Source organism: Lepisosteus oculatus, chromosome 7 (assembly GCF_040954835.1).
Source record: "Lepisosteus oculatus isolate fLepOcu1 chromosome 7, fLepOcu1.hap2, whole genome shotgun sequence".
Lineage (NCBI taxonomy): Eukaryota > Metazoa > Chordata > Actinopteri > Semionotiformes > Lepisosteidae > Lepisosteus > Lepisosteus oculatus.
Genome location: NC_090702.1, coordinates 53,872,371 through 53,944,459, shown reverse-complemented (window position 1 = coordinate 53,944,459; position 72,089 = coordinate 53,872,371). Strand labels below are relative to the sequence as shown.

The 72,089-nt window shown below is 38.6% G+C and overlaps 1 protein-coding gene across 2 annotated transcripts; it reads right to left on the bottom strand.

Moving 5' to 3' along the window:
* Positions 1-18,431: 18,431 nt before the first annotated feature.
* On the bottom strand, positions 18,432-65,609 carry syt10 (synaptotagmin X). 2 transcript variants are annotated; one of them, XM_006633066.3, is made up of 7 exons: positions 65,316-65,609; positions 51,172-51,529; positions 44,803-45,361; positions 31,236-31,356; positions 26,070-26,241; positions 24,821-24,950; positions 18,432-23,025 (listed from the first exon to the last, which is right to left on the bottom strand). In XM_006633066.3, exons 1-7 carry the CDS (start codon positions 65,461-65,463, stop codon positions 22,954-22,956), a joined length of 1,560 nt encoding a protein of 519 aa, XP_006633129.1. In that variant the 5' UTR covers positions 65,464-65,609; the 3' UTR covers positions 18,432-22,953. The 2 variants fall into 2 exon arrangements, with proteins under 2 accessions (XP_006633129.1, XP_015207494.1); XM_015352008.2 differs by having other exon boundaries at positions 65,331-65,609.
* Positions 65,610-72,089: the final 6,480 nt, after the last annotated feature.

The window sequence follows — 72,089 nt, the reverse complement described above, 5'->3', positions numbered from 1 at the left end:
GGAAAACACTACAGAGGAATTCAGAAAGAGTCATGAGGTACAGGTAAGGTGACTGTGAACCATTTTTCTGCATAAAGACACAAACGTCTGTGGATGGTAGAGTAACAGTGCAAAGTTGGAGGTTTTTGGGTGACACAACAATCATTAGAGATACTGACTATGTAGTCGATGTCTAGGGTTTCATCATGGTGCCAAGATACTAACACCCTACAACCCACACCAGTCAGCAAAAGATCTTAATAATAATAAAAAATGAATAATTCCTTACACTGACCTGTACAGTATATAGCACTTTTCTAGACACTCCACTCACAGCATTTTACAGGTCATGGGGATCCCCTCCACCACCACCAGTGTGCAGCCCCACCTGGATGATGTGACAGTAGCCAGAGTGCACCAGTACACTCCCCACAGACCAGCTTTCTGAGAAAGAAACCAAGTGAAAGATTGCAGTGACGGTGATCATTCCATTCTTCCCTCTCTGATGTCATCTAACCTGGTGCAATATCAGCTTTTTGTCACATTAAGTCTTCTGCTAGACCTCCCAGCCATCATTCTTAGGTGTTTTTTTTATTGATACTCCCCCAGTTACAGCTCTTTCAGCCTTGACTCACATTTTTTGAATGCCCATGTTCCTTTAGTACAGAGGAAACATTTAGGTAATTTTGCCCCTTTGTGTGTCCAGGAATTATCCTCGATTGTGGATAATTGGCAACCTCCTCATCGCTCAAACCAAGCTTGGCTGCATTAACTCTCTCCACTTCTACTTTAATAACACGATGTGTGTTGTCTTTCAGGGTCCATCATATCTTAACCTCTCAGCCTTGCGTCTTTATTAGTCTGGGTGCTGCGTTACTGTCAATACATGTTTTATGCTCATTGTCCCCTCTGCAAAGTGCTACTGTGGTTTGTGTGGGTTTCTATTAGATTGGTGAAGTTTTATTTTCTTTGATTCAATCCCAGATGTAATTGGTGAGTGGTTATTGTTGAAAGGGTTTCTGTGTGAGTGTCGTTAATTGTTTCCTCAAAGATGATTAATATTGTAAAATTGTAAAAATTGTATTAATGCTGAATATTTGTTTGCACGCAGCTAAGGCTTCTGTTTTTGCAAAATTCTTTTTGAGAGATTCTTTGAGAAAACTTTTTACTGTTCAAAATCGTTTTTGTAAATTTGAATCCCGAGTTTCTTTTCTGTCATTGATACCACATTACTCACCCAAATAAAAAATGTATACATCTGGAAACCCCAGACTTTAAAATTAATGGATCATTGTCCCTCATAATACTAGGCTAATAAATCAAATTTTATACGCTCCTTTTAATTTAATGCTATAGCATATGTGCTTTACTAGTCAACGAGGTGAATACTATGTTTATATTAATTATTTACTGCTTCCAGTGTCTGTCTTCAGTCATAAGGCAGTGCTCTAGCTGTTGCATCTGCTTTGTGAAGGCAATTACAGAGGTGTACCTGGTCACCCTAATCCATTTGTCCTGTGCCAGCATTGTTCCATGTCTACTTTTAAGGTTAAGCTAATTAACCTATTGTACCAGTATGTCTGGAGTGGGAGGAAACCCTCATGAGCACAGGGAGAACATACAAACTCCATGCAGATAACACCCCAGGAACTGATCCCAGGGCCCCAGCAATGCGAGACAGCTATTACATCTTGTTTTACATCTTGTCTTTTGCTGTTCTCTTAAATACTGATTAATTTTTTAAAGGTTGTTAATGTCATCATGACATAAGCTGGTGTTTAGTTTACATAAGAAAGCTAACAAATGTACATTAATAAAATTGGAAGAACTTAACAAAACAAAAAGTTGTTTTACAACAAATAAGCTTTGGCAGTTTATTGACTGATATGTGAGGAAGCATCCTATTAAAATCAGTCTGAAGATTCACACATGAGCTGAGGATTTGTATCATTATTTAATCAATATCTGCACCTCCGTGTCAGTGGAAATGCAGTTTTCGGAAAGAAAGCACCATCTGCTCCCCAGAGATTGTTGATGAGGACAGTAGTTGAGATACTGCTATTGATATGGTCTTGTAGTTCATGAACTGACCTACATTTCATAATAGATAATGTACTTAGCATTTTGACAGGATGTATTTGCTAGAGGACTGCTCTGGCTACAAAGTAACCTATAAATGATCTCTTGCTGGGTAAGCCATTGTATTAAAGTGTATGGCAAAACACAATGTCACTTTTAAAGAGAAAGTATGACAGTGACTTAATTCAATGTGTTTTTACTACTAAAGTTAATTACCAGTTTGCTCAAACTTGTAGAAAATGAAAAGACTGAATATAGTTTGATTTTCTTGAAAGAGTTATTGTTGATGTCAAATACAATAGAATGATGGTTTAAAATACAGCAGTACCTCATTCAAGATTTCATTTAATTTCTGAAGATGACTGACATCAGAGCTTCAATAAAGTTGGATAATATTTTAACGTTGCTCTGTATTCCATTCCCCTCGTTATTTTAAATTTACTGGGTATGTAGCCATCAATAACATTGCAGGGCTTCAACTCCATATGGACAACAAATCAAATATACAGAAGCTACAGTATGTAGTGTTCTTTTTTGCATCGCCTGATAGTACTTTTCTATGAAAGCAAACAGAATGCTAAACAGTGGAATGAAAGCTTGGAGGAATTCAGATGGGAATGTGCTGTCAAATACAGAATGTAAAAACATGTGACCTGAAGGGGACACATGAAACAAGGATATGGATTTAGGCACACTATGATCTGATTTCTTAAAACAGGATACTAACAAGAACGGACAGTCTGGTTTGTGCGAGAAAAAATGACCTTGATAAATGAAAAACAAACAGTATGATGGTTCTCATTTTTGTGTGTATAATAATATAAATCCTAGAAATGCATAAGTCGCTTAAAGTATGGACTCTCTGAAATAAATTAATCTCAGTAAATTGCTATATTTGCTAATGTTCCCTGCATGCATACACTGGCATGTGTTATCTCTTCTTTGAGAAGATAACATTTGATTGGAATGCCCTCAAGTGATCTTGCAGCTACAGATGCATAACCATAACTCTGCCCAGGGCCTTAGTTTTAGACATACAGTATTCATGCAGTTTGTGCATGTGCTGTTATACTGTAGAATTGAAAAGAAATTTCAGGTCAACGTCAAGAACTAACGTATTGAGCATTGCTCTTGTAAAAACACCTTTACATACAGTAAAGTGCTGTAGGTTAATCAATTAAATTAAAAACTTGTGCCTGCTGGTGCATATGGACTCTTCACAAAATACAGTACCTGGATGAGAATGTAGATTAAATTAATAATGGGTTCCTGGATGATTGTTTGTAACCATTTTTACCGATTAAATTATTAATTTCTAATTTTACTAAAATTATTTTTAAAAGTTGGCTAGATTTCAGATTATATAATATGTTTGTGTGACCAACTCTCCTAAAAAAGACTATAATCAGTATGTCCTGCATGCAAAAGCAATTTAGACTCCCCAGTAAAGGAAAGTCTAACACATTGTTTCTGCTGTACCCATAAATGTTTAACTAAATACACTTTAAATGTTGGTAACATTTATTCTTATCTTTCTCAGGTGCCATAGAAAGAAAAGCACTCTACAGTTTAAAGAAGTCACAATGCCCAGTTCATCTGTGGTTTTAAAATGAAGAATTTCCAGTATTTAAAAAACTAGCATTAAGAAAACAATTAGAAGCAAAATTGATTATCATTGTAATTTGAAATATAAATTTAGTAAGAATAGGAAAGATCTTTGTATTTCTCCTGATATACAATAGATTTATGGCCATTAAGTATGGCCTAGAAGATCACTCAACAGAGTATGCATAGTACAATGACTTAAAGTTGAGATGCCTGTTTTGGGAACTGAAAGAATGGGAAGTTCAAAGATGTGATGTAGAAGATTAAGAGAAAAGTTTGATCAGTATTCTTGTCTATGTTAGACCTAAAACATGATTAGGAAAATTACATTTTTACATTTTAAGTTTCATGAAAGTCTTAATAAAAGAAAGTCTGATTAAACATTTACTGTAACACACAATCATATAACACATACAGATTATTTAATTAAAAAAAACAGTATGATCCAATAGTAAATATCCTCTTGTGAATAAGTATGAGTAGGGGTTGTCTGCTGGAATTCAATGTTTGTTTGGGCACGCTGAATTTGATTGGGAATTGGGGATCTGAAGAGGAAAACATCCTAAGTTTTGCTAGAATTTAGATTGAAAATATTTTGTTGCGTCCATTTTATAACATAATCTACAGTAAATTGAGTTACAAGGCAGATTTTGCTTTATTAATATTAGTTTAATGCAAATTGAAATATAAGAGTTCTCAGCATGGTACTGTATTTAAAAAGAATCTGACCCAATGGCAAAATATGAAAGTGAAAAAGAACAGGAACTATAAGAGAGCCTTGGAGGATTGTGGATGTGACCTCCTGTGTCAAGCATGAACAATGCCTAAATACACAAACTAATTTCAGAGAGATGCATTCTCAGCCAAAACATTCAACAACAAGTTGATTGTCTGCAAATTCAACTCATTGCCTTTCTTTCTGCTTCCTAACCTTATGTTGCTCTGTTTTCAGAGATATTCAGTGCAAGGATCTGATATGGTACCTTCATGTTATTTTAAATTCAGAACTGAGAAATAATTTGCTTGAATCCACAAGAGGTCAATTTCAAGTAGCTGTGTACAAGAAGTAAAGAATATAAAATCTTAAGATGTAAAGGTTACCTTAGACAAGTGTATTGTTTATATTTTCCCCAACAGCTTTATTCTTTTCTCTCACATTCAATGGAAAGATGTCTCTTGTTTTAACTACCCAAGTTTGCCAAACACTGATTTTATTACTGCAACTACTGTACTTCAAATAAATCAAGCCTTACTTTAGAAATGGCATATTTCACTAAGATAGGTAATATAATTAGTTATATTGTTACAGCTCAATGTATACTGTACAATTTTCTGTTCATATTTGGGAAGTTCAGATCACAAAAAGCCAGATGAAATGAAATAGGTCTCATTTGAGGTGTTTGTGTCGCTGAGAAACAAGTAAACACAAAGGATCTAAGGATTATGTTCTGGTTTACTCTAGTGAATTAGATTCATCTTAATTAAACTAAGCTTGTGCCTCTCAACTGGACCTTGTTTTGACCAGTCTTGTAGACCAGATCCTGTATAAGACATTTGAACCTTGAGGAGAGCTTTCATTCTTTTTTATTGTAAGGAATTCTAATTTCAATTATTGTGAAATCCTGAGGCTAAGAACATACTCTCCTAGTTGGCGATGCCTTTTTAAAATAAGGAGATAGAGTCCCATTTGTCACATCCGCCACTAATTGGGACCCTCCTCGCAAATGGTCTCGTCCCAATTAAGCACCAGCTGGAGCCAATCTCCGCAAACACCGCCGATCCATCCCTCGATCCAATCTGAGCACCTCACTTGTTAACCCTGCTTCCAGACCTACTTAAGCCTTCTCCGTTTCGCGGGACAGCATTTGGTATCGCTAGCTTCTTTGGAACTCCTTGCCTCGCTTTATTTACTTCCTTTTGCCTTTATTGGATACTCAAACCCAGATCTCCTCTTCTGACCTTGACCTCGTCTAGCACTTTGGATTTGTCTGCCTTTCTCCATTTGAATAACCTTTGGTATCGAACCAGGAATTGCCTAAAGTTTTGGATTCGTCAGAAATCTCCCCTGCTCTGCATAGGGTTCCTCACTTGAACAACAATGCGGCTTGTTAAACCATTAAGATACAGTATGGGTATCCATTTGGTACAAAGGGAGATTTAGTCTTGGTTTGTGTTTTTACTTATTTAAGATGCAGATATTTCTCTTGTTGATCTGTCAGGGTAATGCATAGAGCTCAGATTACCTGTACATGGGCAGGATTGTGTATTTCTGGACCTCTAGGATGTAGGTCTCTGAAATCCATAGTTTTGTACAGAAAGTAATGGTGTCAGTTTTTTGCTACTGAATATTTGTCTTGTCCAAGTTGTCACTCTGACTTTATTATGGTATTCAGCAGAACTTTAATCTCTTAATCCAAAACCTTTGAATTCGGTTGTGCCCCTGCTGTGTTACTTTAACGAATTTCAATTAAAGATGCTGTGCATTTGTCTCCTCTCCGTGACAATGAAATATTAGACAAGTAAATGCATTGTAAAGTGACCTTCAATAAATCCTTATTCAATTTTCATAAGTGCGTAGATGTGAACAATGTAACAACTTTAGCTCTGACTTTAGATTGTCCTTTCATGTCTATTCAGATATTTATAAAATACAACTTTCTTAAAACCTTCGTTTTATGATTAATTGAACCTGAGTGACTAGCATTTAAAGAAAAGCTCATCTCTACCTGACCTGAATTTGGGCACACTGTTGCTTGCCTTTGTTTATGTATTGTCAGGGTGTTAATGTTTTTGTTTATTTAGTGACATGCTTACAGTATCTTAATGAAACTTGTTAGTGGCCAACAGGGAAAGCAATTGAGATCTATTATCATTTCTTGGTACAGAGTGTATTAGAGAAACACATTTCCCTAAATATTCTCCTGTCCTAATTCTCTTATCCTACAGTAAATATTAGATTTGTAGCACATTCATAGTTCCTGCTTTCTTGCAATATTACAGTTCTGTTGAGAAATTGCAGAGAATTACCTTATTGTAAGAAACACATGTTGTCAATGGTGTGTGAATGTGCAGTATACGTTTTATTGAAAATAATGTAGTGTTGTAATTTTTATTGTGAGATAGTCTGGGATTCTTGCCAAATCCTTGACACACTTTCCCTCTGCATGAGGGAAAAATGCATAAGATGTTTTCTGTGCTGCAACATACTTTTGTTATTTGTCAATGTTAGATGTATAAGACAAGTAACATAAAAGTGACAAAAGGCAATGAAATAACGTCATGATGATACTCTCCCACTTAAAATTTACTGATGCTTTCTTTATCCCGTCACAGTCATTTCCAATATAGGTTTTAAAGTTTTCAAGTGTCAAAAGAGGGACTTGTAAAAAGAAAAGCACTTAAATAAACTATGCTGGAATACAAACTTACAATCAAATAAAAGCACTGTCTTGTGTCATCACCACAAGGATATACTGTACTGTGAGATACATTAATAATTAAAGTCAATCTAGTTCCAAAAAAGATTTTGGAAACAGAGTGATGTGCTCTGTGAAATGCATGGTTTTTATGTGAAAATGCATGGTAACTATTAATATTATTCAAAGCAACTCTGAAGTATAATTTCACTGATTTCCACTTTTTTCTCAAGTGTCATTCCAACTAACAGCTTCTGTTGCTAACTACAGAATAGAACTCCAAAGTAATGTGTTGCAGATGATGTACTGTATCTCAGTGATAGGACTCAAATGTTGTTTTCTCAATTAACTTGATACACTGCGTGAAATATTTAACAAGGCTCAGAATAAAACAGAACTTCAGCCAGCTTGCCAATTCCAATGTACGCTTGATAGTGGCTTTCTGTTTGTCAGAGTCTACTTTTCTCTGCCTAATGCGACCCCTCAGTCAGGTACTGGCTTGTCACTTGCAGTTGGTGGGCTGATTGAAGCTTAAATCAAGACACAGGTACACAATACAGCATGTGGTTCAATAAAAATGACGGAATATTCCTCTATCACAACAGTATTCCTGCATTATGGAAATACAGTGTTTGATTTTTCTTATTAGCATTTGCATAGAGTGAACCCTGATAAGGTTTCATTGCTGTATACTTCAATTTGTGTTCTGTAACTCCTGCTACGCACTCCCCGTGGTATGATCTGGGAACTGATTGCCCGAATAGATGTGAAACCAAAGAACATGTAGAGACGATTACAAAGGAGAGAAATATAGTAAGTGATTGGTATTGGTCGGGTCTAACTACTGAGTATCATGAGGAGCGAAGGCTGCTTCCATTGTCTTTGGCAAACTACTGTAATTTGCAAGTGAGTTTAAAATACCTCTTGAATGTGCACTTATATTTTTTTATAAAACATATCTATATAAAAAATATATCTTTTATAAAACATAATAATCTATATTATGAATGCCTGTATTACATCATATTTTTAATATCTTCATGTGAAGTCATATGATATTCCGTAATATTGGATTCACTGTGATATTTTAACAGGATTCATACAAGCTACTTAGTTTGCATGTCTGTATGGGAGCATTTCGACGAGACACAACAGGCAACACTGAATGTTTAAATGTAATTTCAGTTTTATCATCACAGATGGTATTTTATATTCATAGGGCAGTAAATTAAATGGATAGATACACACAGCCTAGATCAAAGTCTAAATACATCCATTGTGTTGTGCAGCACTTTGATGATAACTTTGATGCTGCGTAAATGTAATGAGCCACATAGCTTACTGAAAGATTCTTGAGGCTGAAGCCTTAGACATACTTTCAGTTCAATGACTGTAATTTAAGCGTTGATGTGAAATTCTGCATCCTTCCTGAACCCATCAGGAGGGTTTGCAAATGATGTCTTTGTACAGTGTCTTGACAAGACACATTAGAAAATGTTGCCGTCCTTTATAAAAGGATACAAATGAATGTTAATCATTAGTTATTAAAATTTAAAATATTTATTGAAGTGTGAAATTTAACAAAATAATGTCACCAAATATATTTTTAAATAACGAATACATTGTTTGAATTACATTCAAAGAAAACTATACTGGAAGCCTTAATGCTTCATTCTTCGAGCAATGCACTGACTATTAAATAACCCTGGAAGTTATGTAAACTTTATGTATAACATTCTTTGTTTTGTTAATCTCCTAGCTATAGGACTGTTTCATGTTTAAATACTCTCCAGTAATTGATTTTAGTAGATGTGCATAAGCTGTTTACATCCTGTTGTAAGTAACTTGTTCGAATTAATACCAATTTACCTCATACTGTACATGTATATACAGTAGTTCCTAACTCCTAGTTCCTAGTAGCTATTTATAGAAACTAATATACTGTATATAACTTACTGTATTTTCTCTATTATTTCAACAATCTAAGTAAAATAAACAATGTAAGGATCTAACCCAACTACTGAATACACATTTTTAATGCATTAACAAGTGCTCAATCTTTTTTCAAAGCACATGTCTGTTGGAAGAGTCTTGCCATCAGTGTATGAATCACATCTCTTGTTTCCTTAAGCATAAATGGTACAAAACAGTCAGGCCCCGGAGATTCATTTAAGTGCTTTTAATTCCTAAGATACTTCTGCCTCTTCTATGCAAATACTAACTGTAATACAGAGCATTAGCCTCCTACTGACTGTTGGAAATATTTGTCTGGGTAACACCTTGAATAAAAACATTTAATACATCTGCCATTTTCCTTTCATTGTTTAGGAGTTTACCATGTCCTGGATACATTTGACTTCATTCCTGAAGAGAATTGGATGTCATTTCATCTGTATGTTTTGTTCCCATGTCCTGGCTGGTCAGGGCAAGGGTATGAAGTACCCGCATTTTGTGGAGCAACACGTAAGCTTTGGTTCAAGAGACTGGGAAAAGATTGTAGATGCTGGTAACAGTTTCAGCTGAAGAAGTAAACATATTATTCAATTGCTATATCACAGTAACAGATTCTCCAGAGCTATGGGGATCCAGCCAGGCATCCTCTAGAGAAATGTAACTGTACAGAACAGGCACAGTAAGGGAATTTGTTTTTATCTTTGATGTATGATCTCACTTTGTAGATGAAATGCATTTTACTTACACATCAGCTAACTATGTGTTCCTCTTTAATGGAGCATTCAAGCGCATAAAATAAGTCACAATTTTTCTTTTGTCGAATTAAGATCGTGGTTTTTGTTTTACAGGTAAACTTTTTTTCCAAGGTCGGTGCAATCTTATTCAACATACAGTAATCAGTGTATACAGCAGCAGTCATCCCTCATTAGCGTCAGAGATGAACTCAAACTCACGTATTAGTAATCTTATTGAATTGAGGTATTGAGATATGTACTGCCTACGGAATGTTGGTAAATCCTTTTAATAAAACAAAAGACTGCCAGGAAGGAGTATGCAACTAGATTTCAGGGTAGCAGTGCCAGTATGATTGTATTAAAAATTGCACTAAACTTTATAAACCCACATCGTCTATAATAAATATTTCAGTCAGCTTGACTCAAGATGTCAAATAGCAGGCCTGCAACCACAGTATTGAATCAAAAACTAAAAATACATAGTTCAGTAACACCAATGCCTTGTGTTCTGGTTTTCTAGATAGATTTTAAAGTTCAAAGTATACTTTTTCAGTCCCTGGTATCTCTGGTTGGTTTCCAAACAGAATTAGGCAACAGCTATTGCACATTTCAACACAGGATTGACCTGATTTTCTTCAAGAGGGTGGAAAGAATGATCTATTCATAACAGCTGTCAGGTAATTGTTTCTGACACTCTTAATGGGGACAATGTCCTCAAACTAGTACTAGCTTCACTTATTGAGAGTTGCATACAAACACATCCCACAAGACGGGGATGAATCATCCATCCTGAGCCCTTGTGCCATTCCACTTAGTTCACCCACCCACAGCATTGACGCACATGGAAGATTTACTCAGTGGATAAATATGGCAGCAGCCTTTGGGGACTTACAATCAAAGTTTAATTTAATATTACTACAGTCCTCATCCCAAATCCAAAAAACTGCTGTGAATCAGCAGGTAAGGGAAGGAATATTTATAAATGTCAGCTTCTTAATTGTAGTTCTTATGCAATCGAGTAAACAGCAATGACAAAGCGTGACCATTTGGTGTGTAGGATCTATCCATTCCATTAGTTCTGGTTAAACTGGACCAGGTGAAATTGCCATGAAAAGAAGAGAATAATATCTCATAAATACATTTGTTGTACTGTATATACTGTAGCAGAAACAAAATGTTATTATCTATTTACTTTTACAGAAAGCTGTTCGTACTGGAATAAAAAAGCTGCTGTAATATCAAAGTGGATAAAGAGTATTGATTTCCTTATTAGTGAAAAGGTTATTAAAACTGTAAACAAAACTGTCGACCCTTTTTTATTTTTGGGTGGACATATTCTAGTTAGTGATCACATTTTAAGGGCTATCAAGAGCCTTTGCTCTTAGTCTCCTCTCTATGCTCGTATTTTTTAGCTAGGGCTGGCTGTCAAGTGACTGTGTGTTTTTTTTAATTCTCAGAAGGTTTGAATGTACAGTACAGTACATGTGGAATGCGTGGAGTATTTAGAGATTACTACCAGGGAGCTGACCTGTATCATTGTCTGATCTTGTCAGCTCTCTGAAGCTAAGCAAGACTGGGCCTGGTCAGTCTGTGACAGGAGACCTCTTAGGGAAACATGTTGTTGCTATGGGGTGTTGCTGGATCAATTGGAGACATTCATCCATCTTGACAAGATCTTCTAAACCAGTGCCCCAGGATGGGTAGGATATGCCGTTCTTTAAATTACCAGAACTGGCTACTTGGTCATTAAAGATGATAAAACTCATTGTATTAAATCCAGTGTCCTGTGTAGTATATTATTACACTAAGAATAAAGTGTTGAGAAAATATTTCTAACAATGTTTCTGTTGCCTTGAATGAACAAGCTGTGCTGATTCAAGCTGTTAGGAATGTGCTGTAGATAGGGCCTCTCTCATAAGCAGAGTCCTGAGTTTTGAAACTCTTGTTTCTATCCTATGATCCCTCCTTACATGGTTTGCTAGATTAGCAGTGACTAATCTGACAGTGACTAGCAGCAACAAGTTGGTTCAATAGTGTGCAGATAACTATTAATATTTTAAATTTAAGGGAATAGCTCTTTAAAACTAGCTGGCTATAAAAATGCTCCCTTCAATTTATGATACAGCCTGGGGTAACAATGATCTCTGTGTAGTTTATTAGGGCTTTGAAAACACACAACAAAATAAGATAACTCAAGATTTGCCTAGCTATTTTTATGAACTATACTGTGTGACAGCTCATGCAGTCCACTATACATCATGTTTACACGTTGTTGGATTGAGGCAGCCATCTCCAAGGTTAACAGCATGAAAAGTGATAATAATAATAATGATAATAATAACAACAAGTGCTTACACTTACTGTACATAGCACTTTTCTGGACACTCCACTCTCCACTCCACAAAGCTCTTTACAGGTAATGGGGACTCCCCTCCACCACCACTAATGTGCAGCATCACCACACATCACCACATAGGGATTATTATCGCCATGATTGGTAAGGGCCAATGGGACACTAGGGTAACACTCCTACTCTTTTTAAGAAACGCCCTGGGATTTTTAAGGACCACAGAGAGTCAGGGCCTCGGTTTTACGTCTCATCCGAAGAACGGTGCCTTTTTACAGTATAGTGTCCCCGTCACTATACAGTGCCTTGCGAAAGTATTCGGCCCCCTTGAACTTTTCAACCTTTTGCCACATTTCAGGCTTCAAACATAAAGATATAAATTTTTTATTTTATGTGAAGAATCACCAACAAGTGGGACAGAATTGTGAAGTGGAACGAAATCTATTGGATTTTTGAAACTTTTTTAACGAATAAAAAAATGAAAAGTGGGGCGTGCAAAATTATTCGACCCCCTTGCGTTAATACTTTGTAGAGCCACCTTTTGCTGCGATTACAGCTGCAAGTCGCTTGGGGTATGTCTCTATCAGTTTTGCACATCGAGAGACTGAAATTCTTGCCCATTCTTCCTTGCAAAACAGCTCGAGCTCAGTGAGGTTGGATGGAGAGCGTTTGTGAACAGCAGTTTTCAGCTCTTTCCACAGATTCTCGATTGGATTCAGGTCTGGACTTTGACTTGGCCATTCAAACACCTGGATACGTTTATTTGTGAACCATTCCTTTGTAGATTTTGCTGTATGTTTGGGATCATTGTCTTGTTGGAAGATAAATCTCCGTCCCAGTTTCAGGTCTTTTGCAGACTCCAACAGGTTTTCATCCAGAATGGTCCTGTATTTGGCTGCATCCATCTTCCCCTCAATTTTAACCATCTTCCCTGTCCCTGCTGAAGAAAAGCAGGCCCAAACCATGATGCTGCCACCACCATGTTTGACAGTGGGGATGGTGTGTTGAGGGTGATGAGCTGTGTTGCTTTTACGCCAAACATATCGTTTTGCATTGTGGCCAAAAAGTTCGATTTTGGTTTCATCTGACCAGAGCACCTTCTTCCACATGTTTGGGGTGTCTCCCAGGTGGCTTGTGGCAAACTTTAGACGAGACTTTTTATGGATATCTTTGAGAAATGGCTTTCTTCTTGCCACTCTTCCATAAAGGCCAGATTTGTGCAGTGTAAGACTGATTGTTGTCCTATGGACAGACTCTCCCACCTCAGCTGTAGTTCTCTGCAGTTCATCCAGAGTGATCATGGGCCTCTTGGCTGCATCTCTGATCAGTCTTCTCCTTGTCTGAGCTGAAAGTTTAGAGGGACGGCCAGGTCTTGGTAGATTTGCAGTGGTCTGATACTCCTTCCATTTCAAGATGATCGCTTGCACAGTGCTCCTTGGGATGTTTGAAGCTTGGGAAATCTTTTTGTATCCAAATCCGGCTTTAAACTTCTCCACAACAGTATTACGGACCTGCCTGGTGTGTTCCTTGGTCTTCATGATGCTCTCTGCGCTTTCAACAGAACCTTGAGACTATCACAGAGCAGGTGCATTTATACAGAGACTTGATTACACACAGGTGGATTCTATTTATCACCATCAGTCATTTAGGACAACATTGGATCATTCAGAGATCCTCGCTGAACTTCTGGAGTGAGTTTGCTGCACTGAAAGTAAAGGGGCCGAATAATTTTGCACGCCCCACTTTTCATTTTTTTATTAGTTAAAAAAGTTTCAAAAATCCAATAGATTTCGTTCCACTTCACAATTGTGTCCCACTTGTTGGTGATTCTTCACATAAAATAAAAAAATTATATCTTTATGTTTGAAGCCTGAAATGTGGCAAAAGGTTGAAAAGTTCAAGGGGGCCGAATACTTTCGCAAGGCACTGTAGTGGGGCATTAGGACCCACATGTATCGCAGGGTGAGCGCCCCCTGCTGGCCCCACTAACACCTCTTCCAGCAGCAATTTTAGCTTTCCCAGGAGTCTCCCATCTAGGTACGAATCAGGCTCATACCTGCTGAGCTTCAGTGGGCTGCCAGTTGTGAGTTGCAAGGTGATATGGTTGCTGGCATACATGGAAGATATACATGGAAACGTTCGTTAGCTGGGCTGCAAAATAATATGCGTTTGCTGACAGTGAAATGACCAACAACCTTTAGAGTATGGGAGTCAGGGTGTCTCTGGAACAGACTAACTTGTCTTCAATTGGATGTAACTAATTATAGCAGTGGAACAATGAATTATGAAATTCATAGAAACATTTTGTCAGCTTATGTAGACAAAAAAGATGCAATACTTATTCAGTATTACTTCACCTTGCAACATGACAATGGCAGAACATACAGCCATTACAGGCAAGTATTGTAGTTCATCAAAATGAAAAATATACAAAATCTCAGACCTATCAAGTCAATCCCCAGAATTACATTTAAAAGAACAGCATTACATGCTAAAGAAAAAGTGAAGTCAGAACGTGGAATACTGAATGGAGGTGGCAGGGCAAGGAATCTCAGACAAAACGTTTGGTGAGCACAATGGATCATAGATTTTATGGAGTTAATGCCTTAAATGGATATGCACCCCAATACAGACTTTTACACAATTACAGGTATTGAAGTGAATATGTCCCAATACTTATGTCCACATGAAATCATTAGGTTGATCAAAAAGTATGTTATGATGTATTCTGATTGAAGGTATGCATGAAATTAACCAACAGTGACATATACAGTATACTGTATATAAAATAATGCACTTACTGTTCATTCTCATATAATCTCACAATTACTATTTGCTTGACTATAAAGCTCATATTACTGATTTGATTGTGGTTTCCTGATACTTTAGGATGACACCATATAATATTGTTATATATCAAATATTGTTACAAAAGGGAGGGGTTACGAAAATTGTAAAAATCAGGATTGATCGAGCGGTTTAGTCAATAAGTAAAATACATGTTCATAACCCCCAGCTTGTAAGTGATTTCCCCCGAATATTCCCAAGCAGTTGGTATATCTAGAGGCACAGCTTTAGTGAAAAGGGTAATAATCCAGGCACACTTGGTTAAACAACTATCTATTACAATGACAAGACACAAACTACACTACACACAACAAAACATACAACACACAAGTTGATGTACTGTACAGTATTTACAGACAAGGCGTTTCAAAAGCCTAACATTCTAATCTCACAGAAAAAAAAAACCTCTTCTACTAAGTATGAAACTCTTAATGCCTATAGAGGCCAATAAGAGATACTGTACGCTGCCTTCTAAATAAATTCAATACAACCTGCGGCTAAATCTCTTTGCATCCCGGATACCACAAAATAAATGGGAGCCTATCTCCCTATTCTATAAATGCACCCACAAGCAGGAAAGATGTCTCTAAGAGTTACTGTATCTTTTACCAAGGAAACCCAAGTTCCCTAAAAACACAGAATGGCAAGCTCTCTCTCACAAGGTTCAGATATTGAGCTCCAGTCAGGGTTGATCTGGATGAAGTAGGGACTCCTGCCTGGTACAAGCTTCAAGTATCAACTCCTCTTTTCTTTTTCCCTCCTCTTGTTGTGGCCCATCTATTTCTCTTTGTGGTCTTAATGTGATCTTATATGATGCGTTACTGTACTGCTTATTGACAACCATTAACCCACAACTTACCTAGGTATACCACGCTAAATTTTACAATTGTTTTTGATGAGGGGACCATCTACTAGTGGAGTAGTAGTGGAGCATCTACTACTCTTGAACTAGTGTCGATGTTCAAGTAGGTACAGTAGCTGCATTAGCATATGTAGACTGCAAAGGCTACGGCAAAGAGGTGAAAAAAAGGAAATTACTGTACCTGTTCCTTTCAAACTGGTGTAGGTTGAGCATTGTGACTGTAAAAGCTCTTACATTGTCTGTAAACTTGTACATAGACAAACTTGTGTGTTGTAAGTTTATGTTGTGAGTAATGTAGTGTGTTTGTCACTGTCATTGTTAACATATATTTGTTTAACTTAGTGTGCCTGAATAATTACTCTTTTTACCAAAGCTGTGCCAGAGAACAAAGAACTCATGTACTTTTAACCACCCGGGTATATTCTTGGCCAAATCCTTACAAGCTGGGGGTTATGATAATTTATTTTACTTATTGATTTATCTTCTCTGTCATTTCCTGATTTCTGTAACCCTCATTTGTAACTGCTCATAATCTGTGTAGTCTTGAATACAAAGCAAATCCCCTCAATCATATTTCAGCACTTAAACAGCTCTGTCATATACAGTAGAAAAGATGACAGAACAATGACAATGAAGATGTTTGAATTACTATATTAAGAGGACCAAAAATGTTTCTTTAAATTTCTAGATAACTTTCATACAGTAGATCAATATAATTGTGGCACTAATTTTACTTAACTATTATATTAAAAAACACTGATAATCAGACATACAATGTCAGCTCACAAGCAACAGGAATTTGTGGTCAGGTCCAATAGGTGGAATAAGGATAGTTTCTTCTTGTTTGCTACTTGCTGCTAAGCCTAGCTATGTTTTTGCTACACTATAATTATCTCAGAGTCTTAACCAGAGGCTCAGCTGTTCAAAGCCAAGTCTTCTTTATTCGTTTCAATTGTTTTATCATTGACTTTGAGGACTTAAAACCATGTATAGTAAGCTGAACCATCTGAATGAAATACAGGTAGGTCATTAACAAGGGGATTGAAGTGAGACAGTTGCTGCATTATTTAGCACTTTTAAAGGGCAGTATTAAATTGAGTCTTCTGATCGGATAGGAACGGAAATGAGGCTTGTGAAAATGGCTTCATGGAGAAAATAATGTATAAACAAGGTCAAATCAAATCAGATCAAAGTTTATTTATCAAATGCACAATACAGCGTGCAGCAGTAGTTGCTGGCAATTAAATGTCTTTTCTGCGAGCTCACGAAAATCACAAGAATCACAGAAATCAGAGAAATCACAAAAATCACAAAATTTGAGGTTATGAAAATAAGGTTACATAATAAAAGATGTAATAGAAATGGAATAAAACTCAATATGAGTAGACCTGATATGTGTCCATGGTGTATGTAATATATACAAGTAGTGTGGTTGTGCTGAATACAGTGAAAACTGTGTGTCCATGTAGCCATTACAGGTGATTTGCTAAAGGAGCTGCAGGTTGGCTGTTTATCAGTCTTATTGCCTGGAGGTAGAAGCTGTTCTGTAGTCTGTTGGACTTGGACCGAATGCTTTGATACCGTTAACCGGACGGTAGGAGGTAGGTATTTACATATCAAAATTATTTACTTATAATATTATGAAAAATTATATATAATATGTGTAAAAGTCAAAACAATGACTGAATGGTACAGTACATATGTATCAACCATATATCATATATGCAGTCAGTACATGATGTGATGTGATGTGATTACAGTATTTGGAATTAATGTTTACTTAGCTTGATGGAAGATATAATAATAGCTAGCCTGAGAAAGAGTTCAAAGAAGAGCAACAAAACATTCCTGGTCTCAGGGGATTGTCACACACAGTCAGGTAGAGGGAAGGTACTGTAAAGCTCTTCAGCCTAGAACAAATAGGCTGAGAGACTGAGAGATTTGATCCAAGAGTATGAAATCCTAAGGGATACACTGCAGATAGGGTCAGCTCAGGAAATTATTTCAGACTATTCTAACTCAGTAGTGAAACAAGGACATGGAGTCACAAATGGAAACAAAAGTGGAATTTATTTAGGACAGAAAATAGAAAACTCTTCTTTAAAGTTGTGGATCTTTGGAGTCTAGATCTGGGATCATTCAAGAAATTTGAAATTCACTTCACCATTTAACAACCAAATGAGCAAGATGTGTCATATAGTCCACTCTTGTTTGCAAATTAACCTGTCTTATCTTATATTCTTTGTACAGTAAACGGACTATACTGTTTGTTTTGGTGGGTAGCTGCGTCAGCATGAATAGGCAGCAAAGGAACAAGTAATAGGCTTATTCCATGCTGAAAAAAAGAAGAACGAAAACAAAACGTTTCGGCCGTGGAGCCTTCTTAAGGTGTGGACTATACTGTAAAAGTGCTCTATACAGTCCTGTATGTACAGTACAGGTATTGATTAGGAATCCCATTAGCCTGCACTGCTGTATGTTGTTTAGTTAGAGTAAAGCTGTCAATAAGACATTCTTCATTGGTATTCTATAAAAACAGTATTAAAAATATTGCAATGACCAGCCTTTGAACCTGCAGTTAAAAGAAAAAACTCGTAGTTTTTAAATACTTAATATTCAAGTATTTATTTTTATTCTTCATCAAAATACATAGGAAACAGGTACGGTAAAATTATATTTCAAATGTTAACTATGAATTGTTACAAAAGTTATCACAAACTGTACACTTCAGAAGATCTTTCAGCAATTGCCATTATTGTTATTTCATACAGTATAATCAGATATAACAAAGATGCTTACAATTTACAGTACGTAGAGCAGCAATTTTAAAAATACTTTAATGTGGAATGTTTTGTGAAGGCTAGTGCAACAAACAATTCGACATTTTGCTTTCCCATAATGCTCACAAAGGCAGCAGAGTGCATACAAAATACCCAAAACACAGACCTCTTTAGCTGTACACTTAACACAATGGCCATGTCTTATATCACCAGACAAAATAAAGAAATTACTGTACATACAGGTACTGAACATCCAATACTGAACTCTAGGACATTTGAACGATTACTAATTTGTATATACTGTACAATTTTATATAACATTCAGTTATTAAAATCTTTTGTACTCTTAATTCCATATAACACTTTGCAGGGACAGCTCTTACAGTAAGTACTTTGTAGAAGTACACGCTACATTTCAGGGTGAGGTGACTTATGCTGTCGTAGGGGCCACTCTGATGTGCTGTATGCAGTACAATCAATCTATCCCTGACATTTAAATAATCAACAGCCCTTTCAAAATTGGCTTGTTTCTGAGATTTGTTTGTAGCCCAAAATGTAGTTTTGTAGTTTTCTGTGAAAGTGGCAGAAAATATTTTCTAAACAAATGGAAAAAAAAACGTTGCCACTTTAAAACGTTTCATTTTACTATCTTCAGAAGATGTTCTGATATAGAATGATATGTCATGTAGAAAGTCTAACAAAATGTAATAGAGAAAATAACAGATGCCAGATGTTTGGTGCTTGTACTGTACTGTATATATCTTAGTATATATAGCAACACAGAGTGAATAGTAATAGGATTTATTAATGGAACATTGGACTCTTAACTGGATGTTGTTGTTGTTGTTGTTGTGATACAACAGCAGAAAGATAAAGCCTCAGCAACATGCTTTTTTTCTTCTTTGTTCTAGTGCCTGAGGATCATAATTTCTTATCTTTATCTTGTTATTTTGCAGTTTTTGAAGACCAATACCAACATAAATGGCACAATCTCGTTGAAAAAAAACTGAAATTGAAATAACTGAAAAATATTTTCCATACTATCCACACAGTGTAAATTAAATTAAGTGTTTTGCAATGTTTTTAATTTTCAAAAGTAGTAATTAGACCAATTTATTTCTGGTGTTTACTTTACTTGATGAGAAAATTCTCTATTTGGAGAGAGACAGAGGAGGGATACGTTTTTACTTTATTGAAAAGTTTCAGTTTTAGATGATCTGAAGTATCTTTATTTTTCCGAAATCAGAAGGAACCTTTTATTCTGACCTAGGCAGTGAAAGCAATACATTCTAGCTACATTTTTTTATTAATATACTTAAAAAATCTGCTTTATGAAACATTGTGAGCATAATCAGGGAGATGTACAGATCTCTGGCTTGAGAAGGCTCTGGAAATTTGTTTCACTTAAACAGCTGATTTTAGTGAACATTCTGTCCTGCTATAAAAAATAGAAAAATAAGGATGTAAGCATTTGTAGTAGTGTTTGACAGTAAAATGCCAGAGCCCCCCCAAAAAATCATAAGACTATAATTAATTAAAACGAGGCTGCCTGACTTCACCTGAACAGCTGTTGCTAAGCATATTCATTAATTAGGCAAACTACCCAAAGCACCAGTTAGGAAGAAATAGATATTTACTAAAACATAACTGCACTGAAATATACTGGGGGTGAATCTAGGTACGAATTAAAGCATGAAAATAACGTGAAATTATCATTGTTTTCAACACATTGGAGCAGGTCCAATATTATACATTGGTGGTATAATATGAATGTGCTGTATACTTGTTTTAACAGTTTGTGTTTTTGTTGTCTGGCTAATGGAAGCATGAATTAAAGATGGTATGCAGATTTAATGAGATCCCCACCTACTTAAATGAGGTTCTGTCAAAATCAGCTCCTTGGGTACGTTGCTTTTTTGCAGACACCCAGACAGATTTTCATATCAATCTTTTCAATTTCAAGGCATGACTGCGATGTCACCTAAAGGCCATTAGAAATATGTCCTGTACAGTAGGTTCTCATTCTGTTTAATCTCCAGCGCATGCCTAAGGTACTGCATACTACACAATGTTCCCCTTTGAAAATTACTGGGAAGTACTACAGACTGTAATTCCAGTGATAGGCCCTAACTCAAGATAGCTATGCAAAGCAAATGTGTTCTAGTATCATTGCTTTCTCCAGCTGGCTTAAATTTCATTAGGATCACAGCACCAATGTAAGAGTGGTCTGTTTAGTGTACGTGATCTCAAGTAGGTCTCTGACATGTTGATCATTTGACCCCACAATCCTTTGAACACTTGGACAGCACCTGCAACAGGATAATTCTGAATTCCCCGCTGAAGGAAATAATTTAGTTTATCTTGATGAATAAAATGCCCTGCTACATTTGGCTTCTATTGCTTTTAGTTCCCAACCTGCTCATATTGCTTACTCCAGATAAATTAATGTGCAAGAGACGTCAACCAAGTCCAACATGGAAGAAGCAAGCAGAACTTCAGTACTGACCCATGAATGCCAACTACCTCATCAAACTGTACACTTTGTGATCTTCAGAAAGAGCAGTCAACTGGTGATGAACGATTTACACCCTGAGCACTCCATATTGAACATTGTTTAAATGTTAACAGTATCTGCCCTAGATGGTTTTCAGGACTTTTGGATTGGGATTCAGCCCTGGAAACGTGCTTGGTGAAACTGTTCTCAACGTTAAAAGGATCGCTTTGATCATTTTTGATTGAAGAGGATATAGGAATAGCATAAAATGCATTTTCTGATCAACTTTAGAAAACACCAAGATCTTTATCAGTGTATCTATAAGTATGCCATTTCAGATGTTATGTGGGATCATTTACTTTATGCATTGTTGTATTCTAGCTTTCAACACACCATTAAATACACTATTACATTTGGCAAATAAAATTTTGATATTTTTGTACAAACTGTATGTACTGACTGCACGAGTTAAGACATTGTTATATGTACTGTATAAGGTTTTTCTCTATAATTATCCAAAATGACAATGCAAATTCTTAAGAATCTATGTGAAACCACAGCACCACAACCCCTGCTTGAGGAAATTTGTTACTATTATAACTAATTTTGATAAAGCTACATAACTACATTAAATGTCATAACTGGAAACTCATTGCACAAAATCTCAGTTTTCTCCTCTCTTTGAAAAGTAGAACCCCTTCTTAAGCAGCAATATATTTACCTGTAGCCTCAATGTCTTTGTTTCAGTTTGGACAATTTACTCATTCTGCACACCCCTTCTGAAGAGAAGATCAGCCTTGAAGATCTATAAGGCCAGAGTGGTGCCTTCAGTTTTTCTGGAGGTATCTCCCTGTACACATATCTCTTTTTAGATAATGCCCTGCAAGTTTTACGGAAGCTTATTTGCACCACAGAGAAAAAAAAACTCGATTATACAAGATAGTATCTCATTTATACAAGAAAAGTTTCTTGTTTATACGAGAAAATTATTGCGTTTAAACACAATAGGTAATTTGTGAACAATGTTACCAACTATATTAATACTGTATTGCATTGTACTGTATATGCAATTATATTGTCCTGTGCAAGGTTGCATTGATTTTAACAACAGCAGAATATTGTCACTCTCCTCTTCCTTTCTCATATAAACAAGTTGATTTTTTTTTCAATGGCTAATAAACTTCCGTAAAGTTTACTAGTAATTAGTAAAAAAAAAATCACAGCAACAGTATTTGTCAGCAAGAGGCCGAAAATTAAAACAGCTGAAAAAAATACGTGAAGAAGAGACATCTGCATGACAAATCTAAAATTGTAGTATAATTTTACTAAACGTATGCAGGATGGCCTAATCAATTCCTGAATTATAGTACTCCAAGAATCTCCACACTGTGCCCTTAGTAACTGGACAAGTGTTTTAATATACTGTTTAAATTAAATTAAGCCTAAATGAATGTCAGTCCTTGTACTGTATTACTAACAAAGAATCTCCCCACCCCAAAGATGAAGTGAAATTTTTTTTGCTCGCACAATAGTACTTTCTGGCATTATCAGATTGTATTTAAACTGTATGAATGCTTGTTTTACTACGTCTAAGCGTTCATAAAGCTATATATTAACGCAATAGGTTATTGTGTGTCACAGGATGAGAATGCTCTATAAATCAATCTTGATACCCGACTAAAGCTAAGATTATGCCATTCTCTGGTTTCAGTAATTACCTTTTAATTAGTGAAGACTGATACTCAGTATCTTAAATAACAATAATAACGTTTGCTGCAACATGCAAAATTAAACAATAAATTCCCATCTGAAATTCCTGGTTATTATTTTTCTGAAAGCGGTGCAGTAGATGGAGTTTCATGGTGTCAGAGGTGGTTTAGGAGAGGGGCAGGATCCTTGACTGTCAAAGCTAGTTGCTCTTCCAGGCCACTGTGGGAAAAAGATAATACAAAAATAAAATTGCATTCCGACGATAATTCAACTAATTGACATTTCACGCATAACTGTTGCTGACATGTGATCAACTTAATAAGGGCCTTTAGAAATGAAATGATCTCATCTACAGTGATCCAGAAAAATTTGTTGGGATGAAAGAAAGTTTTTTTTTCCAACCAACACTCGTCTACAGTGCACGTTTAGATTAAAATCAATCTAGCGCTGAAGATTGCTCAAAGGCAGTCATTAGCACTGTACTTCATTCTTCTCCAAAGTGAAATGTTTCATTTATAACAAGACAAGAAGGAAGCACAGCACAAAAAATTACCAAGAAACCAGTCTAATATTTATTATTATGGAAATATGGAAATATCCACTTCACACTAACATATAGTGTTTGTAACCAGTTTTTTTCTAATACAATTCCAAAGGAAATAAAGGAAACATTTATTAATGTGGTACTGTAGGTATTGAAAATACAGAATAAATATACCAGTTTAGGTGTTAGCATTAATTTTGAAGAGTTCTCAGTTTTCTCAGTTTTTGTCTCTCAACACAATGGAAACAGACAACAAATGTAATTACAGTTTTGTGGGTTGTTTCGTTTTTTGAACAGTTAACTGGGAACAGATATTTAATTTCCTTTTCTTGTGTTTAAAGCCCCAATCTAAATTCACTAAGGAATTATAAATCCGGACTGAACATCTTCTTAAGAACGTTCTTTTTATTAAAATTCAGTACTACGAAGCACATGAATTGTTACCCATATTTCGAATAGTGAAAGCCATGTTCTAAACTATAAAGAAGAGACACAAAGAAACATTTCAAAACGTCTGCCAAATTTCGAAACCTCCGGTAAATGTAGCGAAGAGGAAGGTGTCATACGACTAGTTTCATATTGAGCGTACAGGTACTGTACGTACAGTATCACATGTGTACCGCATCTTACTCCATGTGTTGTACTGTACTTTACCTCTGCTGGTCCAGTCTACCCAGCATAGACTGCTTTGTATCGGTCAATGGCAAAAAATCCCAATATATTGAGATTCCATATTGTAACACAATAAAATGTGAAATTGTCCAAGGGGGATACTTCTGATAGCCGCTGTTTTTACAGTATGTGAAGGCTCAATATTAGACCTTAGACATTAGAGAGGAAATATCTCTGTACTGCTACTGGTCAAATAGATCATTACTTATTAGTAATGACCTAAGTTGATTTCAAGGTCCAGGTTGTGTGGACTTTTCTCAATTTGCCTGCCTACCTGATGAGAAGACAAGATAAACAATTTTCTGTTTCTCTTTTTTTGTTTTTCAAAATGAAATATCGGAAGGCTGTGGTGAGGTTCACTTGGCAATTTTTCTCTGAAACCATGTGCAAAGTGCAGCAGTTGTTCACTGTGGAAAACTCTGACCTCGGCCTCTACTGTACCAATATACCTCCACTTGCACAGTCTCTGAATCGGGAAAGAAGTGATACCAAGTTCATAAACCCCAGATTGGATCGGCTTCAACTATGCAACTTTCTTTACCAAAAAAAGGATAGATTGAAATTCTGCAAGATGCCATTTTCAGAGAATATTCTGTGAAGATATCTAATTTCTTCATGACTATAAAGCACTTTATGATATGATGCTGAATAAAGAACACAGAGTGCATTAGACACTAATAAGGTCCTTGAATTTTGCCTGGGTATACATTTAACAAACAGTTCTTATATAAATTTAGAACAAGCTCTGATGCATAAATGGCTTATTCATATTTCCAATTAAAGAGAAAAATATTTTACCTCTATCAGTGCATGCCAGTGAGTTATCGGTTTGCGAGGGTAGGCCAACATTTCATTCCAATGATCTCGACCGAGGCCTTCAGCCTCCGGGCCTGTTCGACACACCCCTATCACCTCATTGTGGCCAACCCTGCAAAGAAACACCACAGAAGATCCTCACTGATACTAGGAACAATTTAAAAGCACTAAATGAATTTGATGAGTAGCAGTGAAATGGCAAACTGTTTTGTTACTCATTCCATAGAACATCTTAATGCAGTACCAGCAAATACAGATCATGTCTTAGCTATAGAAAGCAATGAACAAGTTTGTTGTTATTGTCATGATTGCTACTCCTCCTCCTAAGGGCGCTCCAGCCCTTCCTTGTTCTGCCCCATTACCTGCACCTGTTTCCTATTTCCGTTCCCCCTTAAAAGCCAGACGCAGACGTCACTCGAGGTTCCTCATCGAATTCCGCTGCGTGAGAGCCCGGGGTCCTGCTGCGGCTGGCTCCGTTATGTTTTTAATCTTCTGTTCCTGATTCCCCGCCCCGCCGGTCCCGACCCAGTTCATGGTTTTATTCCCTGGATGGATCCCCTGGCCTTGGACTCTACCTTCCGTCTTGCATACCCGTTTGAATTTTCTCGTGGATTGTTCGCCCCGGACTCACTCCCCCTGGACACCTGCACCCCTTGGACATGCCCCCTGTCTCCATACCCTCTCCTGCATGACTTTTTCCTAGCGTTTCCCCACTCCCTTCCAGATCATGTCGTCTGCATAGGGCCCGGGAAAGAATTGTTCGTGACAGTTATCCTTCAAGGTGCAGCATGAACCTAATGAGCAGATGCTTGCCTTGCATGCAAATATTTTGAAATTTTATGTAAATAATATCGTGCCTTCCATATTCATTAACATGATAATTAGAAATAAACCAGCTATATTATGGATTGCCTAAAAAACAAGGGATTGTGAAAACACTGACTCGCAGTACAACCTTACATTATGAAAGACATCTTTTGTAAGTTACTAATGACAAATGAAAAGATGTGAAGTGAAATCAACTATCCCTAAACAGAATAGGCATTTTTTAGATGATTTTTTCTTAACCTTACCTATTCAAATATTCAATACATTTAGAATGTGGTGTTTTGTATTGAGTCATATTTGTTTTGCACCTGCACAAATGAAACAATAACTTTTGTGTAATTCCACTGCAAGTCAGCCATAAATGTGAGTTCATGCTTATTTTTTCTGAGGTGACCACACTTACCGATCATAGTCCATCACCATGATGGAGAGGCTCACTTGCTCCACATTCTCTGGAGGGATGTCAAAGATGATGGCCTCGTTGTAAACAGGGTTGAGAGTGCTCTTCTTTGTTGTTGTTTTCCGTTTTTTTAATCTGCGGCCATCGCATAGCAGCGACACTTTAACATAAGGGTCTGAAAAAACGAACCAGACATAGCCTGCATGGAAACAGAGTCTATACTGCACAAAGTAAATATGGAACACAATTTATGGAGCTGCAGCTTGTTTAATTCTTGAAGATTCACCAAAAAATGCTGCAAAGGAATTTAAAAATACTGTATGCTATTACCCACTGGAAACTGTTACAGTATGTTGATTCTAACAAATTTAATTCTAGTGTAAAAATGATTAAAACCCACTCATAGCTAAATCTTATATGATCAAAATCTTCTCAAGTTGTAATACTAAAGGAATGCAATATACAGTAGGATAATATGCTGTGATGCCACGAGGGGCGGAGTTGTTGCAGGGCTTTACTACTCTCAAAGTTTTCCACCTTACCAAGATGGCCAACCAGAGATCCCAGGCTCACAATAGTGGCAGCTGGTAGTTACTGGAGCTGAGAACAGCTGTGCCCCCTGCTTAAGATTTCATCTCCCTGTATAGCTAAAATTGTATAATGTCTTCAGATGTATAAAATTAACTATAGATGGTATAGTTCCACCTTGAGTTCTGTTTTTTGAGACACTCTGTGGTGTCGTGAATCTTACTAGGAATAGGTTGCTTTCTAATAATGTATGGACTGATATTTCTACAGCTATTTAAAAAAAATTAGAATTTGGAACACAGCCATGCATTACAAATCAATACTCATTCATTGCCATTTCACTGAGTCCTAACACTCAACAGTCACAAAATATTTATTGCCTTTCTTTTACTACACAATATCAGCTCCTGGAAATCATTTCAGAGTGCACAGACTCTTTTTCACAAGATGAAAAATATGCCATGTATTGTCATTGAAGCAATTTGTTAAAAAGATAAATGGATTTGACAAAAAAAAACAATTGGTAAACAGCTTTAAACAAGATGACAAATAGGGCTAAAAAGGGATTTGTTTTAGGAAAAAACGTATACATATGTAAGCAATAATTATCGCACTTTTCATTAGAAATCAAATAGGTTTAAAGTTTGTTTTTGTTACCATATACTGTAATTATTGACATATCTTTGAAGCAAGCATTTAGGATAATTACATAACTCAAAAGATCTTTTAGTTAAATAGTTAAATATGTACATAAAGGTAGACCCAAATGCATATGAAAGTATGATGAAGTATGATGAAACTTCACAGTGATTCCAATTCACAATGGTTGCTTCCTAACAACCTGGTGTTAATTCTTTGAAGCTGAATCAAACAGTTGTTCAATGGTGTTGTAGTGGCAATGCTTGTTAATAAGACAGAATTAGGTTTTGCTGTGCTTTCCCAAATGAGGGTCCATCTCTCTCTTCATCTCTATGGTGCAGCCACAGAGAAGCTATTCATGCAGGCTGATTTAAGGTTTCTTTGATAAGGCACAGCTCCCAAATGGGGATGCACTTAGCTAAGCCTGGCTATCATGATCAATGGTCATCCATTGACACCTATCTGTGTAGGGAGTGCCAGATGGACATCTGGACTGCATTCCTAAGTGTCAGGAGTAAGTGACTCATATCTCACCTTGATCAACCAATCAGGGACTGGTAGGGCCGAGTAACTCACATGGGTTTCAGATGCCCACGAAACTTTCAGCCAATGAATGAGCTGAAGTTCCTCCAGGTAAAAACAGGCAACACAGAGCTTCTAAGGAGAATTCCAGGGGTGCGAGATTATTCTAAAGAATTCCAGGGCAGGATGGCCCAGGAGCAGAAAGGCTCCCAAGGGCAGGACATTCTCGCAGCGCGCCTCCTGAACATCCTGAGACTCAGCCCGGACAACCACGTAACGGCCAGTGTGTCCGAGTGCCAGAACTTTGCTTTGTTCTAAGAGTCGAGAGCGGAGGTTGCCACGAGTAACCAAAGGATCCACCCAAGCTTAGCATCAGCAGCAAGCCTCGTGAACAGGCCGGAACTGTGGACAGCTGAATCACTATACAGAACTAGTGCATCATCAGGAACGAACCGATCTTCTTCCTGACCTGCTGGGACCCACAGTCATCTTTTCTCCTGTGCACAAACTTCGCTAGTTAAAGCCAACACTAACTAGCCGGTCTTCAGAGAGCATCAGCAGCGCACCGTTGCAAGTTGCACAGCACAGCCTGGCACGGAGCCAGAGAGCGCGGATTGGACAGCAACAAGCCTGCAACTGCTTCTTTGTGCCCGCAGGAGATCTGAATCCCCAAAGATTGGATGAGTACTCAACTTACTGCATTACAGCTCGAGAATTCAATTGTTATCCCAACCAGTTGATATCAATTTAATTTCTAAGAGTTATGTACTTGTTTTGAGTATCTAATGTAGAAGTTGTAACCAAGTTCAATTACGAAACGGTCTAAATGAATGATATACCGAACGTATTTCCTCTTGATATGTGTAACTCTTTGTAACTGAATGAATATATATCTTTTGTATTCTGATAACCTTCACGATAAGATCTGTTAGGTTTACATGCATATTTTATGTATTAATAAATGTATTATTGTGTATTAGTACCTGTGTGTGTGCGTTGTTTGAGTTATACCGCATGGTTGGATTCTAAGGCCATTAAAAGAATCAATTTTGTGACTTACTGCTACAATTAATAATTGTCCCAGTAAATGCCCAAACCCCTACAGAACTGGTGCCTCGTGAGAGCACACTACAGTGTTATTTAAATTTGTATTGGAAAAACAGGATTAAATAGTCTTGCTTATTGCTTAACATTTGAAGTCTTTATCAATAGTGCAGATTTTAATAGCCTAGAAATAAATGTCTGATGAACATCAAGATACTTATCACTGTTTGCATGCTAGCATGTTTTTAGGAAATTAAAACAGAAGGATTTTGGATATTGATTAAATGTTTTTTGGCATCATTTCATTAAATTGGTTATTCACTACTAACTGTGGCACCACTTGAGTGATTTTGACTCTTTCATAAGCACTCGTCGAGGTGATAGATTGGATTGGATAAGAGTGACTAAGTGATTTAAACTGTTGAATGTCAAGGCTTGTGAAAATCTAAAATGATACTGTAGATGCATAAAAGATCACATATGCCCCTTTTATCAAGAGAAAAACACTTTTGTGTAATGGGAATGTACACTGTATGGAGAAAAATTTGGAGGACTCACCTGCTCTAGACAGGCACATACATGCAGAACAATGTGCTAACTGACCATTTGACTGGGAGGCCAAAGTCTGAAGCTGAGCTTTGTCCAAGACTGCCTAGATGCTACAGGATTCCAGTTATCAAGAGCATGTCTTCATGCAAGGGCAGTGCGGCTGGCAGAGGAAATACTACTCCATTGGGTCCCTGAGCAAGACCCTTAACCCCAACTGCTCCAGGAGCGCCGTATAAATGGCTGACCCTGTGCCCTGACCCCAAGCTTCTACTTCCTGTCTGTGTATCTCACGCAAAGCAAGTTGGGGTATGCAAAAAGACAAATTCCTAATACAAGAAATTGTGTATGGCCAATGCAGTGATCTTATCTTATGTAGCTCCTATTACACTGCCTTTCTCGTGTTATTAGAATGTGACAGTCATGCAGTGAATGACCAGTTCGCCAGACTTGAGCCCCAGTTAACATCGCTAGGATGAAGTCCAGAACTCAGTGACCGGTGAACAGGCACAGGCCTGTCCAGCCTCTACAAGACAAATGGGACATAATCCCACAGACGAGCTTTTCAGATAACTGAGTGTATTGCAGATGTACAGTTTACATAAGCTAGTAGCCTGTACTACTAGCATCCACAAGGTATTGATCAATCTTGTTTAAAATAAACGTTATCAGCATATTTAGATACTATTTAAATTTTGATTGAAAATATGTTCTTTTGGTAGCAGATCAGTAAAAGTAGGATAACTTAAAATTTAAAGATGCCAAAGACAGCAAGACATTTACTGCTTTCAGTAAATTAAAACAATTAGTTACCACTAATTAAAACAATAGCTATGTCGAGCTAGGGAGATGCTGCTAGGGCAAAGATGGGGTGGAGGGAGGGATGTGAAAGCGAAATGCACAAGTGTGAGACAAATAAACATGGCAGATACTGGAAGGAGAACATTTTCTAAAGAAGTGTTTCTAAAGGAGTGTCCAGATAAGCGCTATATACAGTAAGTGTAAGCAATTATTATTAATTATTAATTATAAAACCAGTCAGTACAATTCTGTGGCACAACATGGTACCCCATCAACTCCAGCTGTGAAAATAAATTCAAGAACCAGGTTTTGAATACAAATAGATTCATGTTAGCACTATCAATTGCTATGTAATATTGATACAAGAAAAACAAAAATCAATATCCCAAAGTGAATTTCATTAAGCTGTTATGGTCCTAAATATTAGATAGTCATATACTAGAGAATCAGTGTAATATTTCCTACATGGGAACAAGTAATAGGTTATTCCATGCTGAAAAGAGAAGAACGAAAACATAACGTTTCAGCCATGGTGCCTTCTTCAGGTGTGAGGAAGACAGGGCAGTAAGCAAAGGTAATGTAGCGGGAGAACAAAGGCTGGGAGAGAGGAGGAGCGAGAGGCGGGAGCAGGGGACAGACAGAGAGGCCAATCAGGAGGTGTGAAGTCAAGATAGGTGAAGAGAGGTGTGAAACGAAACCTACAATGAATAGAGAGAATTTAGAAGAAAAGTAGTCTGTCGTTAAGAGAAGGGGGAATGTGTGATCCTAGCTGCAGGATAATTCTGGTTTCTGTAGTCTTTCCGATGTACGAGTTCGGAAAACAGTCTTTGAGAATACAGACGGAGAGATTAGAGTGGTCATGGCCGTCTGAGGTGAAATGAGAAACAATAGGCTTGGAGAGATCTTTAATCTTCACTAATTGACCAGAATAAAAACAATTTAAAAATGGTAGGTTTCATTTCACACCTCTCTACACCGATGAAAACACACAGATGAAAAATGTGTTATGTTTATGTCTTACTTTAGCTATTGACAAGAACTAAGAAATCTTTTTGTCCTTGAAATAAGTTAGTGTCTCATGGGGAATACCTGAAGAGCCGGTGATATCCATCGCCTTGAGGTTTCTGCATTTAATGACTGTCAAGGTCATTCTCCCAGCAGTCGGAAGGTAGCACAAAGAATACATGATTTCCCCCAGATCAACACTTTCCTGGAAGAAATAATATAAAGTTAATATTGAAAACGATATCATACTGTATATTTTCTTTTATATGAAACTAAATTTGTGTTGTTTTCCTTTATGAAGTGTTCAGTTTTCTATTAAACAAACTTGTATTGCAGTAATTGGTATTGACCCTGATGAGTGTGATAGAAGGGTGAAATGTGCAGAGCATATTTAGCCTGACTCACCTACAGTAGCTGAGGGAATACAGCCCACCCCTGAGGATAAGCTACCAGGACCCCTGTCACTATTCTGGGGACTGAGCTGGGGAACTGCTGCAAGGGTGTAGATGGGAAGGTTGGAAAGACCCGAGAGAGATACCCCAAAAGGGGAAAAGGGAATCCTGGGTGCGAGTCTTACTTAAATAAATTGCTAGGTACCGTATTTTGAATCAAAATAAATTTGTATGTTAGCACTTGTAATGGCTACATAATATTGTCATATGTAAAATACAAATCAGTATCATAAACTGGATTTCATAATGTCTTAAGCCTTATATTTGTACTATCTGTGTTATATTTTCCTGTGGTCATTTTTCTATGAAACCAACTTGTATTAAGTCCTTAGAAAGCATAAGTTGAATAATTCAACTTAAGACAAATTAAGCATCCGGTTAAGGTATGCATGCATTTCAAGAACTGTTAAAGAAGCAGATTTTTTGGAGTTATTAGAAAATGTAAGGTAAAAGGGTGTACACTTTATCAAAGATTGATCATCATCTCCACACCATGAAAAGACTGGCAAGCTACTATTGTTTGTTTATAGTAGAGATGTAAAGGAACAAGTAATAGGTCTATTCCATGCTGAAAAGAGAAGAAAAGAAACAACGTTTTGGCTGTGGAGTCTTCTTCGGGTCATGACAGCCAAAACTTTGTTTCGTTTCTTCTCTTTTCAGTATTGAATAAACCTTTACTTGCTCCTTTGCAGCCTACGCATGCTGACACAGCTACATACTTGAACATTTTATAGTAGAGATGATGTTTTGGATGTAAAATACTATTCTTGACAAATTAGATGGCCCTGTTGCAAGTAGTATGAAGTAATCTGAGGGCTTGAGTGATTCTGGGAAGGAAGCAAGTGAGGCAAGGTTATTGATGCTGTAACTAAAGCTTGCAACTGATTAGACTTGCAATGGAATTACATTCTCCCTGAAAGTACACACTTCTGGGAATATACATTGATAAAGTAAGCAAGAAACAACAGAATTCCAGCACTTGGTATATTACTTTTAAAGTACAAGGCATGCTGTATTCCACAAATTAAAACAAAGTGCAAATTAATTTACAAACCAAAGCAGACTTTGCTACAAGACATATTCCCTTTCTTAGCTTAATCTTTTACTAACATTATTCTGTTCTATTAACAACAATACTATGATGAAACAAGTCAAGTCAAGATTGTAGCTGTAACGAAAGCATTCTTTCCGGACCCTATGCAGACGACACGATCCAGGGTTGAGTGAGAAAACACGGGGAAAAAAGGCATGCAGGGTACGGGAATGAAGACGGGGGGCATGTCCATGGTGTGCTGGTGGTCGGGGGAGGTGTGGCCAAGGCGAACAGTCCAGAGAGGAATCAAAAAGGGGAATCCACAACGGAGCAAAAGTCCAAAGCCGGGTGGTCCATCCAAGATGGATAAAAACAGGAACCGGGTCGGGACCGGCACGGGAACGGGAACGGGAACAGGATCAAATACAGGAACTTAAAACCTTAACGGGGCCAGGCGCTTCCAGGTCCCGGACTTGCCTGGTATGGAAACCAGAGCAGAGCCTGGAATGGAGTGAGCGCCTGGCTTTTAAGGAGAACTGAAAAGAGGGTTGGAACAGGGAGCAGGTGCGGTGGATGAGTAGAAAACAAGGAAGGGCTGGAGCGTCCTTAAGAGGAGGGGTTTACGAACGTGACAGTAGCCTGAGCTACAATCTACATTTTATCTTTCAGAGTATTACTGAATTTAAGTGATACTATAGGTTGAGCATCATTTTCGGTCCATTATACTGTATATACTGATGGAAAAAAGAAACGCAATATTATCTGGAATTAGAATACTATAGTTATAGCTTATGTACTTTCACAAAAAGTTGTCAATTTGTTTTAAGCCCTCTGACCAGCTTGTGCAGTGAGGCATTGCAACTTGCCAATCACACGCAAGCTCGTTAGGTGCACTTTTACCCAACGAGGTCCAGGTGGATCAATACCTGATCAGGTCATCTTTAAAAAGGCCTTAATTCAAAGGTTAGGTCACTGCAAGAAAAATGTCACCAGAAGCAAGGGAGAGGGCCACTGGCATGCTGCAGGCAGGCATGTCATGTGCCAGCGTTGGCAGACACTATGGAGTGAGCCGCTCCACTGTGTCCCGACTGCAGAGAAGGTTTCAGCAGACCGGCAGGACAGATGACCGTCCAAGATCCAGCCGCCCTCGAGTGACCACACCAGAGCAGGACCAACACATCAGACTGGTCCATCTGAGAGATCGTTTCAGACCTGCCACCTGTACTGCTGCTGAAACTGCCGGCAGACACAATGCCCACATCAGTGGCAGGACAGTGACAGGTGGCTTAGACTGAGTTTAGTAATAGAAATAGCGATAGCTGGTGTCAGGCTGTGTAGGGTACAGTTGGTTTGGTTTGTCGTACAAAGAAGAACTTCGCATTCTCCTACTACATAATTTTGATTTTCCATGTGAGCAGGCTTCACAAGCTACCTGAGTCCCTATAGCTCCAGCTGTAGAGGTTGCAAAGCTGCCAACTCATCTCACACGCCCAGATCTAGGAATGCTTTTTTTGGAAAATCACAAAACTGATTTCATTCTAACGCAAAATTTTCACACAGAACCTTTTATTTCTTTCATGCCGTAAAACAACATCTTGAATAACAGCTGTTATGTTGTGCTCTATAATACTAACTTCAAATATTTAATTTTCCTTTAAACTTACCCTTTTCAGTTTCATGAAAAAAAAAAAATCTTAGCTCCTAATTCTAGACATACAGCAATGTTAAAATAATCTATAAATTATAATAATAAATAATGGTCAGAGAAAAAAAATCAATCAAATCCGTTTACTTTCCATCTGTAACTGTATAAAATGAAGTATTAAAAACATGACTGACTGATTTACTCCAACACTGATCTGCTGCATTTGTCATGCCACTCAGTACAGTATATAATCCATACCAAATGTGAACCCAATTCACAAATCCTTGACTGAAAAACTGGATTTGATTTCTGTCGTGTTTGAACATCTTATACAAATGCAGTGTCCCTGCCAAAAAATAAGCTATTTTTACTACATACTGTAAATATGTACAGTCTGTAACATACCTTAGGCACAATGCTGAGGAGAAGCCTGTGGCACTATACACTATGATGATCAAGATCTTAAGCAGTGTGTAGGGCCAGATGTTAATATACAAGTAGGTACGGATGATGTTCATAGATGAGTATCCTTCTTACAACTGGGGAAACAGTATTTGGCATATTTGACTTTTAGATTAAGTGCAATATTTTATATTTCTGTTCATTTATTATAAAGTATTAATTTGAGCTTTTTAACTTAGAATATATTGTAATATTTGCACACATTTTCTGAAGTAGCTGCAAACCCTTTAAAAAAAATACATTATTTTTGGAAATTCCATTAGTAATAAGTAATAGGAAGATAACTAAAACCTAGGACAATACTTATGTTCAACTATAGAAAACAGAAAATAAGATATGGAGTCAACTGCTCTGCTAAAGCAACCTCTTTTATGATCGGTGTATTGTTTTTTTTCCCCAAGAAACACACTGCTCTCAAAATCTCTGAAACTTTCCTTTTGTCAGAAGAGCACTACTGTATGTCTGTAGTACACACAGTTATCCTGAAAGCTACTACACAACCAAGCCCAATATCAGTGAAAAAAACTGAACAGAAACCAGAACAAAAGGTGATCATGTCAAGCCCAGCTTATGGAAATAAAATATCAGTTGTGGGCTTTCTAATAGGCTTTGCATTACAGACGCTCCTCAAGATATGCATGACTTGACGTACACAAATCCCACTTTACATAAAATCTCTCATACTGTAGATCACAAACTTTTGATACTGAATTAAAAAACTTTTGAGATAGTGGTTTCACGCCGCGGCTGGTTGCTGCAAACTACCGAGGTGGAAAGGACTGATTGAGACCTCCCTGCAGGACTCAGATTTCTCCGTGGTGCTCTGGAAGGACCTGAAAGAGGAGATAAGTTGGCTGGCAAAGGCAGACAAGCAGGGAAGCAGACTGCCAAAACAGGACGGAAAAGGAAAGCCTGGCGAGTTGAGACTGATGGGGGGGAAGCTCGGTACTGGATCAGCACTCACAGCAGTTGATGATTAGGAAGCCAAAGTTGGATGAAATCACTGAGATTAAGGGTTTCAATGAAAGCAGGTTTCCTAGAGCAGGCTGGTGACTGCACTACCCTAGGTAGCTCAATTGCAGAGCAGTGATCCAGTGCGCTCTCGGGGATTAAGTGTAGTTCCTGATTGGACGGCTGATGACTGGGTGATTGACTGAAGGGGAGAAAGGACGAACGACAGGCAGCCGACCTGGTCCCCGCGGGCTCAGGAGGAATGCGAACGCTCGTGGAAATCCCACGTTCTCCAATGGCAGCCACGGCCTGCAAACCTCTCCCAGTCCGAGCGTGAAAACGGACCGTTTGTTAGATACGTACAGTAACTGTAACGAACAGTTCTTTCCGGACCTTATGCGGACGACACAATCCGAAGAAGTGGGGAAAGACTAGGAAAACGTCATGCAGGGATACGGGCTGAAAACAGGGGGGCGTGTCCAAAGTGCGCTGGTGCACGGGGGAGGTGTGGCCGAGGCAAACAATCCAAGAGAGTAATCCTTAGAAGGTATCCAAAAACACAAGAGTAAGTCCAAAGCCAGGAGATCCATCAAAACAAGGAATTAAAAACCATGAACCGGGTTGGAACCGGCGGACTAGGAACAGGAACAGAGGTTAAAACCTTAACGGGACCAGGCGCTTCCAAGTCCCGGACTCGCACGGTGCGGAAACCAGATGCAGAGCCAGGATGAGCGTCAGCGCCTGGCTTTTAAGGTGGGCTGGGTAAAAGGGATCAGGTGCACAGAATGAAGTCTAAAGTGAAAGGGCTGGAGCACCCTTAAGGAGGGGGGACTATAATCGTGACAGTAACGCTAGATAAGGTAACGCAGCATGTTCCTTCCACAGAGGAATAGTGCGGAGTAAATGTAATCCAGTCACCATCAGCATCCACCAGGCTCCGATTTCATACACATTTCACGCACCGGAAGCAGGCTCCACAGCCAAAACGTTGTTTCCTTTCTTCTCTTTGCAGGAATAAACCTTTACTTGTTCTTTTGCACCCATTTCATACTCTGTCCTGCTTTGTTTCAGCACACGTGTGGCACTCTTAGTGTTACTTCTTTCTGAAATCTGTGAAGAACACTACTGCAATCATGTCAGGGAAGCCACCAAGCGTAGTGGTACTGGTAAGAGATGCGTGATTAACCTTGAGCAGAGTATTAATAATTCAGCTGTACAAAGGAGGGACATTTCTTAATTTTAATTTTATTATCTACAGTGTACTTTGTTTTTCATTGCTGAACAGTACAGTGGGGGGTAATAAAATGTACAGTAGAGTATAAACTTGTTAAAAGGTAATTCTCCCCAATATTTAATTATTTATTGTATATTGTTTTTAAGTGAATAATATATTTGGTGCTTAGGTATTCTAATATGGTTTTGAAAAGATGTTTCATTAAGCAAAATATTATGTATGAATATAAAGAGAGTCGCTTCTGACTTACATACACACAAATGAAATGGAAGCCTTACATATGCAAGTCAAGGAAAGAGTGTACATGTAAAACAAGCGTCAACACTACACGAGCAAACAGCTGACAAAAAGTTTTAATATAAATTGCTCTCAACTAGACCTTAATTTTTCCGTCATTTTGACTCAGATCTGTGTCTACAAGGTTGACTCTGACTTCGCTTTTGTTTACCCTTAAGTTTCAACAGGACGCAGCTGAAGGATTTTCACACTTTATGGGAAATATGTCAGAAGTGACGACTGGTGTTGATTTCCCCTCAGGGATTTCTACAGTTACAGACCCTGTCCACCATCATCACTCAGCTGAAGGCCCCAGAGCCTGGCATGCTGCATTTCATTTTCTGTCACTTACAACATAAATGTGGCAACAAAGCTGCTCTAGGCGATACATTGCAGTCCATTACATACTGAGTGACCAGCACGCCATGCAAATGATATATGCTATGACGCTTCCTAGTCACTCATTTCCAGAAGAATCAATTTTTTTAGAGCTGTAGCTCTGGTCCTGGAGTATCTGTTCCCTGTCTGTGCTGTTTTTTTGTCCCAACTTGGCCCTTAATTCCCAGTGCTAATTGATGCCTGTGACTGATCTGCATGTTGGTTCAGACTTTTTTTCTGCATTGAGTCCTTGATTTAAAACACAGCATACTCCAGTTAAAGTGCAACAATTCAATATCCTCAGCACACAGACGTTTATGCATTCTCTCTTTTACATGCTACTTAAGAATTTGCTCGCTTTCTTTATAGTAAACAGCTCTTAACTGGTAATCAATTCATGATAACCAGTGGGAAAACATTGTAGGAGTTGTCTGATACAGTATCATTGCTCCCTGTGTCTATTTAAGTCCAACTGGTTACACATCTGAATGAGGGCAGCCCTGAAACACACTCATTAACAGGTTCATACCAATTACAAATTTCATTCATCTTATAAAGATCTGAAAAAAAGACAGCTCGTGATTAACCTTTATAACTGAAAACGTGTTGGTTCAAATCTCAGAAAAGACACTGCTATTGTCCAAGCAAGGTATTTCACTTATTGTAATTGCTCCCATGTAATGTCCTTCTGTATAACATTTTAATAAAGCATATACTAAAAAAAAGCTTTTTAAAGCTGAAATAGTTACAATAAATAGAGAAAGTAAATACCTTTTGTCAAAGGGCAGCAGTTACAGTGTGAATTGCATTAATTGTCAATAGCACTTTTCTCCAATTTTATACATCTGAAAAGTGAAAAACACACACAGTTTGTTGCCTATTCTTGCCTTTGACAGCAAGCTACAGCGCTGAGAAAAACTGTATGAGAGCAACCCTAGGTTGGTCTCTTGTGTATTTCAGACCTAAAATGTAAAACATAAGATTAAGATCATTCTAATATTTCTAGTTTTCTAGACCATTTTTAGTTTGGTCAGGTTATTTTGATTAATAAGCTACAATAAATGACCCAACAGTATATATCCTCCCATGAGCAATTCTCAGATTCAGTATCTGGAGGAACCTCCTTCAGAAGCAACGGCTTCAACTGGTCTTTACTTTAACTGTTTATTGGACTCTCAGAGCAGCTTTTATAAATTTTGGCCGATGCCCTTTGTTCTTTCAAGTTGGTGACATTCTGAAGGTTTCTTAGCGTGAAGAGTTTGCTTTAGGTCCTGCCTTAGCATTTCAATGTGGTTTGCGTCCAGACTCTGACTTGATTAATCCAAAATGTGTCATTTTTTCTGCTTCATCCATTTGGCTGTAGATCTGTTTGTTAAGAGTCATTGTCTTGGTGCATGGCTCAGCTGCAGATGACAAATAGATGGCCAGACATTTTCCTCCAGGATTTATTTATTCGAGATGATAAAATGCCAAATTCAAGGTTCCATCAAAGATAACAAACCATTTGGGACCTGAGGCACTGCCATGCTTGACAGTCAGGATTAAGTTTTTCTGTTGGAAAAATTATTGCCAAATAATTCAACTTCTGACTCATGTGTTCAGGTAACAATCTTCCAGTAGACTTGTAGATCATCCAGGTGCTCTCTGCCAATGTTCTTTTTAATGGAGAAAAATGTTTCTTCCTGGCTAACCTCCTGTAAAACCATTCCCGTTCAGTCTTTTCCTGATTAGTGGAGAGACCTAATTTTACTCTGTGGTTGTTTGCAACTTCCCCGGATAATTTTCCAGGTTACTCTTAGGACGAGTGGTACTGCATAGAGTCACTGTGATGTTGAATATTTTCTATTTGTAGACTCTCTTTTTGACAGTGGACTGATGAAGCCTCAAATGATAAGAAATGGTTTTGAATCCTCTACAGTCTGATGTACGCAAACAGTTTTTTTTTTAATCCTCTGAAATCTTTTTTTGAGAGTGATGTGACATACTGTATGCCCACTCCAGAGACAGCCAGGTACTGGACCTGCAATCTATAAACTGTATATTCACCTCTTGAATTACTTCACAGCTGCTCAATTCCAGTTTAAACAGCAGTATGTCTGCTCTGTATTCACGAAGTAAAACAGAAGCTTGAAAGGCAAAGTGACACAGGCTGAGTGTGATGCTTTTTGATTACAGTTGAACAAGGAGTGAGAAGGAAAAGATTATTGCTGCCTTCCTGTAAGGTCCCGAGTGAGTCATTCATTTTCAGTCTTATTTGCTTTGCACTGAGTTGAACAACATGTAACCTTTAGTTATGTTGAGTCTGGCGAAGGCCACTCTGTAATGTATCATTACTGTATGACGCACAGTACCACTAAGGGAATATCACAGGTAATATAATGTAGAGAAACAAGATTAATACAGCTGGCCTAATATTGATACAGAGGCCTCTTAAAATTAATTTACAGATAACCAAAATTCATTTTTAAAATCATTTCTTTATTTTTGTGTTGTTCTCTGCAAATGGTCTAATAACACAGTGGCATCATACTACAGTGTGTCAGGATCAGCTTCAGTTTTAAGATGCTGAATAAATTCTGTACTTTGATTCAGATATAAAATTAGAAGTTTTAATAAGAAAGCACAGCAGTCTCTTTACAACATAATCTCTTAATTAGAACCTGTGTAAGATTATTGATTTGCCAAAGTCAATTTTTTCCCCCACCAAATCTACTTGCATTTTTACATTCTGTAAAAGGTCTTTTTAAACCAAAAAGCCACGGTAATACAGTATTTAGAAAAAAAAATCACAGTGTAGTACAGTATGTTTGTAAATTATATTTTAAAATATGCAAAATACAATGTGTACGTTAACATACTTTGTTTAATTGATAAAATATGTATTTTTCATATGTCAAAAATAGAAGTTAATATAAATGATGCAAAGCCTCTAATGGTTTTAAGTAGTTACAAAATCAAACAACACATTAAAAAAAACAGTGAAACAGCTTTCTTAATTGCTAAAGTGATGATAAATTATTTAAACAGAATAATGGATTTCAGGAATCCAAATTATATCTAAAACAAAAAGAATATGTTAATGCAACAGTTATGAATTCTTAAGTTGGATACCATATATAATTATGGTGGGAAAAAAAACATTAAAACTCCCTAATTTATATTCTTTGACATTAATGATAAGTGCAGCTGTGCCTTAGTCATTAACCAAAAATGTGGCTTTATTATTTCTAGGAATTTGCTATGACAGTCTCTATCCACTCTTGAGGATCCTTAGTCAGGTTCAGTAAAATGGGCCTAATGCTTCTGCATGCTCTTTAAGTGAATGAATTTCTAGAAGAATAGTGATAGTGGTCTGTGAACATATTACAAAGGTACACTGCACAGGCATGACATTGCATCAAGGCATAATACACAATCACACAGATTCAATATGTGTAAAAAGTACACAATTACACCCATTAAAGCTGTTTTTTTTCCCTAATAATCCTGCTTAAAACGATCTTCTTCTTAAAATGTGAATGGTAGTTAAAAAAATCAAAAGGAATACATACTGTATTGTACTGTAGGTAACTGCCTATACGATACATTGTCAGCAGCTATATAAACTCTGCAACTCGGTACAGAAGTATAGCTCTCGGGTGGCAGCTGAGCTAACAGCCAACAGAAGGGTTAAGCAGTAGCATACTCAGCTCCTGCAGCCAGAACCTAGATAGGAGACCTGGGGAGACATCATGCCTGGTCCCTGCAGCCAGAACCTAGATGGGAGACCTGGGGAGACATCATGCCTGGTCCTGGTACCAAAGAAAGGACGCCTCTCTGTCCTCAATGACTACAGACCAGTTGTGCTGACTTCTCATGTCATGAAGACACTGGAGAGGCTGGTCTTGTCCCACCTGTGACCCCTTATCAGGTCATTACCGGACACCCTACAGTTCGCCTACCAGCCCACTGTTGGTGTGGAAGATGCAATCATCTACATATTGCAAAGGTCCTAATAGCACCTGGACTAGGCTGGCAGCACTGTGAGGATTAAGTTTTTCAACCTCCAGAGCCTTCAATACTATCCAGCCTCTATTGCTAGGTAGGAAGCTGGAGGAGATGCAGGTGGGTGCCTCCATGATCTCATGGATCACAGACAATCTGACAGGCAGACCACAGTCTGTGATACTGCAGAACTTTGTGTCTGAACAGGCAGTGAGTAACACAGGGGCTCCTCAGGGGACAATTCTTTCTCCGTTCCTCTTCACCCTCTATACTTCAGACTTTAAATACAACTCAAAGTCATGCCACCTGCAGAAGTTCAGACGACTCTACAATTGTGAGATACTGTATATTGAGGGTGGGCAGGAGGAATAGTACAGAGGACTGGTCAGCAGGTTTGTGGAGTGGTGTGGGGAGAACCACCTGTAATTGAATGTGGCAAAGCTGAAGGAGCTGGTGATAGATTTCAGGAGGAAAAGGGTCCAACCTACTCATGTCTACATCCTTGGGAGTAGCATGGAGATAGTGGACCCATACAAGTACCTGGGAGTGCACATGGACGATAGACTGGAATGGTCTAAGAATACAGAGGCCATCTACAAGAAGGGTCAGAGCCCACTTTACTTCTTAAGGTCCTTCAATGTGTGTAGTAAGATGCAACATATGTTCTATCAGTCGGTGGTGGCGAGCACCATTTTCTACGCGGTGGTATGCTGGGGCTCTGGGATTAGAGCAGGGGATGCTAACAGGCTGAACAAGCTCATCAGAAGAGCAAGCTCTGTCATTGGGTCTGATCTGGACCCCCTGGAGGTAATGGCTGAGAGGAGAATGGTGTCCAAACTAGGGGCCATCATGGACAACGTCTCCAATCCCCTCATGACATGCTTGTGAGAATGAAGAGCACGTTTTGCAACAGGCTGATCCAACCACGGTGAGACAGGGAGCGCTACAGGAGGTCATTCTTGCCTTCTGCCATAAGACTGTACAACTCATCCACTGTGTGTCTTGACAGGGACAACATTGACATTAACCTGTTTTTGGACTAAACAGTAAACTCAATGCTTACATCTGGCTTTTCCTGTTTACAACTGTTTTTTGTGCAATATATGCCAGGGACTTGTGCAATATATTTATAATGTGCAATACAACTTTTTGTGTTCTGTTCTGGTTTGTTCTTTGTATGTCCTGGACTGTGAGCAACTCTTCTTAGTGCACTTCTCACTGACTGTACTGATTGTATTGTATGTATTGTATTGTTGTATTTATTGTATTGTTGGCTGTGCTAAGCTGCTGTTGCACTGCAATTTCCCTCACGGGATCAATAAAGAATTTATCTATCTTCTGAGAAAGCTAAGGTTGCTGCTCGAAGAGGTGATAGTGAGGCCAATAGGGGGCGCTCACCCTGTGTGGTTCCTAATACCCCAGTATAGTGATGGGGACGCTATACTGTAAAAAAGGCCCTGTCCTTTGAATGCAACATAAAACTGAGGTAATAACAAATTGCTCGAATAGAGTTTTTCTGGTTTCCTGGCCTTGACCAATCATGACCTCCTAATAATCCCCATCTATGAATCGGCTTTATCACTCGGTGGTGGTGGAGGGGAGCTCCCATTACTTGTTAAGTGCTTTGAGTGGAGTGTCCAGAAACGTTTAAGAAATTATTATTATTACATATTAGCTGTTGAAGAAAAAATATCTGAGGAAAATACTGTGGAGGCCTGTAACAGGGGAACCTTTGTTGTGAAGCGAGTTTTTTGGTTGGAACATCTATGGAACAATATACAGGCCAACTGGTTGTGTTAAGAGTATTAGAGAGATTGGGCAAATATGTGCACATGGGTGAAGTGAACACATTTGCATGTATAAGCAGTGTAGCCCACAGTTGCAGCTCATCAGCAGCCTCTGTAGTTGGGATTGAGACAGATATACCCCCTGGAGAGCAGTCTCCGAGGAGGACCAATGGTTAGCTCCCAAGGTAAGGAGGTCTGGTCTCACCCTCTTGTTAGCATGGAGGCATAGCTCTCGGGTGGCAGCCAAGCTGATAGCCACTAGGATTAGCAGGAGGTTTCCCATGGCAACAGAGAAGAGTAGGTTAAAGTAGTAGCTGTTGCCGTTTCAGGTTAGCAGGTATAGATTACAGGTAGCAACCCTGGCCAAACGCGATCAGCCAAGTAGGTTTCCACTGCAATTACTATTTAAAGAAATTTAGGGGTAAATTAGTCAGGGAACTATAATTAACGGTTATTAGCAGTTACAGCATTTAGTCTTCTCTCCCCAAAAGGGGACATTGAGCTTGAGAGGTGGGGTTTGTAGGAGCCCTCGGGATGCACAGAGGTGGTGCAGGGAACTGTCTCAGGATCACTCACTTGCCTGGTAAAAGGACGTCTCGCCTTTCATCCTGGGAGAGCAGATGCTATTAACAATAATCCCAGAGGGCAGTACACAAAAGTGAAAACAACAAGTGTTTTATAAGGAAAGTCTAGTGGGGGTACAGATCTGGTACGGGTTGTATGGCTACAGTTAATGATTCATGGTTTATAGCGGTATGTGTGTTCGTAAGTCAAAGGTACCTGGTTTGGGGTTACATGGTTTAGGGATATCATTATGGCTAACAACTCCACGTAAGAGCCTGTGAGGCTCAGGGTGTCACCGAGGGATGGGTGTGCAGTCCTGGATCGTGGTTAAAAGAGTTTTCTGCTATAGAGAAAAGACCAAGGAAGGAAACCCAGCTGCAGTTCACCTAAATTGCCCTGTATTAAAATCGGGAAGCTGAAAAACTGCGAGTCTAGGGGTGTGAGTGGCCAGTGAACGTGTTGGCATGGTCACAAGCAAGGCTGTATTAGATTAAGTAGGGAGCTGCATCAACATGCGTAGGCTGCAAAGGAACAAGTAAAGGTTTATTCCATGCCGTCAACACCCGAAGAATGCTCCCCAGCTGAAAGTTGTGTTTCTTCTTCTCTTTTCAGCATGAAATAAACCTTTACTTGTTTCCTGTGTTAGATTAATGTTTTTTTTCTGAAAAGCATCTGTCTGTACAGGGTATTTGAGGTGAAAGGAGCTGATGAATTATTAATTTTCCTACATCAAGAAAAGCCTGTGCAAAATGAGAATTAAAACAAGAAAGGCTGAAGTTGATAAGCATGTTCACCTAGGTTTACTTTTATACCATTTAAACTTGAAAACTGCAGGTGTTTTGGTATTCAGATTAGTTTTTTTCAGACATGAAAGGGTATACTCACGGTGGTGGCACAGTTAATGTCCTTCCACATTATTGCTTCCCTGGAGAGATCAGACACCTCAAAGAGATTGTCCACGATAACCTCCCCGATCATGTCGTGACTTGTGAACCTGTCAAAGTCGTACACGCTGAAGTGCAGTTTTCTGTTGCACAGCTGATCATATTCCACAGGAAACTGAAAGGTCTCATCAAAGACTGGGTTGAGAGTTTTTCGGTGAACTCGAGTTTGAAACTTCTTTTTCCGGTCTGGAAGCAGATACATCTTGACATAGGGGTCTGAGGTCCCTGTGAAGTCCTTGGCAGGCAGCTCCAGTGCTTTGATCATTTTAACGATAAGCATCTCGTTCTCATAATCGTATTGGAGAGCAAAGTTCAGTTTTCCACAGGTTTGGACATTTTCCTGGTTGTTATCTTCAGAATCAACTGACTTCTGCTTATAGAGTTCTGGCTTAATTCGGCCGATGCTGGTAGAAGTCTGTCTCATCTGCACACTGTCCATACTGAAATCCACACTTGACACATGCATTTGGCGAGGCAGGTGTCTGCGGAAGGAGTTATGCCTGTCACAAAGGAAAAGAAGAATTAACACTGCTCTTTAAAAGACCGAACCCAAAGCCTGAATCAAACCCTAAAAGCTTTGTACATCCTAATCCTAAAGACTCATAAAATTACATTTTCTGCTATTTATAAGTCAAAACTAACCATTTTTGTGATAAAAATAAAAAAAGCTGAACACTGTGCCAGTTTTTGGCAACTTTATACAGTTCTGTGCTGCTTATAGGTTGGACCCCTTCCTCCTGAAATCTATCACCAGCTCCTTCATCTTTGCCACATTCAATTGCAGGAGTGATGTGGGGAGAACCACCTGCAATTGAATGTGGCAAAGACGAAGGAGTTGGTGATAGATTTCAGGACGAAAAGGGTCCAGCCTACTCCTGTCTATATCCATGGGTGTAGCATGGAGATAGTGGACTCATACAAGTACCTGGGAGTGCAAATGGATGATAGACTGGAATGGTCTAAGAACGCCTTCTGCCATAAGACTGTACAACGCATCCACTGTGTGTCTGGGCAGGGGCAACATTGACATTAACCTGTTTTTGTACTAAACAGTAAACTCTCTGCTTACATCTGGCTTTTTGTGCAATATATGCCAGGGACTTGTGCAATACATTTATATTTATGTTGTGTAATACAACTTTTTGTGTACTGTTCTGGTTTGTTTCTTTGTATATTCTGGATTGTGAGTTACTCTTAGTGCACTTCTCACTAACTGTACTGTATTGTGTATTATTGTATCATTTCGTTACACTGTGCTGTGTTGACTGTGTTAAGCCACTGTTGCATTGCAATTTCCTTCACGGGATCAATAAAATATAAGTATCTTATACTGTACATATGCTAAAATCACAATTCACTGCGAAATTAAACACTGAATGAAATTAACTGTTTAAGTTTATTTTTAGATTACTTTTTTAAAAAAAAAAACTTTTCTTTAGTTGTAATTCAATATATCACGCTTACTTTAAAATATTGAGATTAAAGAACAGGCTATAAAATGTTTGATTAAAATAATTAAACCTCTGGAGCTGCTGTGTGCTTTTTTCCCCTCATTCTGTTAATGAAAGTGAAGTCTTTCCACAAACCTTGGCTTTTTTATGTTCTTCTGTTTCCTAGCAACTAACACCTGTTTCCACTAGCTGTTAGATGCAGTGTCTTGAGCCATTAACTTTATATTCTAATGGTTTCAAAATCACAGTTGAACAAGCACAGTGCTGAATTTAAAATACTGGATTTGAGTTATGGGAACTAATATGCAGCTTTTCTGTTGCATCGCCCATTTAAATGATACCTTTATAATGGACCCACTGCAGGTCACATGACCAATGACCCAATTAAAGGGTCATGCAAAGCTGACATTTAAGTGGGTAAATCTCTGCACCATAATGTTATACATACTGTATATACTGTATATATAATTTATATGTATATATATTTACTATAAACAAAGGAAGAAATTTATATTTACTGTAAAAAAACTCAAATAAAATAAAGGCAAGAATTCAAAACTAAAACAGATAATATATAATCTTTTATAACATGAGATTACATATTAATACATTTTAGGTAAACTGTATGATGGTACAGAATCAAGCTCAAGACATGTTACAATAATCACAGACCCAGGTCTTCAGATTCAGGTCACTCCACTGAGAGAATATATACCCTTAGTCTTCCTATTAGGCAGATGGAGAAAAAATATGTCCCCTGTTTCATAAACTGCAATGTTTAGACTTCCTTCACTGTTTCAATAAAAACTGCTAATCCCTCCTTGCATTTTTTGGAGGTTGGCTTGTGTCCATTCCCATTTCACAGCAACAAAACTACACCTACTGGAAGCAGGCAAATATACCCTAGCTGGTAGTAATTGTCCTAAGTGGTTTAGACATGCTCCTTATTCATTAAAATAGGGACATCTGTTGTCTGGCTTGAAAGAACAAATCTGCAGTGCGCTGAAATGTCTTTCAACTACACAACTAAAACTAAAAAGTACATTGCTGCCATCAAGAAAAAAATATTTATCTTCTGTTATTTGGCAATAACAAAATAATTATCTTACGAGATAATACATTATCCCGGTACTTTAAGTGATTATAACATGATAGTACAATTGTAATGCAATACACATTATCATTAGTTGACTTCCATTTTTAGGCACTAGAAGCAATTTCACAGTACCCTTCCTTATTTACGGATAAGTATGAGTGTCCTCATGGTTATAATGACTGTGCTCACATTACTGTTGGTTCAAATTATGAGATTTCATCATGAACAAATCCCAAGCAAGTGCACATTCTGCAGAGTTGGACACTGTCACAAACACTTAACCCAGAGTTTCAGCTGAGCTCTCGGTTGCTGACAATGGAATACTGTTGTTCATAGACTCAAATAATCATTGGTATCTTGCAATAATCAGCTGATGCTCTATCTTGTAATAAAAAGACAAATTTCTTGTGATCATAAGATACCACAGGATTTTTTTGTCATTATAGGCAACAATGTGCTTCTGTAACCAAAGCAATGAAGTTTATGAAAATTATAACATGAATTAAAGCAAGCCTTTTGGTAGAACTTTTGTCAGTTTTTTATTACTTTGGTACAAAAAGTGGGTATAGAAAGTCACTACCCCTTTTGTGTTCACTTATCTAAAAAAGTTATTTTACTGTTGTAAAATTAATTAATTAACGTTTTAGAATTTTATTTTCTCTCAGCTAATGTGGGTTACTGTGTGTAAATAAAAATGGAACAAGCCAAATGTAATTAGTTTTTATTTTCAAAGTGCCATACAACAGAAGGTACAAATTTTGAAAGAGGGTGGTGACTTTCTATACCCACTGGTATTTACCTAGTTGGTCTATCTGCCTTCTAAGACAAAGAATAATAAACACCTGCTTTATGAAGTGAATTGTGAGGAGGTATTCCTGCTATGAGTCAAGCAAAAGTATTACTGTATATATTTATGCACTAAAAATTGTTTAAAGCACATCTAGTCAAAAATACTTTATGCTAATCTATATGCTAAACACTTTCTTATATTTACATTTTTTACCATTATTTTATGGTAATCAAGGACTTCAAATTGAAGGTGATAAAACTGCTATGAACCAGAGAGAAAAACAAATCACAGAGAGGAAAAAACCACCTTTACCAGTGACAATGAAGTTTAAGCCTCAATGTTCGATATTTGTATGATAACTGTATTTGGGTCTCAGTGGTAAGGAAACTGTGAATGGGTTTGCACTGTGATGGTTATGATGCTTGCCCAAATAACTCCTTATAACAAGGAGACCAAACCTCAGCAAGGCGAGACAAATCTATGCAAACGTATTCTTCTGAAAAGTGTAAGAAGATGGGAAAAGTACTAGAATCGCAGGCATTCCTGCCTTTATTTACTGGTACACAGTTGCAAGCAGAATTTGCATACACACTTTCAACTAACGTCCTAGTTACAATCCTCTTTGAAGTTAAATAAGGGGTGATGGAATATTTTCATTTGTAAATGCAACAATTCTTTAGTTTAAAATGGCTGTGGGAAACTGCCTATCTTTGTCTTTTTAAGCAGAGACTGTACATGTACTGTAGTTCTTACTAAATTGGGGTAAGTAACCAACAACACAGTACATAAAGACAGGCTAAACTAAGTGTCAATAGTGGTTCTTTCAGGAGGCAAAGTGCAGCTGTTTGCTTGGTCCCAGTGCGACTTGAAACTCAAAAGCACATCAGTTCCACTTAGCCATGTTACTAATTACATGGTGCTTGTTAAACACCAAGTCACAGAATATGTAGACAAGTAACTGATTATTTAATTACTGGGGTAGTTTACTACTGTTGCCATGGCTCCGTAATTCCCATACTTTTTATAGTGCCTCTGACATTAACAAGATTATAAGGATCACACAAAGGAGCAGCAACAGGATAGTTTTTCCTGTTACTACAGTATGCTATACTTAGCAAAGCAGAGTGCTTCTCTTTTCAAGTTCTTGGGACAAAATCTACAAGTCAAGTCACATATAAAATAGTTATCAAATAGCAATCATTACAAAGATAGTTCACCAGGAGTTATCCTCACAGGTAAGTTGTACTTTCAGTACCAAATGGGTATAATAGAGATGGTGTTGCCTAGCAAGACACATAGAATGTCCTAGAACTATAAGAAAAAATGATGGCATTTAGTGTCTCATTTTAATCCTTCCAAACCTTCTAATTCAATCACCTATCAAAATGTTAGTCTGTCACATTTACTCACCCATTTGAAATCACCAATTTGTAACTGAACTTGACTCCGTGCTGGCATTCACACACTAGCCCCAGGAGTGGTGGAGACAGCACAGCAGTTTAACTGAGACATCTGCATCATTTCACTATTCACTGTACTACTTTCCCATTTCCTAGAATGCAAGAGGGCTTTGGTGTCAGGACAAGGACAGAACTCAACCACACATGCTTCAAAGGTGCCCCGACTATGTGTGGTGGTGTGAGCTTTGGTACAGCAGCTTGGTACACCTCCCATATCCAGTGGGAGAAAAGGAAATGGTTGCCATGATTAGTCATTGAGGAAAAAGCAGGGCACCAGCTCCGAAGCATCTTTCTATTATCGGCTTTCAGAATCATATGACATTTAAAACTGAACTGATGTGGAGGCTACAAGTGCTTATAATTAAATGAAATGACCAATCACAGAGAATGACAGTGCATAGGTCAAAGTGCTTGAAGAAGTGATCCAAAACTGTGCAAGTTAACACTATCTACTGCCAAGGAAAAAGTAAAGGATAATTTTGTTCTGAAAAGCAGAAAGAAAAAAACATTTCAGCTGCTGAGCCCTTCAAGCGCCAGATTCAGGACTGTACATCACAGGTAGGCTAACAAGGTACAGCGGGGATTTTGGCAGCACTTTCATTCTGATTGGTAATGAAAGTTGGTGGGTGGGAGAAGTACATTGAACAGACATGTATGACAGAATTCTGGGGTTATTTCTTCTTTTGTTTTGTTAAAATAAAGTGTTCAATTCAACCTACACGTCTTGGAGTCTATAGGGTAGCTCAGCCACAGGCCACCCAACCCAACATCACACAGACAAACTCCCTAAATGCCTGACACTACAAAAAATATGATAAAGACGAGTTGCATATTAAGTTAAGTCACCTTAACAGACACAAGAATACACATCCTGAGGGGGCATTCATCATAGCAGGTGATTTCAACAGTGCAAACTTGAAGAAAACAATTCTCAAGGAGCCCAGTCATCCCAGTCACAAACTGTTTTCTCTCCTACCGTCTGGTAAATGGTACCGAAGCATTCAGTCAAAGTCCAACAGATTACGGAACAGCTTCTACCTCCAGGCAATAAGACTGCTAAATAGCCAACCTGCAGCTCCTTTAGCAAATCACCTGTAATGGCTACATGGACATACAGTTTTCATTGTATTCAGCATACTGAACTACTTGGGCATAATGTATTGCATACACCATGGACACATAGCAGCTCCATTCATATTGAGTTTTATTCAATTTCTATTAAATTATTATCTATTATCATGTAACCTTATTTTCGTAACCTTAAATTAGTGATTTTTATGATTCTTGTGATTTTCGTGAGCTCGCAGAAAAGACATTTAATTGCAAACAACTACTGCTGCAAGCTGTATTGTTGTGCATTTGATAAATAAACTTTGATCTGATTTGATTTTATATTAAATATATTCAAGGTGGGGAAAGGTTCTGGCTAGTGCTGTTTTTCTCTGCAGTAGGGGACACACAAGCCTTTAGCTATTTGCACCGATCATCAAGGCGTATCCTCTTTTTGCTTTACCTGGATGAGGAGGTAGGTTCTGTGATCTGCCTCTGTATCCTGGCATGTTTGATGAGGTGTTCTTTCAGAGCTGTCTGGACTTCGGCTGGAATGTCTGGGGAGGTCTGACTAATCTTCATGGCTGCCTCCAGAAGCTTCACCGAGCTCTTCCCATTTTCTTTGATCTCCTTTTTTTCTTCAGTTTCCACCACCTCTGGAGGGGCACTGGGGATATTCTGAGGGACGTTATTGGCATGAGACGTGAGAGCTTTGTTCCTCCAGCATGGCCAACACAGCTTCCAAAAGACAAAGAGAGAGACTACCAACAGGGCAAGCCCACAGAAACTGACGACTACAGCAAGGAGACTGACTGAGATGTCTACAAACAACCAGAGAGCAGAAGTAAGCAACCAGCATGACAGACAAACACGAAAGAGAGAGAGAAGGAGAGAGGAAAAGCAGCTGTGAGAAAGAAGAGATTTCAGATATCGAAGCAAGCAATATCAAAATCTAAGGCAGTTTAATAAAGATCATTTAATTTTGCTTCATTACAGTGGTGTCAGTGGTAAGGCAGTAATTAAGGTTTTGTCTTTTCATGGACTTTGCCTTTAATGAGAGCTTTGAGAAATTATCCCAGTGTACATAAAACCATCAACTTTTATTGTAAAAATGCTCTTGAATAAAAAAAGAATGAGGAAATTATGCAAATTAGTAAGATTCTGACATCTTCTGTACCAAAATCAGTTTAGGCTTATAGAATGTAAGAGGCTGAATACTTTATTGTTGAAGTATTCTTTTGTAGTTCAGTATTTTTTATTTATTGTACTAGAACTTTGAGAACCTTAGTTTATTTTTTGTTTACGATTTACAGTATTAGTTCTCTGCAATTCTGATTGAAATAGATAATACCAAAACAAAATCTGGAGTCTAGCCTTATTGTTAAATGTTTTACAGTACAATAATACAATGAAAATAACAATGCGATCATACAATATACCAAGTTATGAATATGACATTTTGAAAAATTAAGTGTACAGAAATTTAGTAAAAATTAGGCAGATACGAATTTCAGTGCAGTGAAGAAAGTCACCTTCTTTATATAACATTGCCAAAAAAGTGTTAAAAAATCTGACGTTTTGTGTGAAGTATGGACAAGCATTTGCAAAACTGTGCAGATAGTCTTAGCAACAACTATCATTTTATAAAAAACAGCAGTGCACGGCTGGCTCAGCACTGCCAGGCTGGGCTGGGATTAGTTACAGTAGCTGGGGCTCGTGTAGCTCCCAGCAAATTCCTGTAGGCTCATGATGACATCACTGAGGGACACGCATCTCCTCCAATAGGCTGTGACTCTCTTGTATGTCGCCATGGAGCCGACAGCATATGAAATGAATGGCTCAATGGCCAGGCAGATCAAATGAGTCTGACTGCACTTCCTCATAACTCCCACATGGGTACAGGGTGAGCCAGGAAGTAAAGTTATATTTAACAATTCTACTCAGGGTATGTACTATACATAATAAAAAGCCGTAAAAAATATAGCAAATGTAGAAATCTCACTAAATATCCAATTATCAGACATTTAAGTGGAGAAACCAGATGAAGTTAGAATAATCTAATTAGAAAGCACAGGAGTCTAGACTACAGCAGAATACGAATTCATAACCTCCCCCTCCCTTTTGTTAGCAATCACAGGTGCACATTCTACAGGCTTTCAGTCACACAAAGTAATGCAGTCAGTGAAATTCAATTAAATATTTGTGCCAGGAGGGATTGAAATATCAAGTGGAATGAAATAAGCATGGAATTAAATTGTGGAAATAAATAAAATAGAACCTACAAATATTTTTTTTCTGAGCTCTCTAGAGTAAAGGCTTTGGTTTTTAAATGCTGGTAAAAAACAATACTGGGTAAAACCATTTCTGCATCTAAATAATCTCTTGATTATACATTCTCGCATTGAATCTGTCAATTTAAATATTGGATTTAAATTAGAGCTTTAATATGATAACTCATGGGGCGGTAGAGTAACAAAGTAGTTAGCAATGCCGTCGCGCTGCACTGGGGCCCTGGGTTCAATTCCTAGGGTGCTGTCTGCACGGAGTCTGCATGTTCCCCCCGCATTTCATCTGGGCGCTCCGGTTTCCTCCCACAGTCCAAACACATACTGGTATTTGAATTGGCTTCAGGGAAAACTGGCCCTGGTGTGTGAGTGCCCCCTCAGACTGACTGGCATCCTATCCAGTGTGAATCCTGCCTTGCACTCATTGCTTGCTGGGATAGACTCGGGCTCCTCCATGACCAGGTATTGGATAAAGCACATGGAAAATGGATGGATGGATGGATGACTACTTATTAGCCGTTACTAGCTGGCAGAGGGGGTTAGTGCTGCTGGACACCTGATTAAAAGAAGCATCTCAGGCAACACTAAGCACCTGACCCACCCAAGTACCACATCCATCACTGTGAGGGAAAAAGGACACTCCTGCGACTCCTGAACAGCGGAGTTATGCGGCAAATCAGCTAATGGAAACCCGGTCAAACACTTCTATAGATTTTTTATGCACATTTACACAGCATTTTCTGGCCGTCTGCAATTGTAAAAAATATCTTTCACAAAGCCAGTTTCCTGCCAAAATGAAGTGCAGTTTTGGTGTAGAGCCTGCCATGACACGGGTTCATTCCTGACCTAGCCCGAGTGGATTTTAAGTAACAGACACCTGTTGTACGTGACATTTCAGAAATAACTGAAAGGCAGGCATAACCGAATCAGAAATAGACAATGTACCGTGTGTAAAAACCTCCTGTATAGTTTTATTGCATATGCAACAGTCACTTCTAAACACCCATTCATGGTCATAACAGAGGTGACCAGAGCTGTACTCAGACCATTAAATGTCCTGCAAACCTGTTTGGATTCAGAGCACCACAGGGGAAACACCTTGTGTGCGTCTTCTTGGGCAGAATTCCAGCGCGACTTAAAACTCATTTCAAACCTTCAGTGTACTGGACTATGATTTCCTGCTTCCTTTACATTGGCATGCACACAGTTTCTGACTCCATGAGTACAGAATGGTCATATACCAGCATGTAAGTCAAATTATTCTTAGAAGTAAATAAACTGCAGGTCAGTCTGAAAGACAGGCAAAAGGTACCAGACCAAAGGAATAGAAAATGGCTACAGGAAAGCCCAATGCTTCATTGCAAGAATGAGACTGGGAGAGCATTCTACTGTTTCTTAGAGTAAGGGGGAAAATTGTGCAAATATATAGGAGGAACACACCCTGCAGTCTGTGTGGGTCCTAATGATCCAGTACAGTGATGGGGACACTATACTATAAAAAAAGACACTGACCATTGGATGAGACATAAAACCAATGTCTCTTTAAAAACAGTAGGGGTGTTACCCCAGTGTCCTGGCTAAATTTTTCCTTGGCCTTTACCAATCATGGCCTCCTAATAATCCCCATCTCTGAACTGGCTTCATCACTCTGCTTTCCTCCCCACTGAGAGCTGGTGTGTGGGGAGTGTAGTGGTGCACTCTGCTTTCCTCCCCACTGAGAGCTGGTGTGTGGGGAGTGTAGTGGTGCACTCTGCTCTCCTCCCCACTGAGAGCTGGTGTGTGGGGAGTGTACTGGTGCACTCTGCTCTCCTCCCCACTGAGAGCTGGTGTGTGGGGAGTGTACTGGTGCACTCTGGCTGCTGTCACATCATCCAGGTGGGGCTGCACACTGGTGGAGGGGATCCCCATTACCTGTAAAGAGCTTTGAGTGGAGTGTCCAGAAAAGCACTATACTGTATATATATAGGATGACAAGTGAAAAGTATATAGTTAGGGTAGAGCTAGTAAATCCCCCTAATGCACATATGCATCTAAATTATACTTCAAAATGTCACACATAGTTATTTGTATTGAAATGTAGAATGTCATGTACGGTATTACTCATTACAGACTGATGGTGATTTTGCTGTGTGTAATTTCTTTTGTACAGGTACAAAATATTCAATACTACAGGATGTGAAAAATCAAATCAGCCAAACATTTATCTCAACAAATTTACCAAAGCTCCTAAGCCTGGAAATTAAAACAAATCTGCATAAATTTACCTTAGTACATAATTTAAGACAATTTCTGAATTTTTGTCTACAAAATGTATTACTACAAAATAAAAAGCTTCAAAAGCAACCATTCATTGTCCATAAAAGATTCTATTTCTTTTGGTTTGATATTCAAATGGTTCTTAAGAAAACTGCATTCCTGCTAAGTGCCATTTTTTTTCTCAAACCATAATCAGGAAGCAATTCTTTCGAGTGGAAATAAGAGGCGTTTTCTTGAAGAAAAAAAATCTTGTTAGGAATAACCCATAAAGCTATTCTGGCTGACCATATGAAATGTTCTTACAGGCATAATATGAGGTTCTTTTGTGAATGTGACATGTACACTCCTCAGTAAAATTAACATACAAAGTCACATCTTTTCAGCCAAATAAGCTGTTTTGTCTCTTAGATGTCCTTATTATCTCTTCTACATGTGAGCTTGTGTGCATTTTTCTTCCTATGGATTACAATATTTTAAAATTACAATAGTTCTTCCAGCTGAAACAACGGGCAGAGCTAGCTCTGTTCTTGTATACCTGTTGGCATTCAGATGCTTGTAAAAGAAGGTGGGGAAGCAGCATGAGGTGAAAACTGCCTAAGAAGTTTTCCCCAAACAATATTCATTGAGCAAGAAAATCTTGAAGACTGATACAATTTATTAATACTGCATGAAAACCATTTAACTGAAATACAGGGCGCAACCCAAACAGTTATTTTCTTTACCTGTATGTATTTTACACAATGCAATGAAGTTCCATTTGACATATTCATCGCTTGAATTTCACTTGTGTCTGCGGAGGATTTTTCTTTGGAGACAAGGACTGGGGAGGAGATAAAAGATATTTCTGTGTATAAAATTTTTAACTAATGCTGTTTTATCCATGCTAATTTGTTACTTTAAAAAGAATAACAGAACCTACTTTGAATCATCCCTGTCCGCATATACAGTATCTGACAGTCTTATCAGGATTATTAAAATTAATATTCCTGAAAGCTGCATCTTTCTCCCTTGATGACTATCTTCAACTATTACTGTCCAGATCTGCACTACAAAAATATCAAAACTATAAATGATTAAATACAGTTGTTATGACACATGAGATAGTATAACTACAGAGCACCTCAGGACAAATTATCTAAATCTTTGAAGACTCACCTTTTTGAAACACCCTCAAGATTTGCATGCTTTTCCACTAATTTACATTTTTTATAAACACACAATTTCTTTTTAAAAACATCCTTGAATTTAATTTGAAAGTTCTCAGTTTAGAAAGGGATAAACATTGTCATAATTACACTTTCCCTGACTGCTGCAGGTGAGAGGGTACAAGCAGACAGTAGTTTAATGGGTACAGTATAAGATTTAAAAGATGTTAAGTGGTAACTTGCTTTCACAGTTTTATTTTTCCTACTCTGGCTTTTGGTGGTGTGATTTTAATTGTCTTTAATTTGGATTTTAATTGCAGTAACTTTGGTTAACAGTTCCATTGTACTGTATGCCTGTGTAAAAAGACAGCACAAATCACAAAATCTATCCATTTTCTAAAACACCTTTTCCAGCACAGCATCACAAGGAAGTCGAAGCCTAACCTGGCAAGCAATGGGTACACTCTGGACGGGATGCCAGGCTATCACAGGACACACACGGACAGACACACGCAATCACACCAGCACCAATTTTCCCAGAAGGCAATGAACCTACTAATGTGGGAGGAAACCAGTGCACCTGGAGGAAACCCACGCAAACATGGAGAACATGCAACCTCCACACAGACATCACCCCAGGAATTAAACCTAGGGCCCCAGTGCTGTGAGGCATCAATGCAAACCACTGTATCACTATGCCGCCCTTCTTCCAACCTGCTCACCTAAATAAAGAACTTAGGAATCCAATCAATGTGAACGGAGGAAATGGCCGAGGTGCTAATATTTCAGTTCTGCAGAAATCAGTCCTTTGTAGAAATCTCAAGTCTATCAGGTTGCTCCAATTTCGGTTGCTTAGTCAAGATGGAATTCAGATTTTAGGCTATTTTCATAAATAAACTCTTGTCAACAAATGAGAATGACCACAATTGTATTTATTACAGGAATAGTATGTTTTTTTTTCCACTTCTGAATTGTTCAGGAGAGACAAATCATTCTTGAATGTTTACTATCCCCATTTTCTATTATCCTGTTTATTCTCACTTATTACAGCACTAAGGTTAAGACCTTTAACACTCTAAACATAATAATAAAGACAAAAACAGAAAAAGTCTACTAAAAATGCATATTGCAAACAAAATTACATAATCTAGTCCATCTGAAAAGACACACCTACAGTGACATTTAAGCCCTAATTTTAACCAAGTAATAGAAGATGGACTTGATCTATGCCTGAATCACTATATATTAAGATCAAGAAGTCTTAATTTTGTGCTGCAGCCAGAGTGAATATTGATGCAGCAGCAATGTCTTCCACGTGGTGTAAATGACTATACTTTTCAAACACCTAGGTGGAATAAAATTTCTTTCATGTACCATACCTGTAGAAGTGAAATTATCAATTTACATGCTTTACATTTAAACAGCTTTGTAGAATTTCATCTCATCCTAAATCCATTATTACACATAACTGAAATGTAGAAATGAAATGTCAGAATTTCCTGGGTTCCACAGTTCCATTCTCCCTGCCATGGCACCTGGGTGCTGTAATGGGAGATTGGCACCGACAGGGAGAAGGTGGGACTCAGTGCTGGAGCTGCTCTGGTTGTCAGAAGCCCTGCCAGGATTCCTGTATCCTCCCTGCTCTGTAAACAGGGCTCTGGAAATCAAGTCCTCAATGGAAGAGCAGGTGGACGGAACATGAACCACCCGAAGAAGCCAGCTGAAAAATGAGAACGTCAGTCATCTTGATCTGCAAGCCCTTGGATCAAGGTTGCATTCTTTCAATATAGAGTAGGTGCAGAAGCTCCCATTACAAATGAAAGAGGGCCATCTGGCCCATCTAGCTCGTATGGGAATGAGTTATCTCATCAAGCCATTTCTTGAAAGAAACCAGGATACCACTGGTTATAGTAGCTTATTCCACTGTACTTCTAACACAGAGGGCTGTAAGGCTTCGTATTCTCAGGTCTTAATGCACTTCCACAGTTTTCACTTGTGTCTTCTGGTTCATGTTTCACTGCTTTGATGAAATCTACTAGGTTTACTTTTCACTGCCTTTTGAGGGCTCTGAATACTTTTATCTTAATTTCAAGATTTGCATACAGTTTTCATTTTGAATAGAAATGAAGGCGCCCCCCCAAAGACAGCACAAACGACAACACCCACCTCATTCGTTAGTGCTGCGTTTGAGCCGTTGAAAGTAGCATTTGTACAACTTTCATTCCCGAGATATAGCACCTTGTTTTTTCGGGGGGTGACCTTGCCCAGCCCCCCTACAACATCATAGGAAAACCAGACCAGTCTCATTCGTTAGTTCTGCATTTGTGCTGGTTTGTGCCATTGAAAGTAACTTCCCTGCTGCTTCTGGTCCCGAGATACAGTATAGCACCTTGAACTCAGCAGATGGGGTCACTGGAGGTCAATGTCACCGTGCATGGTCACGTGATCACCAAAAAAACCAAGGCACTATATCTTGGGAACGAACGCAGCTGGGAAGTTACTTTCATTGGCACAAACAGGCACAAGCGCAACACCAAGCAATGAGACTGGTCCAGTCCCCCAATGATGTTGTAGGTGGGCTGAGCGATGTCACAACCCCAAAAAACACAAATACTACTTTCAATGGCACAAACGTAGCACTAACAAATGATGTGGGTTTCATCGTTTGTGCTGTCTGTAGGGGGTCCAACTTCCACATTGGTTACTATTAATCTCCCACATGTAACCAATATTTTTCTCAATGATTTCCTGATTTAAAAGAAGAAGCCTAAGGTTAGAGAAAAAGTTAATAGTGCAAATAGATTACTGAGCATTAACAGTATAATAGAACAAATGTATTAAGTGTCTTTTACAAAACAGGCACTGGGTTCCACTGGTATTTTAGAGGTTAATAATTCAAATGCCAGATTGCGCAAACCCAGTTTTGCTCTAGAAATCTCATTTCCTTTGTCTTCAGAGCAACATAATTACATTAATCACTCAACAGAGAGAAAAGGCTCACAGAAAATATTTCAGCTGCTTGTGTTCAATCCTAAAATGCTCCTAATCTAGATATTTGCAAAAAGTACTTAATAGATTTAGATTTATTTGCTGCTGAGAGTGGCATTGTGCTTTATAATAATTTATTTCTTCATTCATGGATTCTTATGCTTTTTCTTGAGGAATTCTCAGTTTAAAGTAGAACATAACTAGTGCACTAGAAAATGACCACTTCATTACAGCTGTCCATCTTTTATTCCTGGCACAATCCTGTCACGTCGGCCTGCAGTAACAAAGTAATCAATGTCACAGCTCACACCTGTTCTTCTGTGGCACACTCCCATTACAGGGAGTATGAATCACCTTGCTGTCATACTGTAAGTCTCGTCCTTATGTTCAGGGCCTGTCTCCGAGTCTCCTTCTGCAAAAGGAACCTCAGATATGCCCAATTTTTAACGCCTTGGTCAAAGAAAATATTATGTTCTGGGGAGGTCCTTATTTCACAATATTCTTAAATGCATTCCATTTATGCTGCTCCCCAAAAAAATAAACAGATTGCAGAGCTGCATTTGCAAGTAGATCTTTTTTACAAAACGTGCATTACATAGGCAGCAGCTTTGACACCTTGTAGACTGATCTCATCGACTTCAGAAGCGAAGCAGAGCTGGGTTCGGCCAGCACAGGGCCAGAGCTGCAAGGACAACCCGGATGTCTCCGCGAGTGTCCTACAGCAGGTGGACCAGTAGGTGTCACTCTACAATAGCATAGTCCCACACGCACATCGCTGCTCCTGTGTTAGAAATATTTTGCTGAAAAGCGGTGTAATTTCCATTCATTTTGGAGAAGAATCATAGCTAAGTCCAATTATATTGTGATAGAAGCTGAATTCCAATATCCGCTTTATTAACAAGAGACTTCATAAAAAGTGAGATTGCTGCAGTGAACATCTTCCCCTGCTATATAACTGCATTCATCGGGTCACCATTATAAATACAAATTTGTCCTTATTTGACCTGTCTGGTTAAATAAAGGTTTATTATTACATAGGCTTTGCACAAAGGTAAGTCTAGGTTGTGCAGAAGATGATCCGCCATGGAGTTCCCCAGATTTCTACAGCGCTGCAATATTAGTATATTAGTGAAGATGGGCAATAGATGGGTTTTGCATCACAACCTCAAACACCATGACAACCTGCTGTCTGACTGGAGGCCCAGTTTTTCTTTATGTGTTTCTCACTGCAGAAAGAAAAATGCACCACTCTCCATAGCCTTCAGTAGTTTTGCTCCATCCCCTGAACCAAAGGCTATTCTGTGGGAAAGTACACCACATGGGCACACCAGGCCCATCATCATCAAATCACTGTAGCTCTCCAGGGGCAGGCTTAGGAGTGCCAGCTGTGAATTTCTTTCAAGCCCCACTAATAACTGAACAGCCTTTTCTTGCTTATCCAGTGTTACAGCTCCAACTGATTTATTTGTAGTTTAAACCTCACAACTAAAAAGCTATCAAATTCTCACTCCAAGAGGGGATTTCTTCTTGGCAATATCATTACATCCACTTCCATCGGCCCTGAATAGCAAAAGATGACTGTAGGTCTTTCTGATTAGTTTTTCTTTCTCAGACACCTCTACCTGCATCCATTTTCAGTGGGCAAGATCAAACACCCAGAGCGCTTGCTGTTTTCTTCCCCAGATGTAGGTGTAATCCAATGTTGCCCCTACCAAAGAATGTGGCCAAAGTCAACTATGACTGAAACCTTAATTTGTGCTCTTCAGCTTTGAAATAGAGCTCCAACAACTAATAAAAACTTGGAAACAGCATTATCCTTTAAAATGAAGCTGGAGACTTGGGTTTATGAATTCCCATTGCACAACAGATTGTAAATTACACTTTCCTTTGTTGGTTTCATGTTGTAGAGTGCTCTTGGGTGCAACTCAAATATACTGTAGACATCATATAAAATTAAAATGTTCTATTATTAGTTAAGTTTAATCTGTTGAATTTTAAAATGCAGCATCCCTATAAACAGCCAAAAGAACAACCAATGAAAACAAAAATGAAGTTGTGTGACAAATCATTTACTTCTTGACATACCGTAATCCACTGAACTAGAGGTAACTCAATTATCTTTGTGATGAAATGACAGCTGCTAAACAAGATTCTTTTAAAAAGGGTGCAATAGGTTTAATCTTGACAGTTTAGGTTAATTGGGATAATAAGATATATCTTTAAATTAAATTGCATTTATGACAAGGCTTGTTCAAAGACAACATTTTGTGCTTTGAATTGAAGATCAAACAACTAGTACTGTGGCTCACAGATAGTATTAATCTGGTTAGTGGTAAGACCGGTTTTGGATGCACTAGAGAAGACTCAGCAATGGAATCATGCATGAAGGACAGGAAAGAAAAGGAAAGCACCAGACATTTTAACAAGATTATCATGTTTAAGTAGTATTATGTGAAATCTGTTCCTAAAAAAGCATGCTGTGTACATTCTGAATCTATTTTAAAAATCTTAGGACAAACAAAACTATGAAATAATGGTTGTATACTTTCTACTGACAAACTGTTAATTTATCACTTATAATTGAAAAAAACTCCTTTCTATAAATCTACACCAAGCTTTAGCAAATATCTTCATGCAATTAAAAACACCATCCCTCACACACATACCTGTACACACAAATGGTTTTGTTAATAGAAGTGCCATCACGTAACTCTTGCATTTCTGTGGAATACAGTGCAATAATGACTGGATGTAAAGTTTTCAGTGTAAGAATTATCATTCTAAAGTATGCAGCTGTTTTGGGGACTCAAGGCATTTCAAGCCAATTCCTTTCTTAAGAATTACAGTATTTATTGTATGAAACTAACTCAATTCATTTAATGTCTCACACCTTTAACACTTTTGTTCCAATGATTGTGAACTGCAGTAAACACTGTTGGTCTTTACTGGAAGAGTGTGAAAGTTAATTGCTTACATTCAACACAATGTCAAAGCTAATAAATTAGCTGTTAAAGTTTGGTTTGTTCTGGTGTCTTTTTAAGAAGGAAATCGTGAATTCTAAAGTCCTCTTTTTGCAAACTGAGAAACAACAATTCAGTGAAAGGGTGCACACTTACAGTATATGAAACAAACTTGTCATGTTTCTGGTCAGGTTTCCTTAGTCTTTCTGGGAAGAAAGTTACAGGATTTTTTTCCAAATCACAGATGCCACCCTTTATTGCAATGAGAATTGACTGTACTTCTTGTCACTTATAACATGCAGTAAACTATTATATTCCTACTTGATGTACAGTAAACCAGTTGGAAAGCAGTGATTATGGGAATAAAGAAGTCAGAGGTTTCACATGTGGTTACACTATGCTATAGTACATAAGAGGTACAGGTATGAAACCTGTGTGTAGTGATGGCAGGTACTCGTTTGCCCCAGCCACCTTCCTTAAACCACAGGCAGCTCATGACTGGTGTTGTGCGAGCTGAGATGGGCAGGTTGGAACAGAAGTGAAAGGACAGATCCAATCATCATCAAGGACTGTGAGACAGCTGCCTCATGCTGCAATGTCACCTGCCTACAGAGCAGATGTGTCATCTTCTGGCAACAGTTTTTATGATGACATTGCTACTCAAACAGAGCTGGCTCAGGTTCTGTCCTTGGCGTGACTCATTTCATAAGCATGATCTACAGTCAGCTCACTGGCTGCCCAGCAACTATGTTTCTTGCCAATCCTTTATTAGAAAGCTAAATTGTAAGCGGACAGCAACAGGCAACAGAATTATATTCACACTGGAACCATGATGTCAGAAGTGACCAGTGTCCATATATAATTCACATACAATATTCACTCGGTTATGGAAGGAATACTAACACACATTCAGAATGAGTAGCAATGTCCTCTTGGGTGGACACTTCTTACGGTCTCATTGTGCCAGCAGAGCCTCTTTAAAAACCAGACATACAGAATATATGCACTACACGTGAAGCTCATCACATTCTACAGAGGAAAAACACAGGTAGCATGCATATATATTATGAATGTACACACAATGTGTGTATTTATTGTACACTATGAACCATTGTAAAACCACATTTTAAAAATAATTGATTTAAACCACAAGAAAACCTCAAAGCTATGGCATTTCTTTTTGTAGTGAGCAGTAAAGATTTGTTTTAGTTTTTTTTGTAGATCACAGCTGTTTTTATTTTAGAGTGATCTCTCTTTAAATCCCTCCCCCCAATAACAAGTACAGCAAAAGCAATAGTAGTATTATATTTGTTATGTTCAGCTTAAATATAAATTATTAAATTATTTTATGAATCAATAGCTTCAATACCTACACAATATACATACTGAAGAAAATACAATTCTGGGCTTAATAAAAAATACTATGATTTTTTACTATTTAATATTTTTCTGAAACCGAGCAAAAAAGCAAACTGATACTGTACCTCCCAGTATAACTTTCTATTTAAGGTATGAAATTAACTTATGTTTCACGTTCTACTACTTGCAGGATTCTGCAAGTTTAATGTATTTTACATATGCACATTAATTTCCTGTGCAGAATAACCATACACTGTTGGTTCCATGAAGTTATGACCAAGTCGCACAGTATTCGTTTGTTTTCCGTTTCAAGATGATTCTTTCAGTCCTTCAGTATCGCACACATTGATTATACAGTAGTTAAACCGTTATTTTAATCATGCACATACGTTTTAAAACATCCATGAGATATTATTAGCTAATATAAAAGTGCTATTTTAATTATTCCATCTGGACAAATATTTTGGTACAGAAAATATGTATGCATTTCATCTCTAGAAATGCCGTTTCAAACTGGGAACGATAAAAAAAAAAAGATTTAGGAGCCAAGGTTGAGAAGGATAATGATCCAAAGCTTATGGCGAATTCCATGCAATACCATCATGCTGAAGGCATTGTTCCCTTTCAACTGCCCACTGACACAAGGATGCATTTGTATGAATGAAAACAAAAATTCATTCACATATTTTTTCACTGAGACCTGACATCTTTTGCACTGAAGCTTTTTCCCAGATTAAACCAGTCGTGCGAAGGGCAACATTTTAGTGTACTGTATATAATTTACGATTATCGTTTACTGCCATCGCTACCTTCCGTAACAGCACCAAATGTATATAGATTGACGATTGACAATGTTTGTTTTAAAGAGTCATTGAGATTTTCAAAACATATTTTGACTCTTACGATCTCCAACATTATCGTTTTTATAGAAAATAAAAATGTCTCTGGTAATAATACATGCACAGCGCATTTAAAATCCTGATCGCGAGGTATCAGCGTTACCTTGTAAAACAGCATTCAGTTCGCAACAGAGCACTGTAAAGGAATTACTGTTCTCGGCAAGTGGCAACCTGTTGCAATACAGCTAAAAAGCTACAGGTGGGAAGCTGTCCCTCTAAGGACTGCGCTTCTGACTACATTAACGGGAAAACAGAAAACACCGCAGTCACAGAGTACAATGCTAACGAGATCAAATTCGTACACATTTGAAAAATGTACACCTGGAGTACAGATAAAATTAACGTGCTGTCTTACGGCTACGCATGGTCCTCGACATCAAATCAAAGCATTAACCACTACGTACTGTCGTTATCGTTTATTTCGTGCGTTCATACCTGGTACAGTAGGTCCCTTTTAACAGGTTTTAGTATTTTGCATAAAACAAAGTTAATACAAACCCTTACAGGGACTTCGCTTCTACTTCTCTATTCAGTCTCAGGACCATACTGGTTACAAAGGCGAAATAAACGCCCACACAGCCTATTGCTCTATTAGTAGCGCTACATCCCACACATTTGAGTTCAGCGTGCACTGTCATCAGGTAGTACATTGATAAAACACGGGCACAGCACAAGCTGCAAAGTAAGTAAAAGCAAAGAGTGGAGACCAATTTACCTGTGCTGCTTTTACCTGGTATGGTTCTCTCCAGGGGGAAGATATCTGTGCATTTTTCCCGATCTACTTGCCCTCCGAGGCAAAGTTCAGTAACGATCTGCAAAGCCTTTTTACACAGGCTGATACCGTCCTCAGTTTGGGAACCCATCTCCCTTTCTCTCCCTTTAAGCCATGGCTTTGTGGAGGATCTGTGAGGAGTGCTTAACAAGGCATCATCTGCACTGCTGAACGCTGCAGCGCTGTCTGGGAAGGCGCGCTCAACACAGTCATGCTCTTATTGACCATGGAAGCAGACCGACTCCCCGCGTGTTCTGGCGCAGCAGCTGCTTTTGAACAAAGACCATCCACGCTTCCATAGCGCCACTGTCCAATAGGAACACAGCCGAGGCTGAGAGGGAGACAGGTGGTGTAGTTAACAGTGGAGTAATGGGTGAATCATCTGTGAGATGTTTTCAAGAATAACGCCTATAATTAACTTCTTTAAATGGGAACAAAAAAAAAGTCCAGTGTGCTTTTTAAATGCATTTCCTAATTATGTCCAACAATTGAAACACTACAACGCGTCTTTTAAAGCAAGAGGAAAAAAGATACTGTACATCTGAAGATTAATAACTTCATGATGTTCCTACTTTTACCATTAATACTGTATGTATTTGGTATTTCAAGAAGCTTGAAGCAATTGGTTCAGGTTTTGAGTTGTATTAGTTTGCTCTGGTTACTGGAAGATTTACTGTATAATAGACCAATAGCAGATTATATTTGTCCCGGCAAACTGACAGAAGTGAGTACTTTACAGTATATGAACTGCATTTCAGCACCTAAAGTACAGCTCCAGAGACACAACAGGATCTTGCTTTTGCATCTCTTCCAAAGGACCTAGCAAAAGGAGATTAAGTACCTTGTTTAGAATAATAAGAACCATCCTAATAGTCCATCTTCTTAACGATTTCGTCGTTCAGGTGTGACCAAAAGTTTCACAAAGTTACACCAATTTCTGGTCATAAATATTAGGTTGATTTGTATTTTATTATATGGAACTGTAGTGGGAGGTTTTGGTAATTTATTGTCCCAAAGCTGCTTAGACCAATATAGGCATGTGGGCAGCTTGAGACTCACCTACAGGAGCAGACAATGGGGGCAGGTCGCCAGGGTGGACACACATACAAGAAACCAGAGTATTCAGTGTAACCATTCATCCGCAAAAAGAACATGCAAGCTCCACGCAGAAGGTGCTAAGATGGTTTATACTTCGCAGTATAAGGCGGAGCAGTGGATCTGTGGCTAAGGATCTGTGTCTGTGGTTGGAAGGTAGCCGGTTCAAATCCCGCAGCTGGCAGAGGAATTCTACTCTGTTGGGCCCCTGCGCAAGGCCCTAACCCCAACTGCTCCAGGGGTGCCGTATTAATGGCTGACCCTGTGCTCTGACCCCAAGCTTCTCTCCCTGTCTGTGTCTCATGGAGAGCAAGCTGGGGTATGTGAAAATTAATTCCTAACACAAGAGTTTGTATATGGCCAATAAAGTGATCTTAAAGGTTGGAATCAAGCCCAGGAATTAGGTTTTATTTACCATTTTCAAAATGAGCAAACCAAATAAGTAGTAGAAAAAACAATGTCATGTTTGAGATGTACTGTTTTGTTAATTTGGTTGTGGAGTCGCAGGATCAGTACCTGACCTACAATTTTTAATTCTCTGTGCTTTACATTGGGGGAATGTTTTGAAATTATTTAAAAATTCAGAACCTGGGAAATGTTCTTTACTCACGGACATGTGATGTTCTGAGTCACACGTTTTCAACCAGTTATTTGTAAAACAGACATGTCAAATTTTCTCAAAAAGCAGAGCACTTCCAAAGAAAGACACGTCTAATTTTTAAGCACGTGGAAAAAAATAATTTGTTGAAGTAGATTTTATATATGTCATGTATATGTTTACATTTTTATTTGTGATGGAAATATTGATTTAGAGACTGCAGATACTGTCATTTCTTTAATCCTGTCAGTATGTTTCTCTCTTCCAAACTTGGAACCACAGCTCTGTAAATCCTTAGGAACATCAAATTTAGGAACAGTGGAAATGAGGAATCAGTTATTAGAGTAAATCATTTTATGTTTTATGTTATGTAAATCATTTTATGTTTGAGTAGAAATAGATTAAAAAATAAAACCATTTTCCCTTTACTAGGAGTGAACACCCTGATACTACTGCATTGAAAATCTCCGAAGACTTTGACAAAGTCACTGGCCCTCTGCACAATCAACAGTGAAATACTAACCAGAGGGCACAACTGGAAACTGTGCAGAGGTGAATTTATAACTGAGAACAGGAAACGCTTCTTCCGATGAAAGGTTATAGGTGACACGATCGTCATCGCTCCGCTAGAGGGCACTCCGTCCCTTTTGTGTTTTTTCATTATTACGTTCACCTGCCCCTTGTTCCGTTCATTATTTAAACCCGGTTCACCGGAAGCTCAGGGCTCTGCATTTGGAGATGGACTCCCGGAGGCCCGCCTAGCACCAAGTCGCCCTTCGTCCGCGGCTTGAGGGCACAGGCTTCTGATCGGCATCCAGACCAGTTGAGTCTGGGGCTTGGGGCGCCTGGCCTCGTCATTCTGTTTTTAATTTCCTTGTGCCTGTCCCTGATCCCGTTCCTGGTTTTAATCGTGTGTCTTGGATGGATCTCCCGGCACTTGGACCCTGACTGCGCCCTAGTTTCCCGTTTTGGACTTCCCTCTTCTGGACTTGTTCACCTGCCCTCCCCCATGCACCTGAATCACTGTCTGCGCCGCCCCCTGTTCGCCATCCCTACCATTCCTATCCGTGTTTTCCCCGTAGTCCTTTTCCAATCACTTCTGGATTTTACTGTCTGCACAGGGTCCTAAACTACGCATTGTTACAGCTCTAATATTGCGACAGTCAGAACAGGCTCCCGTTACAATGGGAATCAGGAACATGCACCCCAGCCACAGTGCTGTAGCTTATACACTGTCCTCTTTTAAGAATTGGCTGGACGAGATGTTGTGACCATTTAGCTACTACAGAATAGATGGAGTCCTTTGGTTTGTAACCTTTCTTAAACTGCCAATTCATTTAATTGTCCATCTTTTAATATTCTACAAAATCTTCCTTGGCATACTCCACCTCACTGATGTTGGAGTTTACACATCACATGTAGTTATTTGATTCACAATGGAAAGTTTAATGCTGTGAAAATGTAATCAGCATTAATCACTTTCTGACTGTTTGCTCAGTAGGACTTTACATTAAACGAACTGAGAATGTTACTCTCTTCAGATTTTTCTCTCTCCAGATTTGATGTAACACTTTTGATTAGAATAAAATAGATAGTCAACAAAAAAGGGAAAACTCCACTATTTTTATCAGTCCTTGCTGTACATGGACCGAAGTCTAACACTACTGGAAGTTTATTAGAATAAAGATTAAAAGAAGTGCTAGACTTGTCAGATTAAATGGCAAATTTGGGATATCACGCTGCCGGAAATCTGACTTTAAACCCATTTCACAGTTGGTGTGTTGTAATTAGGAATCATAACATGCCTCATGTTGATCAGTCTTCTTCTGGCTTTGGTATATGGTCATGTACTGTATATACTGTATTATGATCATATTGATTGATCTTGGATTTATTTTGTTACAGCACTAACTTATGATTGCATAATTGGTTTTAATAGTAATAACCAATTCCTTTTTTAAAATGCCCTAACAGGTATCAAATGCTAAAATTATGGGATGACCCATCCTGGTTTGTAGAAAGAGGTATCCTGCTTAAAGTGTGTATAGAACAAAAGCAACTCTCAGAAACATACTGTACCTTACTAAGAACTGATACTTAAAACAGCCAGCAGCAATATCATCCTGCAGCTCACAACTAATAACCCACTTAAGCTCAGCAGGCTTGAGCCTGGTCAGTACCTGGATGGGAGACTTCCTGAGAAAAGTTTGCTGCTGGAAGTGTTGTTAGTGGGGCCAGTAGGGGGCACTCACCCTGCGGTCTGTGTGGGATCTAATGCCCCAGTATAGTGATGGGAACACTATAGTGTAAAAAGGCGCTGTCCTTCAGATGAGACGTAAAACCGAGGTCCTGACTCTCTGTGGTCATTAAAAATCCCAGGGCGTTTCTAGAAAAGAGTAGGGGTGTAACCCCAGTATCCTGGCCAAATTTCCCCCTGGCCTTTACCAATCATGGCCTCATCTCCGAACTGGCTTCATCACTCTGTTCTCCTCCCCACTGAGAGCTGGTGTGTGGGTAGAGTACTGGTGCACTATGGCTGCTGTCGCATCATCCAGGTGGGGCTGCACACTGGTGGAGGAAAGTCCCTGTTACCTGTAAGGCGCATTGAGTGGAGTGTCCAGGAAAGCGCTATATAAGTTGTTGTTATTATTATTATTATTATTATTACAGGTATACGTATGAAGCAGAGTATAGAGGCAGCTTCATAATTATGTAAACTCCACTGCACACCTCTGATGGGAAATAAATGGGACTGTTGTGTCCTAACTGTCTGTATTTTGCATTAATTTCCTCCCAATGTGGTCTGGCTTCCCATCCCAGTTGCAGTCCCAGGACAGGCGAAAGATGGGCATGGCTCTCCCCGGGAAGAAGCTGCTTTCTCAACGGATGAATTGATCATGTACACTGCACTTTAGAATAGGTGTCATTATGTCTTAGAATTTTTATATTTTTTCATAAAGGGTGACAAATCAGTCTATTTAAGGTCAGAAGTAGCACATAGAGGTTTCAGATCAATGATGTCTTCTGTCTTCTGAATAAAATGGCAAGGAGGACAGCAGTTTAGATTTAACACTAGCTTTAATTTTAGTAACTTTGTTACTGACATCAGATTATTTTTTAGGCACAGTTAATTTACTTTTGCATGGCTTCTTACAAGAGTGGTGTGAAGCACTTGGCTATTGATTCGCTTTCTGGTGTTTGTGTGGGAGTTGAAAACCCTGGGCATGGATACAAGGGAGAATGTAACATCAACACGGATTACACTGCAGTAGGCATGCCCTAGAAATCAACTAAGCAGATTTGTTTTTCATTCTTTTACTAACAAATAAGATATGCCATGTGCTCTATCTGTTAGTATACATTACAGAACTAAAAAAAGTAGCACAATGTTTTCTATAGATTAAAGTGACTCTTAACAAGTACTGTACAGTAATCTTTTTTGAAAGCATTTTTTTAAACAAATCATTTAATAAATTTATGGTGATACATATTCTGATATCCTCAGCTATATAAATAAGTGAAATATTATTTTGTCCAAATACAAATTACATGGCATCTCACACAAGAGATCTTGTGTGTCTCTTGTCTTGGGTTTAATTAACAGCATGCTGCATTGTGTTGATCTCATAGCGCTAAGAAGAACAGTAAGACATTTTTTAGTAGGATCAATAAAATAAATCAATAAATAAACCAGGCATTTCTTTTTTTTATTTTAGGGCAGCACAGTGGTGTGATGGCTAGCGCTGTTGCCAGATAATGAGTCCTGGATTTGAATCCAGCCTGGTTTACCTTCTGAGTTTACTTTACTTTACTACATTGCTGTGACCCTCACTGGAATAAGTGACATACTGTTCAAAGCCAGGTACGGTAGCTAATTTGAGAAGGAAAATGGCAAATTCTTGTGCAGTTTCATTATGTGAGCAATTGAGAACATTATAAAATCCACATCCATCTAATAATAATAATCAATTTCAGTAAATAACAGTGTAAAAACAACAAATCATTCCCCTTGCGTTTGTCTAAGAACCCGGGCGACAGCAGACGTCCGTACTAAATCGTGATCAGCGCCCTGGAGTCTCTCACAATTAGTCAGTAGTTGAGGGCTAGAAGAAATGCCTCTCTGAGACTACACGTTGGAGAAAAGGCAGCCCAGAGAAACCCAGTCTGTCACATTTGATGCGGGGCTGTCTTAACCAGTAGTCAGCATGACAGACCATCTGAGTCTGCTGGAGGAAGCAGTTCGAGCCCTCATGGTGTCTGTAACTGTCCAGAGGGAGGCCAATGAATTACAACGGCAAGCTCAAGACACATTACAGGCACAGCTCTCATCACTCCAGGAGTCAGCTGAGGCACAAACCCTCTACCTGCAGGACAGAGTGACTGCCGTGTAGGATCTGTGCCGGCAGATGGGAGAGAAGATTATGGCCCCTCCTCCTGTAACTACGCCCATCATACCAGCACCGACAGAGGTACAGGTCCAGCCCAGTCACGTCCTGCAGAATATGACACCTGAGGACGACATGGAGACATACTTACAGGCATTTGAGAGGACTGCAGAGCAGGCGCAGTGGGACCATAACCTCTGGGCCAGCATCGTAGCCCTTTCCCTGTGTGGTGAGGCTCAGAAGGTATATTAGGAATCAGACCTGGACAGCTCTTTTGCCTCTGACTACGAATGACTTAAGGCCCAAATCTAGCCCAGGAAGGGGTCACGACTCACGTCCGAGCCCAGCAGTTCCACAAGTGGCGATATGATCCCCAACTCTCTGCCTATTCACAGATGTTCAACCTAATCTATTTGGCCAAGAAGTGGTTTGAACTGGACACCCTCACCCAAAATGGGACAGTGGAGCACATCATCCTGGATACATACCTGTGGCAATTACCCCCAGAGGTACGGCAGTCAGTCTATCAACACAACCCCCAGAAAGTGGATGATTTCATGGTCGCCAGGATGAGAAGAAGACGGAAGCTCAAAAGCAGCTGCGGGGTCCGCCCCAAGCCCCTGATGGCCATTTTATTCC

Excerpts from the sequence above, each read along its gene's own strand:
- syt10 (XM_006633066.3), bottom strand. The coding sequence starts at position 65,463 with ATGGGTTCCCAAACTGAGGACGGTATCAGCCTGTGTAAAAAGGCTTTG. Across the intron at positions 45,362-51,171 it reads GAACCTACCTCCTCATCCAG|GCATAACTCCTTCCGCAGAC; the intron begins GTAAAGCAAAAA and ends CCTTTGTGACAG. Across the intron at positions 31,357-44,802 it reads ACATTAACTGTGCCACCACC|GAAAGTGTTGATCTGGGGGA; the intron begins GTGAGTATACCC and ends TATTTCTTCCAG.